The following is a 72,089-nucleotide window of genomic DNA, read 5'->3' on the forward strand; positions in this document are numbered from 1 at the left end:
TATATGCTTTCAAGTTTAATCTGGCAAAGAAAAAAGTAAGGTAAAATTTTGGCTCCATTAGTCATTTAAAAGCTGTTCCTTAGCATAAAATTTTAACTTTGTCAGAACAAAACAGAGAGGTCTTTTAGTGTAGTGGTTCAACTACATGGTTTGGCTTCAGACTGCCTTTGGTTCAAGTTATGTTTTTCCAGTTACCTTATTTTTCTAAGTCACTATAAAAATGAAGACAATAAGAACATATGTTATGAGGTGGTTGTGTGGCTTTATGTGAAAAAAAAAAAAGCTTATAAATCACTGAGTACATAAACATTAGTTTCTTTCCTTTAAGTGAGAAATTATGTGACAATGAATATGATTTGTGTTTAATGGCAATTCATATAGGAAGGGATCAGCGAAGACAGATACTTCATTCCATTAGTTAGTTCATCAAAGAATGCTTCTTGTAAGAAGCTGCATTTGAGCGTGGAGACTGGAGTGAAGGGAGAAGTGTAAGAAAGCCGGGTGGGTTAATTGTAAAATGGGATCAGAAATCACCAAGTGCCAGGAAACGGGCAGCATGTATTTGACAGGCAAGTGGGGACCCTGATGTATGGATTCTGTGTGCTTTCAGAATGGCTGGTGAGAAAGTGGGGAATATCTGATCTCAGAGAGATAATTAGTCCTCACTGGACAATAAATAAGAGCGCTAACTGATGTTCATATTAAATGCTGAATTTTTGCATCTATACTCTAAAGTTGAATCTTCCTTTACCCCAGTTCACTTGTGAGTCTCAGATCCCTGATCTTAGAATATAAATTATCAGCCAAAGAGCAGGGAAGTCTGAGAGAGAATTCTGTCACACAAGTTCATTTCCTCTCTCTCACTTTCCCTAACTCCATCTTTCTTTTCCCTATAACTGTTTCTATTCAATTCAATGTTCTTTAAATGACTTTCTTACTTCCACTGTAAATGACGTGGAAAGAAGCACCTAGACTTAAAAAGATGGTTATTCATCAACTACAAGCTTGGTGAGAGAGCTACCTCATAATTATTTAGATGTGGGTCAGCCATCGGTAATCCTTAATCAGAAGCTGAACTGAACCTGATTCAAAGACTACATCGGTGGCTCTGTGAAAATCAAGCTCTCCATCCTAATTCTCTCATATTCTCTTTCTCTCTCTCTCTCTCTCTCTCTCTCTCTCTCTCTCTCTCTCTCTCTCTCTCTCTCTGTCTCTCTCCCCCTCCCCCTCCCTTTTTCCCCCCTCCTTGTATCTGTTTCTTTAGATCTCTATCTCAAAGATTTAAAAAGAACAAGTTAAAGCCACGTTTGGCTCTGAGTTTTCCATATTCAGGAAGAAAAACATTGGAGTAAATGCTCTATTAATAACTGCTCAGTGTAAGAACCAGATGGAAAGATGCATGTCCCAGATGACACAAGAACAATTAATTGACAGTGTTGTTTATCGCGTAGGTGCATACAAGTCCATGGAAATGTGCAACCTGACAAGACTTCCTGAGTTCATCCTCTTGGGACTCTCCCCTCGTCCTGAGGACCAGAAGCCACTCTTTGTCCTCTTTCTTATCATGTACCTGGTCACCTTGACAGGAAATCTTCTCATCATCTTGGCTATCTGCTCTGATCCTCAACTCCAAAACCCCATGTATTTCTTCCTGAGCATCTTGTCTTTTGCTGACATTTGCTATACAACAGTCATAGTCCCCAAAATGTTAGTGAACTTCTTATCAGAGACAAAGACCATATCCTATGCTGAATGTCTGGCTCAGATGTATTTCTTCCTGGTCTTTGGAAACATAGACAGTTATCTCCTGGCAGCTATGGCCATTGACCGCTACGTAGCCATTTGTAACCCTTTCCATTATGTCACTATTATGAACCACAGGCGCTGTATGTTGCTACTGGCCTTCTCTATAGCTTTCCCTTGTCTCCACTCCCTCCTATATGTCCTCCTGGTGAATCGACTCACCTTTTGTGCATCAAATGTTATCCATCACTTTTTTTGTGATGTCAACCCTGTCCTGAAATTGGCCTGCTCTTCTATCTTTGTCAATGAAGTTGTGGCCATGACAGAAGGGCTGGCCTCTGTGATGGCCCCTTTTGCCTGCATCATCATCTCGTACCTAAGGATCCTCATTGCCGTCCTCAACATTCCCTCAGCTGCTGGAAAACGCAAAGCCTTCTCTACTTGCAGCTCCCATCTCACTGTGGTGACTCTGTTTTATGGGAGTATTAGCTATGTCTACTTCCAGCCCTTGTCCAGCTATACTGTCAAGGACCGAATAGCAACAATCATCTACACTGTATTGACATCAATGTTGAACCCAGTTATCTACAGTTTAAGAAACAAAGACATGAAACGGGGCTTAGAGAAATTGATCAGCGGGATTAAGTTTGAAATGGATAGGCTTTCTACTGCAAAAACCAACAAAATCTGTGGACCCTGATTGCAAAGTATGGGTGTGGGTGTGTTTGCATGCATGCACACTCATGTATGCACACACACAAACACACTCACCAGTGCCTGAGGCAAGTCTTTGGTGGAGAAATACTCTTTCGTCATTGTAGCTACATCCTGTAGTTTTCCACTTGTGGTCTCTATCATGCTGTGGTTGGACCCATGTCTTGGTACCTGTGCTATCATTGTAGACTCACCCCAGAATCTCTCTCCATTCTAGAAAAATCACATTCCCTTTATTTCTTCCACAATTATTTGGAACCTCCCATATTTCCCTTATTTCTGTTTATAAATTCAGCCCAGTTTGGTCACTGAATTTCCAGAAAAATTTTGTAAGCATCTATATAGAAATCTATATATGTACAGAGATGTTTATGTATACATAACCAATCTATTCTGTTAGATTTTTTTGCAGGTGTGTGTGTGTGTGTGTGTGTGTGTGTGAGAGAGAGAGAGAGAGAGAGAGAGAGAGAGAGAGAGAGAGAGAGACCTATTAGAATACAAGCTTCCCCCAAAAAAGAGCAGTTTAGTGTGATTCTCTCTCTCTCCTGGTATTTGTATTTTAATAGATGGAAACATCTAAGTCAAATAAATTAATCTCTCATGGTATTTTAGACAAAGCATAGATAGATGACCTTAAAGTTTCTAAATGATACAATAAGGAGTTTTTAAACTCCTTTGATTTTTCCTCAATCAGTCCTAACCTAGGGAGAGGCAGAGTCTGGGTGAGTATATGAGTATATTGCTCAATTTTATTCCATTATTACATGTGTGGGCCAATTAGTTTTCAGTTCCATGCCTACTCTGATCAATCGATAAGGACTTCCTTGCACTGCTATAATGGAAAAACTTGTCCCTACTTCTGGGCCAAATGAAGAAGGATGAATATTGATTGATTGCAATGTCTGCTATGGGCATGGGAGCAAGAAGTACTGGTACACATAACAAGGGACTTTTTCAGTCACCATAAACCTCAAGAATTGAATAATTACTCAAAAAAATTTGTCAAAAGGAAAAAAAGACTTGGATACGCAAAAATGCAACTTTATTTCTGTAACTTCATTTCTATAGTTTAATTTTATTTTGAGAACTCAGTCTACCTAATTGTAACTCAATTTTGACTTTTCTCAACCCAATCCAATAATTTCTCAGTGACTTTTAATTTGTAATTCAGCCCTATTCATTCATATCCCACCCCTCGTGGTTATCATAGCTTCTTCCAAGTCCTGTTTCTAACTCTAAGGGTTTATGCAACTTCTCTCTGGTGTGTGCAAAGACAGAGCAGTTCTTTTCTAGACAAGTCTATATTTTGGTCCTATACTAGAACCTGTTGTTTACATGTGACCTCCTTCCACTCATTTGTCACCATGGATGATGGCTAGGGCTTGCCTTTGAGATTGGAGACTGGCTTTTGCTACTTCTCTTACTCTGTACTGATGATACAATAGAGACATCATCCTCAGCCATCATGAGGATGCCATATCCCTTTGATGTTAGTCTCCTCTCTTCTTCCCACTAACCTGACTTTTATCTCTGGTCATCTAATTTGAGTGAGCCACCCTAGACCGATGGGAAACCTTTGAATTGCCTCCAGGAAAATACTGAGGGCAATATCCAGCCCTCTGAGGTCTACAAATCCAATGCCACTCTTTTCTATTGCTCTTTCTAATCCCAGTAGAGTAAGGAGCACCAGTACAGCCCTCATACTGGGCGCAGGGCACACATCCAATCTACTCTCAGATTCACTTACTTAAAAGCCCTTCCAAGAGCCTCTCTAGAATTACCTAAATTGGTTCCTTTGATTTCTCTTTCAAGTCTTCCCTGGGTTATCTGTGGATCCCAAGCAATGTCTCTTAAAATATGAGAATTTGTTGTCTAACACATTGGTGTAAGACTGAATTGTGGCCCCTTCTCCCCTCCCCCTGAAACATTTCATAATTGAAGTCCTAATCCCCAGTATCTCAGAATGTGACCTATTTGAATATAGGGTCTTTAAAGGGGTGATTAAGTTAAAATTATTTCATTAGTGTGGGCCCTAATCCAATATGACCAGTGTCCTTATAAAAGAAGAGATTAGGAAACAGATCCACAGAAAAAACACCACGTGAAGACACAAGAAGATGGTAAGCCAAAGAGAGAAGCCTCAGAAGAAACCAATCCTGCCAAAACTTTGGTCTCAGACTTCCAGTCTCCAGTACTGTGAGAAAATAAATTTCTGTTGTTTAAGCCACCATTGTGTAGTACTCTGTTTCGGCCACCCTAGCAAACAAACACAACATCTGGGATAATTTTGAAACTCAAAAGTAAATAGTGCTTAATGTCTCAGATTTTTAATCCACAACATATCTTCCATTCTGGCTATACAATCAGTTTTGAAAACCCAAAATCCTCTGATTCATAGATTATTTAAGGACATATAAAACTGGTAACTTTACCATAATCTCTAGCTTGCCTAGAAATAAGACCTAGAACTCACCTAGTGAGAGACTGGGGCGCAAAGGTCAACATTAGAACAGAAAGAAAAGAGAAACTTGGTTTAAACTGAAGCCTCAAGTAGGTAAAGAATTTCTGTGACCGCAGGACTTTTGAAGATGTCTGTGCCATCAGTCCCATGAGTTGTGTGAAAAATATGAAAGGGTCTTTCTTAGACCTTCCTGTCAAGCTCTGTAAGGGCAGAAGCTGTGACGGCTCCGTATCCTGCCTTCTTCTAACACAGGTGAGGTGAAGGCTGAGTACCAAGTCTCTCCTCGGTAACATTTTACTTGACCTGACTTGAATTTAACTAAGTTGCTTTTGCATTTCTTTCTAACATTTGTAATTAGTCCACCACCTAAGAGAGCCTATTTTTAAGATGTTACTCAAAGAAAAACAGAGATAGATAAGAACCTCAGATGTACTGCCAGGTCGGAAAAAAAAGAAGGGGAACCAAGCAATTACAACCAAGACTGAAAAAGCAATTTGGAAATAACAAATTATTCTGGATCCATTTGGCTACAACAGCTGGCTTGTTGGCCATTGGTGAACCTCTGTACTTGGGTCATACTTTGGGTCACACAAGGGGAATCCTGGGTGCTGTGCTTGAGTATCTGCATTGGGTTTCTCTCTCTGCCGGGAATTTCAGGCAAGGTCATTCTGTGAGTGTCTCAGGGGCCCAAATTCCACCCAGTGCATTCTTGATGAATTTTAAAGGAAAAAGGGAGTCATGGAATAACCTGAGACTGGGCACTATTAGGCTGAAGGTACCCATGGAAGGTTCTCCTGTGGTGTGTTGTACCTGTTAACAGGACTTCCAGTGGGCAGTGTCCTGTTGTGCCAGAATGGCAACTAAGCTCCAAAGCCAAGGATAAAGGTCGTACTCCCTACAGTCCAAAGGATGCTTTAGCACTTGGAATCTAGCACCCGCCCCTTGGGGCTCTTGGGAAGGTGCTGGCATAGCTCTGCTACCACCAACCACCATTCAACCCCCTGCTTCCCCAGTCAATGTGTGAAGAGGGACAAGAGGGGAGCAGGGCATCGGCCTTGCAGAGTGGGAGGGATTGTTTGCCCTCCCCTACTCTGATCAATCGATAAGGACTTCCTTGCACTGCTATAATGGAAAAACTTGTCCCTACTTCTGGGCCAAATGAAGAAGGATGAATATTGATTGATTGCAATGTCTGCTATGGGCATGGGAGCAAGAAGTACTGGTACACATAACAAGGGACTTTTTCAGTCACCATAAACCTCAAGAATTGAATAATTACTCAAAAAAATTTGTCAAAAGGAAAAAAAGACTTGGATACGCAAAAATGCAACTTTATTTCTGTAACTTCATTTCTATAGTTTAATTTTATTTTGAGAACTCAGTCTACCTAATTGTAACTCAATTTTGACTTTTCTCAACCCAATCCAATAATTTCTCAGTGACTTTTAATTTGTAATTCAGCCCTATTCATTCATATCCCACCCCTCGTGGTTATCATAGCTTCTTCCAAGTCCTGTTTCTAACTCTAAGGGTTTATGCAACTTCTCTCTGGTGTGTGCAAAGACAGAGCAGTTCTTTTCTAGACAAGTCTATATTTTGGTCCTATACTAGAACCTGTTGTTTACATGTGACCTCCTTCCACTCATTTGTCACCATGGATGATGGCTAGGGCTTGCCTTTGAGATTGGAGACTGGCTTTTGCTACTTCTCTTACTCTGTACTGATGATACAATAGAGACATCATCCTCAGCCATCATGAGGATGCCATATCCCTTGATGTTAGTCTCTCTCTTCTTCCCACTAACCTGACTTTTATCTCTGGTCATCTAATTTGAGTGAGCCACCCTAGACCGATGGGAAACCTTTGAATTGCCTCCAGGAAAATACTGAGGGCAATATCCAGCCCTCTGAGGTCTACAAATCCAATGCCACTCTTTTCTATTGCTCTTTCTAATCCCAGTAGAGTAAGGAGCACCAGTACAGCCCTCATACTGGGCGCAGGGCACACATCCAATCTACTCTCAGATTCACTTACTTAAAAGCCCTTCCAAGAGCCTCTCTAGAATTACCTAAATTGGTTCCTTTGATTTCTCTTTCAAGTCTTCCCTGGGTTATCTGTGGATCCCAAGCAATGTCTCTTAAAATATGAGAATTTGTTGTCTAACACATTGGTGTAAGACTGAATTGTGGCCCCTTCTCCCCTCCCCCTGAAACATTTCATAATTGAAGTCCTAATCCCCAGTATCTCAGAATGTGACCTATTTGAATATAGGGTCTTTGAAGGGGTGATTAAGTTAAAATTATTTCATTAGTGTGGGCCCTAATCCAATATGACCAGTGTCCTCATAAAAGAAGAGATTAGGAAACAGATCCACAGAAAAAACACCACGTGAAGACACAAGAAGATGGTAAGCCAAAGAGAGAAGCCTCAGAAGAAACCAATCCTGCCAAAACTTTGGTCTCAAACTTCCAGTCTCCAATACTGTGAGAAAATAAATTTCTGTTGTTTAAGCCACCATTGTGTAGTACTCTGTTTTGGCCGTCCTAGCAAGCAAACACAACATCTGGGATAATTTTGAAACTCAAAAGTAAATAGTGCTTAATGTCTCAGATTTTTAATCCACAACATATCTTCCATTCTGGCTATACAATCAGTTTTGAAAACCCAAAAGCCTCTGATTCATAGATTATTTAAGGACATATAAAACTGGTAACTTTACCGTAATCTCTAGCTTGCCTAGAAATAAGACCTGGAACTCACCTAGTGAGAGACTGGGGTGCAAAGGTCAACATTAGAACAGAAAGAAAAGAGAAACTTGGTTTAAACTGAAGCCTCAAGTAGGTAAAGAATTTCTGTGACCACAGGACCTTTGAAGATGTCTGTGCCATCAGTCCCATGAGTTATGTGAAAAATATGAAAGGGTCTTTCTTAGACCTTCCTGTCAAGCTCTGTAAGGGCAGAAGCTGTGACAGCTCCGTATCCTGCCTTCTTCTGACACAGGTGAGGTGAAAGCTGAGTACCAAGTCTCTCCTCGGTAACATTTTACTTGACCTGACTTGAATTTAACTAAATTGCTTTTGCATTTCTTTCTAACATTTGTAATTAGTCCACCACCTAAGAGAGCCTATTTTTAAGATGTTACTCAAAGAAAAACAGAGATAGATAAGAACCTCAGATGCACTGCCAGGTCGGACAAAAAGAAGGGGAACCAAGCAAGTACAACCAAGACTGAAAAAGCAAGTTGGAAATAACAAATTATTCTGTATCTGTTTGGCTACAACAGCTGGCTTGTTGGCCATTGGTGAACCTCTGTACTTGGGTCATACCTCAAGTCACACAAGGGGAAACCTGGGTGCTGTGCTTGAGTATCTGCATTGGGTTTCTCTCTCTGCTGGGAATTTCAGGCAAGGTCATTCTGTGAGTGTCTCAAGGGCCCAAATTCACACCCAGTGCATTCTTGATGAATTTTAAAGGAAAAAGGGAGTCATGGGATAACCTGAGACTGGGCACTATAAGGCTGAAGGTACCCATGGAAGATTCTCCTGTGGTATGTTGGCCAAAATGCACCTGTTAACAGGACTTCCAGTGGGCAGTGTCCTGTTGTGCCAGAATGGCAACTAAGCTCCAAAGCCAAGGATAAAGGTCGTACTCCCGACAGTCCAAAGGATGCTTTAGCACTTGGAATCTAGCACCCGCCCCTTGGGGCTCTTGGGAAGGTGCTGGCATAGCTCTGCTACTACCAACCACCATTCAATCCCCTGCTTCCCCAGTCAATGTATGAAAGGCATCGGCCTTTCAGAGAAGGGCATCGGCCTTGCAGAGTGGGAGGGATTGTTTGCCCTCCCCAACCAAGAATGAATGCTCCATAAATATCATTTGAGAGATTAGGGATGAATGCAAGATGGCATTTAACTCCTCAATTGAATGGCTTCCAGTTACTAAACTTACAGATTTGCCTGCTGGCAATTTCCACCCAATAATACAGTACTCCAAGGTTCTGTTCTACTCATTTGACTGTCTCTATTTGTGTCAAATCATAATTGCCATAGCTTTTTAAAAATACATACTAAACTAATAGTAATAATAACAATAAAGCAATTCTTTCTTTCAATTTTACTTTTCAAAACTATTATTGACAATTCTCACACATTTATTTTTTCATGTGAACTTTTAAAAAGTGAGAAACTATGTATTTTTTTCTTTTTATCAATCATTCTCGCATGTGGTACCACACATGAATTACAGGACTAAATGGACTGTGTATAAAGTGCTTAGACCAGAACATGGCTCAAAATACGCACTCGGTAAGTCCTGTTGTTGTTTTTGTTGTTACTGTCAATCTATTCCTTTCATAACGCATAATGTGATAAAATGGAAGACTTGGATTTGATCACAAGAAGATCAGAGCTGCCTCATCCAGAGCTTACTTTGTTTAAAGCTGTTTAAGCATAACCAGTTCAGAAACAGAAAGAATCTTCTGTTGGCTCTCCCAAGTTCTCTGCATTTGGATTTGGAGCCCAAAGTCCAGATGACACAGAAGTGTCGCTCTGCTTCCCCTTTGCCATTTTTCTGTGGCCAGCGTTTCCCTTAGTTACCTCATAGAAAGAGGCTGCTGCATCTTAGAGGGGGATCCAAATTTTCTTGAGTTCCCTGGACATAACGCACTCTCATAATTTCCATCATGTGGTAAGTTAGCACATACCATTGTCCCCGGTATCTGTGGGGATTGGTTCCGGGACCTCCGTGAGCACCAAAATCTACAGATCCTCAAGTCCCTATGTAAAATGGTGTAGTATTTGCATATAACCTATGCACATCTTCTCATATACTTTAAATCATCTCCAGATTACTGATAATACCTAATACAATGTAAATGCTATGTAAATATTGTTATACTGTATTGTTTAGGGAATAACAAGAAAAAGAGTGTGTATGTTTGGTACACACACAACCATCGTAGGCTTAACTATATAGTATACATCAGCAAAAAGGCAATTTTTAAAAATGTTTTCCATCCACAGTTGGTTGATTCTGCAGATATAGAACCCGCCAATACAGAGGGCCGACTGTACTTTTTACCATATATTTTTAATAAATTTAAAGATGCCAACACATGTATACTAGGTTATCATGGTAATGGAAAGGCAACTAGCACCAATCAATCACCTACAATTCTGACTGATGGGATTAATGACATAATATTAACAATGAGGAAACTAAAGTCCAAAGTTCAGCTATTCCATGCCCCACTCCTTGTTTTTATTCATTAGACTGTAGGTAAATGGATTCAATATGGAGGCCAAAATGGCATAGACCATTTTGGAGGTCTGGAGACTTATCCGGAGTCTCCAGCAGGTAAGTAGTAAACAGAATTCAAACTTAGAATTGACTAACTCTAAATCCCAAGTGCCTATCCAAACACAATGGGGGGAAATGGGAGATATCTCAGGCTGTATCTTAACTTGTGTGAGGATATCACCAAGGACAGTTGTAACCTTTCCCAGAGTGCCTTCTTGGCTCTTATTTCAGAATTCTGATCCAGATGAGCCAATGTTCTTCTGATCCGGATATCAACACTGTTGCTCTCAAAGTAAAAGTATGTTCCCTGACTAGGCAGTGGAATGGGTGTGCCTGAGTAGTCTGTCTCTGACCAGGGACTCTATTAGGATCGGTTGGGGCCATAGTTACATTGAGACTGACTTGATGAGTCAAGAGACTCAAGGCTTAATTCCCAATCAACCATTTACAAGGAGAAGCCAAACTTTTACCCCTGGACTCTAATTAGGCTGTGACAGCTGCCCAGAGTGGTTAATTATCACCCAAGTAAAGGAGCCTGGAGGTTCAGCAGCAAGATGTCCCCAGAGCCTCATTAAGAAAGCTGAGATAGGACCTCATCCCTTTGAGGGAGCTTCTGCGGTGACACTGGCTCAGAAACTTTTCTGACAGACTGTCATTAGTGAGGTCCCCTGGTTTCCCCCGTGGGCTGGTCGCAAGGGGCCACATTCTACTTTAATTCTAGAAATGGGGGAGAGGATGCCATAACTCAGAGGCTTTCCTTCCATCATCTGAGGCCAATCCTCCAAGGGCAACATTGGAGGGGGCTACTGAGTAACCAGTTTTAGAGGGAGGGGATTTTTAAACCAGTTCTAGCCAGAGACTTTTTCCCTCGTATTCTTCGAATAACATCCTTGAGACATACAAATCAATTCCCCCATTCCTTTCGGTCTCCTCATTCAAAACCTTTGTGATCCTGTCTACTTTATCTAAAGCAGTGGTTCTGGCCTCGTCCACACATTTAGCATATAAACAAACAAACCCAGCCCACCTCAACCAGGGTCCCATTCAATTTAACAAACATTTACTGAGCACCTACTGTGAGTTATATACATGGTGTTAGGCACTGAAGATGCACATATGAATTCACAGGAAACAGTCCCCACCCTCAGAAGGGCTCAACCTGGAGAGGCACCTCCACCCACAAGGTGGGACAAAGAGACAATCACAATACAGACAGACAGTAAGCAAAGTGTTGTGGGAGGTTAAAGGCAACATTTCCTTGCTTTTACCCAAGGAGTCCAGGAAAGCTTTACAAAAAAAGATGATAATTATACTAGGTCTTAAAAAATGAAGCAGAAATTTTCAAAATAGAAGAAAGTTTGAGAAGTATACATTTTATTTGGCATGTGTCGTCTGAGGTCCAGGCAACATTCTGGGGAGAGTGCAGATGGATGTGCTCACCTAGAGCTCGGGAAATAGCTCCTATGCTGGTAGGGTTACAGTGCCTGTCGCCATAGGAACACACAATAGTTCTCAAGATGCATCAGAGCCTAATCAACTAACTCTGTCGAGCTGAACAGGGTGCAGTAAGAAATGAGGGTGGGCAAGAAGGTGGACAGTGAATGGCACAAGGACATGCACACCACCATCATGATCATTAACATGTACTGAGTGATAACTATGTGCCAGGCAGGACTGGCTACCTAATTTTCAGGGTCCAGTGAAAAATGAAAATTCAAGGCCTCTTGCTCAAAAGTATGCTGATGTTAAGACAGCCACAGGAGAGCACTAAATCAAGCACAGAAACCTGAGCACAAGCAGCACACTCATGAAGTTAGCCTTGGTGCCAGACAATATAACTACTGTAAAATCAAAATCTTAACTGATACGATCATGAGGTCAGGATTACTATTATCCCTAATTTATAAATAAGGAAACTGAGGCACAGAGCTGCCTAGTAATTTGTCTAATGTCATACAACTGGTCAGCAGTAGGGCAGGGATTAAAACCATGCGACACCACTATGCACCGATTGGAAGAGTCAAAATCTAGAACACTGACAACACCAAATGCTGAAAAGGATGAGGAACAACAGGAACTCTCATCCATTGCTGGTGGCAGTTTCTTACAAAACTAAATTTACTTTTATCGTACAGTACAGCAATCACACTCCTTGGCATTTACCAATAGGAGTTGCAAATTTATGTTCACACAAAAAGCTGCACATTGAGGCTTAAAGAAACTTTATTCATAATTGCCAAAACTTGGAAGCACCCAAGATGTCCTTTAGTAGGGGAATGGATAAACAAACTGTAGTATATCCAGATGGTGGAATATTATACAGCACTAAAAAAAATAAACTGTGCTCACTTCAGCAGCACATATACTAAAATTGGAATGATACAGAGAAGATTAGCATGGCCGCTACGCAAATATAACACACAAATTCTTGAAGTGTTCCATATTTTTGCAGAAAGTGTTAAACGGGCTTCTTTAAGCAGAAGAAAGATGAAAACAATCTAACTAATGAAGACCAGAAATACAAATAACAAAATGGCAATAACTTTAAATGTAAATGGATTAAATGCTCCAATCAAAAGCTATATGGTGGCTGAGTAGATAAGAAAACAGAGCCTTGCATATGCAGTATACAAGAGACTCACCTCAGATTAAAAGACACACAAAGGCTGGAAGTAAAGGGATGCAGTAAGATATTTCATGCAAATGGAAATGAGGAAAAGCTGAAGTAGCAATACTTATATCTGACCAAATAGACTTTAAAATGAAGAATATAATAAAAAACAAAGAAAGGCACTATATAATAATAAAGGGATCAATCCAACAAGAGGACATAACCCTACGAAACATCTATGTACCCAATATAGAAGCACGTAGATATATAAAACAAATATTGACCAACATAAAGACAGAGATCAACAGTAACACTATCATAGTAGGGGACGTCAACACACTACTGGCAACAAGGGACAAATCCTCCAAACAGAAAATCAATATGGAAACAGTGGCCTTAAATGACACATTAGACCAGTTGGATTTAATCGATATTTTCAGAGCATTTCACCCCAAAGTTGCAGAATATACATTCTTCTCGAGCATACATGGAACATTTTCCAAGACAGACCACATATTAGGCCACAATACAAGTCTCAATAAGTTTAAGAAAACTGAAATCATACCAAGCGTCTTCTCTGACCACAGTGCTATGAAATTAGAAATCAATTACAAGAAAAAAACTGGAAAATACACAAATACATGGAGGCTGAATAACATGTTACTAAATAATGAATGGGTCAACAATGAGATCAAGGTAGAAATCAAAAGATGCCTCGAGACAAACGAAAATGAAAACACAATGACCCAAAATCCATGGGATGCAGCAAAAGCAGTCCTCAGAGGGAAATTCATAGCAATACAGGCCTACCTAAAGAAACAAGAAAAATCTCAAATCAATAGTTTATCCTTACATCTAAGGGAACTGGTAAAAGAACAGCAAAATAAGCCCAAAGGGAGTACAAGGAAGGAGATAATAAAGATCAGAGTGGAAATAAATGAAATAGAGACCAAGAAAACAATGCAAATGATCAACGAAGGAATAGAAAGCCCAGAAGTAAATCCATATCTATATGGTCATTTAATTTATGACAATAGAAGCAAGAATTTACATTGAGGTAAAGACAGTCTATTCAATAAATGGTGCTGGGAAATCTGGACAGACACATTCCAAAAAGTGAAGCTGGACCACCTCTTTACACCATATACAAGAATAAATTCAAAATGGATTAAGACTTAAATGTAATATCTTCACAGACAATAGTGGTTACCAGAGGGTAAGAGGGGAGGGGAGTGGTAGGTGAGGGTAAAGGGGATCAAATATATGGTGATGGAAGGAGAACTGACTCTGGGTGGTGAACCCACAATGGGATTTATAGATGTAATATAGAATTGTATATCTGAAATCTATGTAACTTTACTAACAATTGTCACCCCAATAAAGTTTAATTTAAAAAAAAAATAATAAAAAATAATTGTAAGATCTTAAACCATAAAACTCCTAGAAGAAAATATAGGAAGAAAGTTTGCAGACATTACTCTTCGTAATATTTTACTGATATATCCCCTTAGGCAAGGGAAGCAAGAGAAAAAATAAACATATGGGATTACATCAAACTAAAAAGCTTTTTCACAGCAAAGGAAACCATCAATAAAACAAAAAGGCATCCTACTGACTGGGAGAACATATTTGTCAATGATACATCCAATAAGGGGTTAATATCCAAAATTTATTAAACACTCATTCAACTCAACACCAAAAAAACAAACAACTCAATTAAAAAATGGGCAGAGGATATGAAGAGACATTTTTCTAAACAGGACATACAGATGGCCAACAGACCAACAGATCAACCTCACTAATCATTAGAGAAATGCAAATAAAAACCACAATGAGATACCACGTCACCCCAGTCAGAAAGGATATCATCAGTAAATCAACAAAGAAGCACTGGTGAGGCTGTGGAGAAAAGGGAACCCTCGTGCACTGTTGGTGGGATTGCAGATTGGTGCAGCCACTATGGAAATCAGTGTGGAGATATCTGAAAAACTGGAAATGGAACTACCTTACAACCCAGCAATTCCACTCTTAAGTATCTATCCAGAGAAATCCAAAACACTAATTCGAAAAAATATACACACCTCTATGTTTATTGCAGCATTATACACAATAGCCAAGACATGGAAACAACCGAAATGCTTATCGGTAGATGACTGGATTAAGAAATTGTGGTACCTTTATACAATGCAGTATTACTTGGTCATAAAGAAGAATGAAATCTTATAATTTGCAATGGTATAGTTAGACCTAGAGAACATTATGCTAAGTGAAATAAGTCAGATGGAGAAAGACAAATACCATATGATCTCACTTATACGTGGAATCTAAAGAATAGAATAAATGAACAAACTAATCAGAAACAGTCTCAGAGATATAGAGGAAAAACTTAGTGTTGCTAGATGGAGGGGGGTAGAGATGAGGGAGAAGATGAGGGTATTAGAAAGCACAAATTGGTAGCCACAGTATTGCTATGGGGATACAAAAGACAGTTGGGGAATATAAACAATAATGTTGTAAAGATTTGGTAGGGTATCTGATGGACACTTGTCTTATTAGGGAGACCACTTCATGGACAGTGTAGATGCCTGACCACTGCAGTGTACACCTGAAGCTGAATAATAATGACTGTCAACTATAATATAATATATATATATAGTCACGGGATATGGAGTACAGCACAAGGAATAGAGTCAGTGGAATTGTAACAGCTATACCCAACATCAGAGGGGTAGTAGATTAGGAGCGGGGGATGATCACATTGTGAGGGATGAAATCCCTCTGTTTTGTACACCTGAAACTAATAAAAAAAAAAAATTAAAGAAAGAAAGAAACTACCAAGCCATGAAAACACAGGGGGAAAACTTAAATGTATATTATTAAGTGAAAGAAGCCAATCTGAAAAGGCTACGTGCTATGTGATTCTCACTATAAGACATTCTAGAAAAGGCAAAACTATGGCTACAGTAAAAAGATCAGTGGTTGCCAGGGGTTAGAAGGAAGGAAGGAATGAATACTCAGAGTGTCTTTAGTTGCATTGTCATGGCTGCCTCGATGTCCTGAATCATTTTGACTTTGGGAAGTTGCATGGTGCCAGATCTGGTGAAAAAGGTGGATGAGGACACACCATAATGTTTTTATTTGACAGAAATTGCCATATACCAAAGCGATGTGTGACACAGAGCGTTGTCATGATGGAGGATGAAGTGAAGACATTCACGAAAGAGGGCTTCCAGAGCTGCTTCAGAAAGTAGCAAGAACGATGGATGAGTCTGTTCGAAGCGAGGAGGAGTATTTTGAGGGGGATTAATGGCAACGTGTCTTTTACTCTAACAATGTTTTTAAATGTACACATTCACCGTATCTTTTGATCACACCTGTATACACAGTTCACATACATGTGCATGAACCAGCTCCACACCTGCTGCTCAGTGGCCCTAAGTCCCTTCCTGGGTATGAGACACTCCACCTCTGGAGCCCAGGTTCCCCACAGGCTCCTGGACACAGAGCTCAGTGAGGGCCTCAGTACTGCTCTCCTCTCCTGGGAAGGCCGCAGGGCCAATCTCCCCAGGGCTCTGGCATGCTGGGAGGACAGGCCGCTGGGGCTCCCTTCTTAATCATCAATTCCCACGGTAGGCAGAGAGAAGCAGCAGCACATTTCTGAAGCTAGGTCAGCACCTCAAGTGGCCTCCTTCCTCAGAGATTCAGAGCCTGATCTTAACTGCCTGGAAGGCTCCAACTCAGGCAGGACCCTGAATCTCCTGTCAGCCCACAGGTAGGCAGGCTGAGGGGTCTGTGGGACCAGAGATGGTGGGGCCAACATGTTCATGAGATCTTCCTCCATTTTCCTAATCCTCTCTTCTTCTCTCCTCCATCTCAAAAGCCAGGAAACACTGCCTCTCCCTCCATTCCCCCCCACCACCCCTTTGATCATATGTCACATAATTTTGGGAGAACCTGCTCTGTGCAAGGCACTGGCCCCTTCCCTTCAAGGGCACAGCCCACATCCTGCAACCCCAGGGCCACAGAGTTATCATCTCCTGGAAACTGGGTCAGCCCGCGAATAAGTGAACAAGACAGTTAGGATAATGCAGGGGGTAAGGGCACACATTCTGGAGCTGGACTCCACGCCGTGTGGCCTTAGGCAAGTCCCTTCGACTCCCTGTACCTCACTTTCATTCTATAGACAACGCGGCGCTGTAAAGACTAAATGGCCTAATGTGTGTAAAGTCCTTAGAGCAGTGTCTGGCGGTGTCTGGCATGTGTAAGCCCATGTAATTGCTAGCTATGATGCTACCATGATTGAGGATCTACAGGCAAGGGGCTGCAATGAAGTGGGCGTCTCCAACAGGAGACGTCTGGGGAAGGCATTGCCTGCTCAGCAGAGGAACACAAGCGATTGGTTCCAGCAGAAGTCCCACAATAAGCACCTCTGGTTGATCAGATGGAGACCAAAGCTACGTTGACATAGAAGGAACTCAGTTTTTCACAAAAGAATTCGAATGGGCATATTTTAAATGTCCACTTGCCTTGGAATACAGAATTGAATAGCTGGAAAGGGTGAGGTAAATCCCTAATCTGCTATAGGAGTGAACACTAGGCAGAAAGGAGAGATTTCAGAGATCTGAAAAGAGAAGGACCTCGCCTGAAAAGGGCCCTGCAGAATCCCTACGCAGCCTGTACCTGTTCCAGGAAGCCATATGCCTGTTTGTCTTACGGTAGAAATGGGAAGAGGGTAGCCAAGGAGAAGCTAGGTTTCAAAACGTCTGGACCCAGGAGAGATTCTAAGGTCAGATACTGACGCTGCCAAAGCACAGAGTTGTTATTGTCTCGGACTCTGACAGAGCTGAGGACCAAAACCCCCTACCACCTTTTCTGCTGCAGGTGAGGAAGAAAGCAGAACATAAGGCTTTGTGGAATGGGAGGCAGAAATGCATGCAGGACAGAAGGAAATGGAAAGGATCCCAAAGTGTGGGAGCAAAGGATGAAATAGCAGGAGGACTTTCACTTGCAGAGGACATACCCACTTAGTTCTCTACCACATGTACATGGTTCAAGGAAGAGGTGAAACAGAGGGGATTAACACACACCATTTGCAATCAGACCTACCTGAGTTTGAGTCTTAGATATGCCACTTGCAGCTATGTGATGCTCTGATCTTCACTCTCTTTATCCATAAAGCGGTATAATAATGCTATAATATCATAGTGCTGCTTTGAGGAGTCAATGAGACAAGTGCTAAGCACAGAACCTGTCCACTACATGTTAGCTGAATTTTTTCCAGTTTAGTCACTTCTCAACTATCCTTGCTAATTCAGGCACCAAGTATATGGATGATGGATAGCTTGCCACCAGTGCATTTACCCACCAGGCATTTTTATGTCCTGCTTAAGAAGTGCACTCTGTGCTCCAAGTTTGCATTCCCAGGTGTCATGTGGGCTGGTGGCGAGGAGAAGGGCCCTGCGTAAGTGGGGAGGAAGCAAGGAAGGGAAAACCAATGCACAATGACAAATGTCTACAAAGTGGAATTTCAAATGGAGAGAGTTGAAAAGTATAGAAATAGTCTCTATTTCCTTTCTATCAAGGAAAGGAATAAATACCTTTTAAGGTGGGATGGTGTGATTTAAAAAGCTTGGAAAGGCTCCCAGTCACTGCTGGTTTTTTCCCAACCACAAACGGATGACAAGCCCCATCATTAAATGTCATTTCTCTACCTTATTGTATGAGCAAAATAATACTAAAAAAAAAATCTGTAGAAAGCAAACTCTTTCACTCAACAGTAATTTTTTTTTCCCAGTGACACAGAATGTTTTATTACTAACCATAATAATTTGCATTTACATAGTGCTATACCATGTAAAAGTATGTTTGCATACATTATGCTATTTAAATAATCGGAAGGTGGTGAAAACATAATGATAAGCTTTAGAAGGCACATAAGCCAATCAAGTTATAATTGTGCTTTTGAAAGCAATGAAAAGTGCTTCCATTCTCTCTTTTAAATTGACTGTGATTCAACATCCCATGCTTCTTAATCATCAGAAAGACTTGAGAAAGCCTCATCCTACCTCCACCTTCTACAGGTTGTGCAAAACCAAAACAACTAGCAATGGGAAAGAGTGGCTGACCATTTGGGGAGGGAGCACAGGTACTTCCTTTCTGAATCCCAGTGCTCTCACTTATTAAGATTGCATGGTTCACAGCAGAATCGCAGGATAAGCAGGATGTGGAATCGTCTGGCATCAGATAACACACTATGCCTCCTATTACTGGGCTCTGGGAGCAACAAGGTATTGCAAGTAAGTAAGTAGAATTGACTTTCGCCTATGAGACCCCTTGACCATTTGCATTCAAAATCATTTCATTCTTTTCAGGTCTACATTGAAAAGTATTCTGGGATAACTTTATGGCCAGGGTCCTCTTATCACTATCTATGTAGATTAAGTCTGCAAATATTCCAGGCTCTGCAATGGTGCTTCTTTTATTTAATATATATATTAAATAAAATGATGATATATATATGTACATATATATATATCATCATTGAGGTATGGTTGCTATACAAGAAAACTGCCCTTATTTCATGCGTACAGCTTGATGTGGTAGGGTATCACAGCTATATGCATATGTCAACTGTTATCTGAGTCTCCAAAGACAGGAGTAGGTGGGGCAGAAAGTAGAGCCCCCTCCACCTTATCCATGGGTAAACTAAGGTGAAATGACTTGCCCAAGGCAGGAGGGAATATACAATGTTATCTGATTCGGCTAATGGAAAGGGGGTAACTACTGCCCTTGAGAAATATGACGCAGATCTGGGGAATTCCAGGTTCAAACCCAAACAGGATCAGATAGCCCTTCACCACCAAGGAAAATAATGTCCCAGGAATGAGGCTGAAAGACACAGTGAAAGAAATGGGAAAAGAGGCCAGCGAGTCAAATGAATATATTGTCCAGAAGGGTGGTTGTTTCAGATTGGGATTATCTATTAAAATTTTCAATGTTCATTAACTCCAACTCAGCATTCCATATCTCAGAGAGTATTATACACCACAGAAACTCTCTCTCTTAAGTGCAAAAATATACATGCAAAAATATCCATTGTAACACTGCCTGTGGGGGACAAAAAGCATTTGGAATACAGGAGGCATATGCTTGTTATCTGATGCCAGATAACTGCATATCTTGCTTATGCTGCAATTTTGAGTGAAAAATGCAATGCTAATGACCTCATTGTGAATACAATGTGTATATATCTATGCAGAGAGAAAAAAACGTTAAAATATGCACACAACTCTAGTTCTCTGGGAAGTGGAATTATAGGGAAATTTCAGCTCTTTGATTATAAAATCAATTTAAATTGACTTTATATCCACTGATTTTATACCCATTATTTTCAAATACAAACAATAAAAACAACTTAAAGATGGAAGGAACTTTTCACTCCAAACCTTCAATTTTACATCACAAGGAAGCCATGCACACATAAATACACACACCACAATAAACAACATAGAAAAGAGCTATTTTTCTTTACAAATGTAGGATTTTCTATATGCATTGTTCTGCAATGTGCTGTCGTCACATAACAAAATATCAGACACTAGTGTAACAATGATAACATAGCTTAGCAATGAACAGCTTCCTCTCTGCCTTCAGGCTGCCTGAATTAAAATCCCAACTCCACCACTTCCACACTGTGGGATCTGGTAAGTTACTTTGTTAATTCTATTTTTTTACCTGTAATATAGGAATAATAATACTGTCTCTCTATTAGGGTTTGGATGAAATAAAATGATAAAAGACATGCAAAGCACTTAGCTCAGCACGGCCTATACTGAGTGTTAACAATTGATGGCTAATACCAGCCACCTTATTTCTTTAGAAACTGCGTGATATTGAGTACTGAGAAAGCACTGTAAATTGTTTAATAATTCACCTAGTTGTGGATATTTAGGTTGTTTCCTCTGTGGGATAATTTGTTCGTTTTGAATTGTTTTGTTTGGTATTACAAGCAATGTAACAATAAAAATGTGTGTATACCTCTCTGTGCTACACATATTCGACTATTTTTAAAGGACAGATTTCTATAAAAGGGTTTTTTGGATAAAGAGATACATACAGATTTTTCAATTCTGATAGAGACAGCTAAAAAGCCTATACTGATTATCTTCTCATTACCAGGTATGTGAGGGTCTTTTTCCCTTTAAATATTGTCCAAAGAATTTGTTGACATTCTTACGGGTGAAAATTATATTTCAGTCTAATTATGTTTTCTGATTACCAATGAGGTTGAACATCTTCTTATATATTTTGTTTGGTAAATGTGTTACATATTTTGTGTGTGTGTGTGTCAATAGTTTATACTTCAGCTTTACATATGGTCTCTTTTGGTATAATTTTCACATTTTTAGTACATAATTTTGTCACTTTTGCCTCTTCATTTTATTTTTTGCTTGGAGTGGTATCCCTATCCAGAGACCATTCAAATATGCTACTCCAGTTTTTTGCTAAAACTTAGTTTATAGCTTGGAATTTTTACTTTTTTTAAATTAAATTTATTGAGTAACATTGATTAATAAAATTATACAGATCTCAAGTATATAATTTTATAATACATCATTTATATATTTCATTGTGTTTAGCACCCAAAGTCAAATATATGGTGATGGAACAAATTTTTACTTTTAGATTGTTCATCCACATGGGTTTTAGTTTTATGTGAGGGTTAAATGTAAATCCAGACTTATTTTTTCCAAAGATTCAGCCAGTTGTCATAAATACCATTTATTTAAGAGTCCATTCTGACTACATTACTATGAAATAAATCTTTATTATATATTAAGTTCCATATAGTTTCAGATCTACATAAATGTATAAATATTGATATACAAAATTCATGTTGGTCTGTTGATTTGTTTTTTTTCTGTGTATACCATATCTTATTGTTTTTCATTATTACATACTTCGATTTTTAGGTTCGAAAAGTTGTCTGTCATTATTCTAAATTTTTCAAATTTATTTTGTCTTTCCTTAGCCATTTACTCCTGTGGATGAATTTTAGAATGACCTCAGGTCATATTAAAAATTCCTTTGGAGTGTTATTACAGGTGCACTGAATTTTGTAATTTGGGAAAATTTGACTTTTTCCCCAGCTTTATTGAGATTTAATTGACATATAACATTATAAAATGTAAGGTGTATAACATGATAATCTGCTACACTTATATACTGAAAATGATTACCACATCAGAGTTGTTATTACCCCCACCAACTTACATAAATACCATTTCTTTTAAGAGATAAGAACCTTTAAGATTTACTCTCTTAAATAGAATAGTGGTTACCAGTGCTGGGGGGTAGAGGAAATGAGGAGATGTTGTTTTGAGGTACAAACTTCTAACTAGCAGATAAATAAGTCCTGAAGATCTAATACACAGCATAATGATTATAGACAATACTATAAACTTCAAAGTTGCAAAGAGACTAGATCTTAATTGTTCCCACCACAAAAATGATAATTATGTTACATGATATATGTTAGTTAATACTACACTTGTAATCATATAATACATAAATGTATCAAATCAGCATGTTATATGCCTTAAACTTACAGTGTTATAAATCAATTATATCTCAATAAAAATAAATACATATCTATTCTCTTAGCAAACGTCAAGTATATAATACAGTATTGTTAACTTTACTCACCATGCACTACATTAAATCTCCAGAACTTTTTCTTCTTATAACTGGACTATTGTACCTTTTGACCAACATCTCCCCATTTCATCCACCTCCCAGTCCCTGGAAACTACTGTTCTACAATCTGTTTTCTTTAGATTCAGTCATGAGAAAGAAAGAAATCCTGCCATTTATAACAACATGGATGGACTATAAGGGCATTATGCTAAGTGAAATAAATCAAACAGAAAAAAGACAACTGCTATATGATATCACTTGTAGGTATAATCTCTAAATTGACATTTAAAAATATTGGCTCCTCCATTTTTAGGGGTAGAATATCTCCGTTTATTCAAATCATTATTTTTGTATTCTGTTATAGTTTCTTCAAATAGGTCTTTCACACTTCTTTTACTTTCCCTCTTAGCTTTATTCCTAAGCACTTTTTGGAATTTCTTGCCATGATCATTGAAGCTTTTACTCTATTACATTTTTCTAATTAAAGAAAAGTATTAACATTTGTATATTTATCTTATATCGGGCCACTTTGGTGAAATCTTCATATGTTTAAAATTTTCAGATGTGTATTTGCATTTTTCTGGATAGAAAAGTCACTTAAAAATGATGACAATTTTATTCTAATATTTGTGCCTCCTATTTCTCTAAATTTGCCTTTCATTGGCTTTGTCTACTGTCTGAGCAAAGTAGCTCAATAATGCTAACAGACGATCCTGCCTTGTCTTTTCCATGACATTACTGGCAGGGAGACTTTCATATTCTCGTATTTGAATGTTTAGAATGAGGACTTCATAGTTTTTTAATTAAAAAAACCTCTTGTGTTTAAATGGTAATCTCAGTAACATAGGCTGTTTCTGGTAGCATTACCATTTGAGTGGCATCCAGGCCCCAAACTTGTAATTTAAGTATCTAGATTATATGAGCCAAAAACAAATGTTTAAATACACAGTAAGCAGGTTTCGCTCTGAAGACTTAAATACTCTCATCTGACATCTGTGCAAGCCAAGGACCGCTGATTAACCTGATGCTCATTTTTATCCTATCCCCACTACCACGACCTCTGGAAGTAAGAGTAGGAAAGAATCCTAATGAGAGGACCTAATTTACCAAGACCCATTCTATGAAAGCATGCCAACTAAAGGTGGGACCCAGCAGCCTCTTTTCCTGGGGGAGAAAAAAAAAAAAGAGGCAAAGGAGTTGGTCAGGAAACAACCTAAAAAGAATCTTTCAAAAAAGAATTGGGAAGAACTCAGACAAATTAGGCTACTGTGAAGGTCCTACCTTGTTTCCCTGAAAATAAGACCTAGGCGGACAATCAGCTCTAATGCGTCTTTTGGAGCAAAAATTAACATAAAACCCAGTATTATATTATTATATTATATTACATTACATTATATTATATAAGACCCAGTCTTATATTTATAGTAAAATAAGACCAGATCTTATATTAATTTTTGCTCCAAAAGACATATTAGAACTGATTGTCTGGCTAGGTCTTATTTTCGGGGAAACACGGTATGAACACATGGGAAACCTTTAGTTTCTCATTTAGGAAGCAGCTGGGAATTTTTAACAGTTCCCTTGTTGGATTTTACTACCTGTTTCTCTGTAGTTTGTTGACACAAATGTTCTTGAAAATCCTAAGAAATAGAGGTGGACTTTTTTCTAAGGCTGGAGGTTACAGAAGCTGTCTTGATCAAATTGCCCTTAATATCGCTCCCACTGCTTCTCCAAATCCAGTCCAGGAAGGCAAGAGACATGGAGATAAAGAACTACAGCAGCAGCGACTCAGGCTTTCTCCTCCTGGGCCTCTCTTCCAACCCTCAGCTGCAGACACCCCTCTTTGCCAACTTCCTCGTCATGTACCTGATCACCGTGGTGGGAAATGTACTCATCGTCCTGGCCATCAGCTCTGACTCCCGGCTCCATACACCCATGTACTTTTTTCTCAGCAACCTATCCTTCACGGATATCTGCTTCACCACAGTCATTGTGCCAAACATGCTGGTGAATTTACGGTCAGAGGTAAAATCTATCTCCTACGTGGGCTGCCTGGTCCAGATGTACTTTTTCATGGCCTTTGGGAACACGGACAGCTACCTGCTAGCCTCTATGGCCATAGACCGGCTGGTCGCCATCTGCAACCCCTTCCATTATGAGGTGGTAATGAACCCACGGCGCTGCCTCCTCATGCTGCTGGCTTCGTGCACCATCTCCCACCTGCACTCCATGTTCCGTGTGCTTCTCATGTCCCGCCTGTCTTTCTGTGCCTCCCATGTCATCAAGCACTTTTTTTGTGATACCCAGCCTGTGCTAAAGCTGTCCTGCTCTGACACATCCTCCAGCCAGACAGTGATTATGACTGAGACCTTGGCTGTCATTGTGACCCCCTTCCTGTGCATTCTCTTCTCCTACCTGCGAATCATTGTCACTGTGCTCAAAATACCCTCTGTAGCTGGGAAGTGGAAGGCCTTCTCTACCTGTGGCTCCCACCTCACTGTAGTAATCTTATTCTATGGCAGCATCGCCTATGTCTATTTTAGACCCCTGTCCATGTACTCAGTGGTGAAGGACCGGGTAGCCACACTTATGTACACAGTAGTGACCCCCATGCTGAACCCTTTCATCTACAGCCTGAGGAACACAGATATGAAGAGGGGTTTGAGGAAGTTAAGGGACAGGATTCATTCATAGAAACAACAACATGGGATGTTATAACTGGGAGATGACCTAAGAGGTGATAGGTTATCCTCCTTCCTAACTACTTTTCACATGGCAGACAAAGAGGTCACGATGGGTGGTGTTGAATGGCAGTTAGAACGCCGCTCTGAAAGCTAAAACACTTGGTTTCTCTCAGTCACCTTGACCACATATATGTTCAATCCAGAGGCTGAGTCCCGCTAGGAATCCAGATTTCAGGAAAACAGTTTCTGCCACACATAGAGTGGAATAATGCAATCTCCAATAATTCTTCTATAAGTTTGACATCAGCTAGTTCTCAAGCAATTATAAAATTCCATTAGCTTTTAGAATAAAAAATTACATGAGTTTGGTAGGGAATTGGTCAACACTCCTCGAGGAATGGCCTAACACTGGCCATAACAATGGGTTGACTTTGGAAAAATGAAAGTTCATTAGACAAGGACATAGGCAGAATGTTTCAAATAGTAGAAACCAGCCAAGCAGGAAGAGGCAATAGGCAGAGGATTCTGTTTGAGGGACAGTGATAATACCTGTGAGGCTTGTTCAGTCTGACAGCACAAAGAATAACACGGGAAAAACAGAAAAATCTACAAGCAGAGGTACACCCCCCCACCCAACACCAAAGTTCATCACAGTGTGAATACTCAGTCTCCACTCCTTTCCCTTCCTCCTTTCTCCACATAGCCAGAATCCTCAGTGAAATGCCCTTTATATTCTGGGAAAATCAATGAGCATCAGTCAGGATAGGCGAGGCTACACCGTGGAAACAAACAATTTCAAATATCTTTGGCTATTAAAGCCAAAGGCTTATGTCTTATTTACACTGCATGTCCACCATAAAAAAATAAAAGGGTGATGCTGGTTTTGTACACTCATGAGGGCACCAAAGCTGACGGGGCAGGCGCCACTGTGAATACGAATCATCACGTTGCCAGGAGCTGAGAAAGGCTCTTGAAGATTTTGCTCTGACAATTAAATACTCAGGTCCAGAAGTGACTCACACCATTTTGACCACTACTTACTGTCCGCAACTAACCACATGACGCACCCAAACAAAATGGAGCCCAAGGCACAAGCCAACTATGCATCTGTACAATGGAGAGCCACAAGTATTTGGGAAGCAGCATTAATGACCATTACATGATTCTGACACACAAATACCTAAGTATTTGTTGCTTTAATCAATCCTTCCCTGATTATGTCATTGTCAATAACAATAGAAATGTAAGATACATACTCTCTCTGGAGTCCTTTTGCCTCAATTATTTCATCAAGTTTCTACCACCACCAGCTTTTCTGGGTCCTAAGTTTGTGGATGGCAGGACCTAAACTTGAATACAAGTCTTTTGGCTGTAACAATGTAACAGGAGGTTTATAGCAACCTAATGGAATCAGGGACACCTAGGGCCCAACATCAACGTGCCTGGCATCGCTATCACTATGTTCTCTTCTAGTTATCAGCAAGCAACTAGTTATCCAGGAAACAAACTCAATTTACAAAGGCCTACACATTAGTACAGGAACACCTGGCTTTCACCACTTTCTGTCACCAATCACTTGGTTTCGGGGATGCTGGCCTAGAAGATCTGTGCCCTTCCCACTTCCTCTATTTATGTGCCATAGTTTTCTCATGCTTAATCAAGTACAATACACCACTTCACAATGTGAAGAATGCCTGGCATATATTACATAAATATAAATTCATTAATTACAGCTTCTGGTAATATAGAATGTTAATTAAGTCCTTTGGTCCCAGGAAGCATATTTTTTAGGGTTGACCTCACTCTGCCATCAGCTGCAGGCTTCTGTTTCTTAGCAACAAATAGTCACTAGAAAATGAAGATCTTTTATGTATAAGCCTACAGATATTCCTAAAAGTTAAGACCAAAGAGAATTCTAGATTAAAAGACCATGTGATAAGATGTTATGTAAAAAAGTTACCAGTCTGGCCCTCAGATTAGTCTTAACCATCTTAGTCAGAGCTAGAATTTTGTTTCTCTCAGAATACGAGACAATTCCCCCATGAAATTCTATCACCCTTCAGAAGCAGTGAGCTGATGTAGGCGGAAATAACTGGGGATATTAATAAAAGTTTTGCTATCTAAACAAGGGTGCCCAGAGTTAACTTGGGAAAATGCTAATAAGACTTGGTAAGGATGAAATAAATCCCTTCGGAAAGTTGATATAATCAGAGGACAGGTCTAAGCAGACCTTCTGTAGACCTTGCCAGGTTGGCTTCTGCACAGCCCTTGGAAGTAAACCAGGAACCTCCTTGACAGCCTCTCTTCCCACCATGTAAATACCTGGGAGGCTGGTTGAAAACAATAGGAGAATCATTCTATAGGCGTGTCCTTTGATGAGAAAATTGTGAAGGGAAATGTATTGGGTTTTTCTATTGTGAGTTCATTATGTATATCTAAATGTTGGAGATTTTGCTCCATACTAAACTAATACAAATGTAGTTCAATTTAATAACACTGGAAAAACAGAAGAATGTACAAGCAGAGATACCCCCCACCAACACCAACGAGTCATGAGAGTGTAAATATACAGTACTCCACTCCTTTTCTCTCCCATCTTAAATCTTCCTTTCACCACATAGCCAGAATGTGGAGAAACATATTTGAACATATTTTGTCTGTCTGAGTGAGTGACAAACTAGGAAGGGTGTGAAACAAGAAAGCTGAGGCGGGCCTCGGGAAGAGTGCTTAGTATTTCTGACACTTAAGAGTTGGATGAAGAAGACACTAGCAAAGAGGACTGAAAAGGAGTAGTAATATAATCCAAGAATAGAAGTTTCCAGAGGCCATGGGTATTCACCAGCATCAAAATATGGTAAGTTTAAGCAAAACGAACTTGGAAGATTGTCATTGGCTATAGTGACGTGGAAGCCATTGTTGACATTGGTAATGAAGCTGCACAGGAGGAAGGGAAAATGAGCCAGACTGGAGTGAGATAAAAAATAGGTTGTGCTCAGGGATGATGTAGATGCCTGATCACTGCACTGTACATCTGAAGCTGAGGCTAAACATTAATGAATGCCAACTACAACTTTATACATATATATATGTATAATATATATCGCGTACAATACATCGCGTACAATAAGTGGAGTACAGCATTAGGAATAGAGACAGTGGAAATGTAATGGCTGTACATGATGTCAGAGGGGGGTTATCACTGTGTGAGGGATATAAATGATAAATGTCTATTACATTGTTTTGTACACCTAAAACTAATAAAAAAATAAAACAAAAGGAAATAGGGTGTGAATCTTACACTAACAATGAACAACCTGAAAAGGAAATTAAGAAAACAATCTTATCAGTAGCATCAAAAAGAACACGTCACTTAGGAATAAACCTAACCATGAGGGTATAAGATTTACACATAGAAACCAAAACCATTTGATGAAAAAAGTAAAGGAGACCCAAATAAATGGAAAGATATCACCTGTTCATGGATTGGAAGACTAAATATGTTAAAATGCCAATACTACATAAAGTGGTCTATAGATTCAATATAATCCCTATCAAAACCCAAAATCCAAGTGGCATTTTTAACAGAAGCAGATAAAGAAATCCTAAAATTCATATAACACTACAAAGGACCTCATATAGCAAAAACAATCTTTATACTAAAGAACAAAGGTGGAGGCCTCACATTTCATGCTTTCAAAATATATTACAAAGCTACCATAATCAAACCAGTCTTGTACAGGTATAGAGACCAATGGCACAGAACAGAGAGCCCAGAAATAAACCCATGTATACACGAATAGCTAAGGCTTCAAGCATATACGATGAGGAAAGGATGGTCTCTTCAACAGATGGTGTTGGGGAAACTGGAATATCCACATGCAAAATAATAAAATTGGACCCTTGTCTTACAGTACTCCCAAAAATCAACTCAAAATTGATTAAAGACTAAAATGTAAGACCTGAAACTATAAAACTCTTAGAAGAAAACATAAAGTAAAGGCTTATTGACATTAGTCTTGGCAAGGATTTCTTGGATATAACACCAAAAGCACAGAAAACAAAAGCAAATACAGACAAGTGAGAACACGAAGTCTGACAATTAAGTTTGCAAACTCACCCTAGAAAAAGTGCTACATACCTCATTGCTGAATATCACTATGGTCACCTTCAAAGTACTCCCCTTGGGAAGTTATGCACTGATACCAGTGCCTAGTCCATCTTTCAAAGCAACTCTTTTTCTGGAATGGCCATCAGAGCTGTCATCATATTACACTTGATGTCCTCAATTTCATCAAAATGTCTTCCTTTCACTATTTCCTTTATCTTTTGGTAAAGAAAAAAGTCATTGGGGGCCAGATCAGGTGAGTAGGGAGGGTGTTCCAATACAGTTATTTGTTTACTGGCTAAAAACTCCCTCACAGACAGTGCTATGTGAGCTGGTGCATTGTTGTGATGCAAAAGCCATGAATTGTTGGCGAAAAGTTCAGGACGTCTAACTTTTTCATGCAGCCTTTTCAGCACTTCCAAATAGTAAACTTGGTTTGTCCAGCTGGTACAAATTCATAATGAATAATCTCTCTGGTATCAAAAAAAGTTAGCAACATTGTCGCAACAAGTTCTTGAACTTAATTGCCAGACATCGTACATTATTTATATCATTAGTACTTATATACCACCTACTCATTTACAAAGCATTTTTCAGACATGTTTATTCAGTGACAGAGCCATAATGAAAATCCAGACCTGTGTGACACCCAAAACCATATTCCTGTCAATATACCATATACCAGCCACTCACGGCAGTTGTAACAACTGGATACTCTAAGCCAGGTCACACACCTAACATTCCTTCCTATTTCCTACTTGCAGAACACCAATGCCAAGGGGAAACCAGAGCCACATGACTGAATTCCTCCTTCTGGGACTGACCAGTGACCCCGAACAGCAGGCGTGGCTCTTTGCCAGCTTCCTTTTTTTTTTTTTTTTTTTTTTTAATTTAATTTATTGAGGTGACAATTGTTAGTAAAATTACATAGATTTCAGGTGTACAATTCTGTATTACATCATCTATAAATCCCGTTGTGTGTTCATCACCCAGAGTCAGTTCTCCTTCCATCACCATATATTCGATCCCCCTTACCCTCATCTCCCACCCCCACCCCCACCCCCTTACCCTCTGGCAACCACCAAACCATTGTCTGTGTCTATGAGTTTCTGTTTCTCATTTGTTTGTCTTGTTCTTTTGTTGTTTTGGTTTATATACCACATATCAGTGAAATCACATGGTTCTCTGCTTTTTCTGTCTGACTTATTTCGCTCAGCATTACACTCTCAAGATCCATCCATGTTGTCACAAATGTTCCTATATCATCTTTTCTTACTGCGAATAGTATTCCATTGTGTATATATACCACAACTTCTTCATCCATTCATCTATCGAAGGACATTTTGGTTGTTTCCATGTCTTGGCCACTGTAAACAAAGCTGCAATGAACATTGGAGCACACGTGTCTTTATCTCTAAATGTTTTCAGATTTTTTGGGTAGATACCCAGGAGAGGGATTGCTGGGTCATATGGCAATTCTATTCGTAATTTTTTGAGGAACCTCCACACTCCCTTCCATAACGGCTGCACCAGTCTGCATTCCCACCAACAGTGTATGAGGGTTCCTTTTTCTCCACAGCCTCTCCAACATTTGTTACTATTTGTCTTGTTGATGATGGCCATTCTGACTGGGGTGAGGTGATATCTCATTGTGGTTTTGATTTTTTGCCAGCTTCCTGACCATGTATCTGGTCAATGTGGCTGACAACTCAGTCATCATTACAGCCATCTGGGGGATGCCTGCCTCCACATCCCTATGTACTTCTTCCTCTCCAACCTGTCTTTGTGGACATCTGCTTTATAAATATCATCATGCCCAAAATGCTGGAAAACATGTTGAGCAAGAGCAAGAAGATCCCCTTTGCCCAGTGCCTCCCCCAGATGTATTTCTTCATGACCTGTGCTATCACTGACAGCTTCCTCCTGGCCGCCATGGCCATTGACAGCTATGTGGCCATGTGTAACCCACTGCATTACACCATGACCATGAACCCCAGGTGCGGTCTCCTGCTGCTGATAGCATCCTGGGTGGTGTCCCACCTCCACTTGCTCACCCACATGATTCTCATGGCCCGCCTCTCCATCTGTGGGCCCAACGTCATCCACCACTTCTTTTGTGTGGTCCAGCCCCTGCTAAAGCTCTCCTGCTCTGACACTTCCGTCAGTGAGCTTTGGGCCTTCACAGAAGGCTCCTTTGTGAGCATGAGTCCCTTTGTCCTTGTCATTGTCTCTTACACTGTATCACCCATGCTGTTCTGAGGGTCCCTTCTGGGAGAGTCAGGTGCAAAGTCTTGCCTACCTACGGATCTCACCTGACCACTGTGGCACTATTCTATAGGACCATAATGTCCACGTACATTCACCCCTCATCCACTTACTCAGTGACAACAGTGTGGTCACTGTTATCTATACAGTAATTACCTCCATGCTGAACCCTTTTATCTATAGCCTTAGGAATGATGACACGAAACAGGAGGACAGAATAGCATAACCCACTACGGTACTTCTCAGCACTGATTCATTCAACAGGAACCCATGAAACACCTACTCTGTGCCAGGAACTGTACTCAATTATGAAAATATTGCAAAGACATGTCAATCATAGCTCCTTCTTACAGGTCAGTAAGTGGGGATTAATTACAGGTCTGTAAGTGGGGATGAGACAATTGAAATAAAAGGTTATTTTGTACTTTTTGGTAAAAATAAGTAGAGTGAGAAATAGATACTGATATCTTACTGTATTATACACAGGTTTCAGAACTGCAGCAGAGTTTAAAGCCTCTCCCTGATTTCTCCTTCTCCCTCCTCAATAAATCTCTTACACACTGAATCCCACCTTGGCATCTGCTTCTCAGATGCCAAACTAATGCATGCATAACCAATGACCCTGCAAACAGGTCTACTCCTTGGTAGATAGCCTAGAGAAAACTGAACAGGTACGCTAGGAGACTGTACAAGAATGTTCATGGGTGCAGCAGTTCAAAATGGAACAAAATGGTTTGGGCTTCATTTATTGTGATTTGTACTCTCTCACCTATAAAAATAATCTAACTTGATATGAAACAAACAGAGAAAAAAATCCCAGTTCTCTAGCTGTTTCAGCTGAAATAATAAAGCTTGGGCTACCATTCAAATATCAATGATAGAACAACAAAATAATAAAAGATTGCTATTGTGAAGATGTTCTTGTCAGAGGATGGTGATCTAAAATGTTTCTCCAATTTGCACAGAAAAATTTTTTAAAGAAGAAACGAATAATGGAGAAGGCCAAGCCAGTGTATTCAAATGTCATTTTTTTAATGGGAAGATGAGGAGTTCCATTTACAATAATAAACAACTTTTGGGAAAAGTGTCAAAAACCTGGCAACAAGCTCAAATGCCCATCAACATGAGAATGGATAAATGTATTATAGTACAATCCCACAATAGAATGTAAGTCCACAATTCCTTAGCTATAATCCGAAAATCCAAAAATTAATAAAAGGTACTTTACAGAGTTTCAGCAAACTCATTTTGTAGCAGAATCTGACCTGGATTGACATGTGGCTGTTTAAAAATATGTGTCTGTCACACTTGGTATATTCACCCATTTTCTTCCAAAATATTAGTGTTTGATTACCATGTGTAGCATTAGAACTTCCTGGTGGTATCACATAATGATACATACACAGTATTCTTTTCTAAAGTAGGAAAATTCTCAATTTGCAAATGAAAATCCCTAAATATATAAGGTAGGACAGTGAGAACCTTTACTATACAGCAGTGAAAAAGAATCACCTATAACTGCAAGTAACAATATGAATGAACATCAAAAACATAACATTGGGTGAAAGAAGCTAAATGATTCCATTCATGCGAAAGACAAGAACAACCAAATATAAACAATTCATGATTTATACATATGTGCATGGCTGGTTAAACCCATAAGAAAATTGTTCTTTGTGTTTTGCACACTCTTTTTTATATTATGTTTCGCCATTTAAAAATTTTAAATTAATCTTGCATGCAGAAGACCCTACTACTTCAGTACATTTTTATAAATCTGCCAGATCTTTCCCCTCTCAGGTCACAGGACACACATTTGTTTACTTTTTCTAGATACAGACCTGTAAGAATTGGAAGACTGATTATGTGGCCCACCCTACACCAAATCTATTCATTTATAACTAATGATTTGCTGGGAAATTATAGGCTTTCTTTATGAAGACTGGAACCTGATTAGAGTGTGTGGACTCCATGGCAGGTTAGGATGGGTGGAGATGGAGCCCTCCGACTCCTGGGTCCAGGGGAGGGGTACTAGGAGCAACGCTCTCAGGATTTCCAGGCCTAGTCACTCTGAAACAAAAGTGTTCCTGACCCTGCTGGGACTCAGGAATCCAGGGGCCAGAGACAGCTGGGGGGGGGGGGGGGGGGCGGTGCACAATCGTCCCATCTTGCTTCTAACTAGGAGGTCTGGGACTGGGTCCCAGGAGACACTGCCTATGAAAAAAGCCCACAGCTTTCCTGGCTCCTGTTCCTGAGCACAGGTTGGTCCAGCCCCAAGTCTTTAGTCTGTGCTGCTGTTATAGGGAAGGAAGAAAACTGAGATTCTAGTAAGTCCCCTTGCAGAGAAGCAGGCAAAGAAAATCAAATATAGGAGGCAGAGCCAGCACCTGTTGATGGCAATGGGATCTGAGGATGGTCAGAATTTCCAGGTAAGACCTGAGGAGTAGACATGGCAGACACTGCGCTCGCTCTCTCTCTCGCTCTCTCTCTCTCTCTCTCTCTCTCTCTCTCACACACACACACACACACACACACACACACCATCTCCTCCCTATCGCTTCTTCATTTCCTGCCCCTTCCTCAATCTCAGCCAAATACACCTTGGCTCTCTCAGGCACCATGAGGAGTGCCTTGACTTAATATCCATGAATTTCCTGAGAGTCCAGCCTGAAGTCCATGCTGACCAAGCCCCTGGCAGTGGCCAATACATTAAAACTGTGCGACAGCAGTGCTCAGGACCCCTGTCCGATGCATGGACAATTCCCTCAGCTCACACAATCGTGAGTGGCTTTCGGAATAATTCTCCGCCACCACCTCAGGACGGTAACAACCTCCACAGCAATTGATAGTTCAGCAAGCCCCATTTCATGCTTTTAACTTGAGTCTCAGAATTATTTGAGGTAGATTTATTTAGGCTCATTTTACAGGAGGGTCTGAGCAGTTAAATGATTAGCCAAGATGGCCCAGCTGGGGCTCCAACCTGCGTCTGCACATATCAAAGTGTGTGCTTTGTCTTGGTCCTACTGGGTCAAAGCCTTTGCCATCCAAGGGTCATGAGGATGATATTGATGACAATGGCACTTACAACTCAATAGATGAAACTTGACAGTTTTCAAAGCCCAACTTCCCACAGACAGTGACCAAGGAAAAGTCATTTGCCCGGGACTGAGGGAGTTTCCTGGAAGTGGGAGCTCAGTTTGAAAAGCAGGGAAGTCTTAAGCAAACACAGAGGACTAGTTGCTCACTCCAGAAAGCATTTGATATAAGCCATTATTCTAGCTCTATATAATCCTTATCTAATTTAATCCTCACAACAACGTTATGAGTTAGGCATTGCTCTTATCCTCTTTAAGCAGATGCAGAAACAGGCCAGAAAGACTGCGAAGCTTGTTCGGTGTTACAGCACACAAGGGGGTGGTGGCCCAATGCAGGTGCATCAAGCCAAGAGAGAGTGTGTTTTATCCCCACGTAGAAGAGCATGATCTCAGTAGAGGCTGGCATTGCCTGTTTGTGCGTTCTTCCTTCCACAGCACCCAAATGCACAAGATAAAAGCTCTCATTTCAGGTTTTGTATCATAGGTCCTGAATGAAAACCTTTTACTGATTTAGGCATTTTGATGTTTTCAACAGTCCTATATGGTGTATGTCCACATCTTACACATGAAAACAACGAGGCACAGAGGAAGTAACTAACGTGCCCTAAATATGAAAAACAGCGAGGGTTTAGAACTGCGAGGCGTGTTTCCGGTGCGTCAGGAAGCCCAGCTTTCATTTTATCTACTATTAGCAATATAACTGTTACCACAATTTAGTGAAGGCCTACTCTATGCTAGCACTTTGAGTGTGTCATCTCATTAATTATCAACAATGAGCAAAGATTGCACCCAATTTACAGACCAGGAATTTGAAGCTCAGAGACGATCAGAGGATGTGTAAGTGTCATAGGCAAACAGCAGAAAGGTTCCCATATCATCTACAGGACAACAAAGCCAACACTCCAAGGACCGATGCTGTCGGTGATGATGATGGGAACCTTTATTTGTAAAATGTCTTTGATTTCATGAAGTAATTTTATCCACATTAGTTCATTTCATGGGTCTTTAAAAGAAAGAGGGCAGCTATGCCCATCATAGTAGGAAGACCTGAGTTCCAGCTATGACCTCTCTATATAATTAGTTACTCCTTTTCTACCGAGAGAGAGAGAGAGAGAGAGAGAGAGAGAGAGAGAGAGAGAGAGAGAGAGAGAACTGTACTTAATAATTTTCTGGTAAATGCATATCCCCAAGATGTCTTCTTCAAATTTCACAAGCCCATGAAATGGATAGCTTTCCTACCAAAGAAAGGTGGTGGGCAGACTAAGACTTGGGAAGTTTCCTCCCAGCTAATCTCAAGTTCAACCTCATCCAAGAGGTCTACAGGACAACTTCCTAGACAGCTAAATGCAAAGTTCACCCCAACAAGATCTCACATTATTATTGTCTATAGTTCTCGCCTCTATACGTGTTTACATGCCTGCCTTCAGAGACATTAGTGCATCTCTGTGACTCTGAAAAGAATGCAGAACACAAATGAAATGCTTTCAATGATAGAAGATTTTGGAGTCCATGTATATTTAAGCAAGATTTTCCTCCAAATGTTCTATTTTAAATGGGAATTAGAAACCAAACCAGCGTGTCTGACTTCATACTCCTGGGCTTCTCTGAACACCCAGAGCAGCAGCCTCTCCTGTTCGGGATCTTCCTGGCCACATACCTGCTCACCGTGCTGGGGAACCTGCTCATCATCCTGGCCATAGGTTCTGACCGGCACCTCCACACCCCCATGTACTTCTTCCTGGCCAACCTGTCCTTCATCGATACCTGCTGCTCCTGCACCATTGTCCCCAAGGTGCTGGTGAACATGCACACACAGCACCACACCATCTCCTACCCTGGGTGCCTCGTGCAGATGTATTTCTTCATGACACTGACCCTGATGGATAACTTCCTGCTGGCTGTGATGGCGTATGACCGCTACGTGGCCATCTGTCTTCCTCTGCACTATACCACAGTCATGTGTCCCCAACGCTGCCTGTTACTGGTCACTGCATCCTGGCTCTGCTCCCACCTCCTGGCCTTCTCACTCTCTTTTCTGATGTCTCAGTTCTCTTTCTGTGCCTCCCATTCCATCCCACACTTCTTCTGTGATCTACTCCCACTCCTCAAACTTACCTGTTCAGACACCCATATCTTTCAGATCATGATGTTTGCTGAAGCAGCCCTCTCGGGTGTGGTCCCTCTCACCTGTATCTTGGTGTCTTATGCACACATCATGTCCACTGTCCTCAGGGCCCCCTCTGCTGGGGGGAAGCACAAAGTCTTCTCCACCTGTGGCTCTCATCTGACAGTGGTCACTCTCTTCTATGGAACTATGTTTCTGGTGTATTTCCAGCCCTCCTCATCCTATTCAGCAGACACTGGAATGGTGGCATCTGTGGTATATACAATGGTGACCCCCATGCTGAACCCCTTTATCTACAGCCTGAGGAACAGGGACATGAAGGGGGCTTTGTGGAGACTCTTCAGCTGGGGAAGATTTTGCACCCCTTAAAAAGCCCTTCCCCAGACAGGAAGCTCAGGCTCTTTGAAATGCTTCCTCCCCAGGACTTCTCCATTGTAATTTTGAAAACCCAAATTCAGGGTAGGATGGATGCTTGGCATCACAGGCAGGTTAAACAAAATGAAAATGTCTCACTTGGCAGAACTGGAATAGGATCAACTGGCTCAGGACGGAGTTGCAGCTTGGAAGAGGGAGTAGCCAATCATTCCTACAGAGTGACTTGATTAGTGGGTATAGGTGTCAAGCCGATTCAAACCAGAGAGAGGGAGCTAACAAAAAATGACCTCCAACACAACTCAGGTTCTAAGAGGACGCCCAGTAGCAGCTCAGTCTGTGACTAACAGGTCCCACCCAACTAAAAGCAATGCAGACAAGACCTGGAAGGATCTAGTGCTCTGAGCTTCAGGAACCATTTCCAAGCCCAGTTTTGGATGCAACTCAGAGGGATTAACCTTCACACAGAGAAATCTGAACCAAAAAGACATACTATCGATGGGACGAAGAGAGCAAGATTAATTCTAGGAAAGGTAACTAGATACAGACAGATCAGAGGACTGGCCCAAAATTATACAATTGGAATTACAGCTAAGACTCTGACAGTGAGTGATTATGAGTTATTGGGACAAGTCCTTGATTCTTTGGCTCTTAAACTCTGGTTTATTTTTGTTCTTCGCTACTACAGAACAATACATGCTGATTATGGTAAATTTGTAAAAATATACAAATTTGTAAAAACATATAAATTTGTAAAAATATACAAATTTGAGGGAAAAAAATACTCACTATCCCTACATTTAAAGAAAACCACTGATAATAGTTTATACCATATACAGGCTGTCATTTCCTTTTTTTTTAATTTTATTAAATTTATTGGGGTGACATTGGTTAATAAAATTATATAGGTTTCAAGCACACAATTCTATAATACATAATTTATATATCATATTGTGTGCTCTCCACCCAGAGTCAGTTCTCCTTCCCTATATTTGACAACCTTTACCATATTCAACCACCCCGCTTTCATCTCTGGTAACCCTCTGGTAACCACTATACTGTTGTCTGTGTCTATGAGTTTTTGTTTGTTTGTCTTGTTCGCTTGCTGCTTTCAGTTTTATATTCCACATTACTCAGCCATAAGAAAAGGTGAAATACTGCCACTTGCAACAACATGGATAGATCTTGAGATTATCATGCTAAGCAAAATAAGTCAGACACAAAGTGGATTCTCCTTGCTTCAGTTTTCCTTGATTATTGGTGAGGGGACTATTTATCTGTCTATCACTTTCTGGAAATTTTTTATTGAATTGTATGGCCTTTATAAAAAAAGTATTTTATTGGGGAAGGGGGACAGGACTTTTATTTGGGAACAGGGTGTACTTCCAGGATTTTTTCCAAGTCAAGTTGTTGTCCTTTGAATCGTGGTTGTAGAGGGCTCAGCTCAGCTCCAGGTTGGTTGCTATAGTTGCAGGGGCACAGCCCACCATCCCTTGCAGGAGTCAAACCAGCAACCTTGTGGTTGAGAGAATGCCCTCCAACCAACTGAGACATCCAGGAGCTCAGCGGCAGCTCAGCTCAAGGTGCCATGTTCAATCTTAGTTGCAGGGGGCAGAGCCCAACATCCCTTACAGGATTCGAGGAGTCGAACTGGCAACCTTGTAGTTGGCCGATGTGGGAATTGAACCGGCAGCCTTTGCCATTAGGAGTACGGAGCTCCAACCATCTGAGCCACCGGGCTGGCCCCTAATATGGCCTTTTTATATTAAAGATATTATATCTTTGTCTCCTTTGTCTTGGTAATATTCCTAGTTAATTCTTTATGTCAACTGTGATTTTTTTTATGTAAGAAAGTTTTTATTTTGTTCATTATCAAATCAAGACATCTTCTTCTTTGTCACCTCCTTTGCTGGAGTTATGATTTTAAGATCCTTCCCTTTGCAGAATTCATGCAAATAGTCAACTGGTTTTTGATTTTCTTGTAGAATACAGTATTTTTTAATGTAACCATATTATTTCTTTAAAATGAAATCACATAGTTAAAGTTCTTCTCTCTCAACACATCCCTCTCACTTTCTGTGAGTCCTCATTTTGTGTCATATAATTATTAACAAATATAAATGCTGACTGCCTCTGAACAGGGACCTGAAGAAGGATTCTGGGGTGCCGGTCATGCTCTGTTTCATGATCTGGGGGCTAGTGATGTGTGTTGACTTAGAGAAAAATCACTATACTATATATGTGTGGTTTTGAGCATTTTCTGTATTCTTCAATAAATATTTCTTCAATAAGATATTTACTCAACAAATATAAAAACAGAAAGTTTGAAAATAAAGACTTAAAAATTATATGCTATAAAAATATTGACATAGCTCTATTATTATCAAACAAAAAGATTTTTAAGGCCAAAAAGCATGATTACTGATATAAAGGTTCATGTTATAAGAATGAAATCTTTCATTCACCAGGTAAATATTATAATTCTATTAATTTTTGGTAATTAAAAAGACACAGATACACAGAGAGAGAGAGAGAGAAAAAATTAATCAAACAAGGAGAACTGGAAAAATCCATTCTTGGTGGAAGATTTTAACACACTTCTCATGGTAATTGATAGAATAAATCATTCTGAAAATTCAGTCAAGATATCGAACATTTGAAAGGCACAGTTAACAATATTAACTTAATAGACATATGTAAAACATTACATTCAACAAGTGCAGAGAACATAGCTTTTGCAAGATTTCAAGGAAATTTTCCAAAACTTGCTCACTTACTAAGTCATAAAGCAAATCTCAACAAATGTCAAAGAGCTGAATTCATACAGACCACATGAAATTAGGCTAAAAATCATGACAAATTTATAACTAGAAATCTCCACATATTTTGAGACTAGGAAACTCAGCTGGGAATAATTCAAGAATAAAGAAAAAATAATGGCTATTAGAAAATATTTTATCTAAATGAAAACCAATATAAAACATTATTTACAGTAAATTATTTATAGGATTTATAATCTTAAATGAAAATGTTAGGGAAAAAAGGCTACAAAATATTAAGAATCCATCTAAAAAGCTAAAAAAGAATAGCAAAATCAATCCAAGAAAGAAAAATGAAACAGGAGCAAATCATGACAAAATTAAATAAACATATGCCAGTGAAGACCAACAAAGCTAAAAGATTTTTTTGAAAATATAATTTATGTATAGAAAACCCTAAAGACATCACCAAAAAGCTGTTAGAACAAATAAATGAATTCAGTAAAGTTTCAGGATACAAAATCAATATACAAAAATCTGTTGTATTTTTATACACTAATAGCAAACTATCAGAAAGAGAAATTAAGAAAACAATTCCATTTACAATTGCATCAAAAAAATACCTTGGAATAAATTTAACCAAGGAGGTAAAAGATCTGTACACTGAAAACTATAAGACATTAAGGAAACAAACTGAAGCAGATGCAAATAAATGGAAAGGTAACCCATGCTAATGGATTGGAAGAATTAATATTGTTAAAATATTAATTCTTTGCTTTGGGTCCATACCGCCCAAAGCAATCTTCAGATTCAATGCAATTTCTATCAAAATTCCAATGGCATTTTTCACAAAAATAGAACAAAAGAATCCTAAAATTTGTATGACATAACAAAAGACCCCGACTAGCCAAAACAATCTCAAGAAAAAATAACAAAGCTGAGGCATCACGCTCCCTGATTTCAAACTATATTATAAAGCTATAGCTATAGCAATCAAAACAGTATGGTATTGGCATAAAAACAGACACATAGATCAATGGACCAAAATAAAGAGCCCACAAATAAACCCACACCTGTGGGTTTTATGACAAAAGAGCCAAGAATGTACAATAAGAAAAGGACAATTCCTTCAATAAATGATGTTGAGAAAACTGGTCAGCCACATGCAAAAGAATGAAACTGGACCACTATCTTACACCATATACAAAAATTAACTCAAAAATGGATTAAAGACTTGACTATAAGACCTGAAACCATAAAATTCCTAGAAGAAAACAGGAGGTAAACTCTTGACATTGGTCTTGGCAATGATTTTTTGGATCTGACACTAAAAGCAAAGGCAACAACAGCAAAAACAAACAAGTGAGACTCCATCAAACTGACAAGTTTCTGCACAGCAAAGAAAATCATCAACAAAATGAAAAGGGAAGGGGGTCAAATATATGGTGATGGAAGGAGACTAGACTCTGGGTGGTAAGCACACAATGCAATATACAGATGATGTATTATAAAAATGTACACTTAAAACTTGTCACCCCAATAAAATTAATTTTTTTAAAAAGAAAAGGCAACCTACAAAATGGGAAAAAATATTTGCATATCTTATATCTGATAAGGGGTTAATATCAAAAATACAAAGAACACATACAACTCAATAGCAAAAAACAATTTGATTTAAAAATGGGCAGAGGATCAATAAATAAAGCATTAAAAATATTTCATAAAGTTTATGAGCATTATTATACAACCTAGTGATGCAATGCAAATATCTCTGTTCATTAAGGCTCAACTGTCTCATCAATTTTGCACACATAGCTCAATGGAGACTAACATACTGCAATGTGAAAAGTGTTTCTTAAGTATCAGTATGAGTCAGCTAGGTATATCCAATTATACCCATGTAATGTGATTTCTCAAAGTGATTTGATTTTTATTTATTACTTCACAAACTTAATTTTACTGGATTTGATAGAGTTTGGCATATATTCAAAGTGAATTACAAGCTATCAAAACACTTAACATCCAGAGTCCTTAAAGTTAAGAGTCTGATTCTGATGACATTGTGTGTATATGTGTAACATAGCCCTCTTTAAGATTATATAAAGAAATATTGCTGAACTTTTAAGGTAAAAAAAATTTTTTCTTGCATAAATAAATCAATAAATAATAAAAATGGACAGAGGATATGAATAGATATTTTCTAAAGAAGACCTACAGATGGCCAGCAGGTACATGAAAAGGTGCCTGTTATCACTAATTATCAAAGAAATGCACATCAAAACCACAATGAGATGTCACCTCACAGCTGTTAAAATAACTATTACCAAAAAGACAAGAAATGACACGTTGTGATGAGGATGTGAAGAAAAGGGAACCCTTGTACATTGTTGGTAGGAATGTAAATTGGAGCAGCCACTATGGAAAACATTATGGAGGTTTCTCAAAAAGATTAAAAACAGAACTATCATATGATCCAGAAATTCCATTTCTGGGTATTTATCTGAAGAAAATGAGAACACTAATTAGAAAGCATATATGCACCCCACATTCACTGCAGAATTATTTACAATAGGCAAGCTATGGAAACAACCTAAGTTTCCATCAACAGATGAATCAATAAAGAAAATGTGATACACACACACACACAGTGGAATATTATTGAGCTGTGAAAAAAATGAAATTTTGCCATTTGCAGCAACATGGATGGATTATGCTTTAATTAAGCTGTCAGACACAGAAAGACAAATACTATATGATATCACTTATATAATGAATCTAAAAAATAAAACAAAAACTGAGATCATAATAAAGAGAACAAATTCGTGGTTGCCAGAGAACAGGTTCAGGGTGGGAAGATGGGCGAAGGGGGTCAAAAGATACAATCTTCAATTAGAAAATAATTAAGACATGGGGGTGTAATGTACAGCATAGTTAGTAATACTGCATTGCGTATGTGAAAGTTGTTAGAAAGAATCTTAAAAGTCCTCATCACAAGAAAAAAATTGTAACTATGTATGGGTAATGGGTGTTAACTAGACTAATTGTGATCCTTTCAGAATACATACAAATACTGAATCATTACACTGTATACCTGAAACTCATATATTATATGTCAATTATACCTCAATTTTTGAAATTAATCAAATTAAGTCACCATATTTACAGAACCAAACTCATATGATGCAAAAATAGCATTTCAATAGATGCAAGAAAAAACATTTGATACAATTCAACATCCACTCATTAAAAAGTCCTCTTAGCAAAACAGGGATAGAAGAGACTTTTACTTATTTGTTTTTTAGTTAGAATCTACTTTTTATTCTTCTGGTAATTTTTAAAAATTTTTTATCAAATTTGTGGGGGTAACATTGGTTAATTACATTACTTAAATTTCAGGTGTACATTATAGTACAACATCTCTACACCACCCATAGTCTAAAAGAAACCTAATCAGAAAAAATGTTACTTTTTGTATCCCCAAAAAGGGGATACAAAAATCAATTTGGGGAATGTAATCGATAATGTTGTAAAGATTTTGTAGGGCAGCTGAAGAACACTTGTCTCATTAGGGAGACCACATCTTGGATGATATAGATGCCTGATCACTGCACTGTACACCTGAAGCTGACGCTCAACAATAATGAAGGTCAACCACAATTTCATACATATACATATATAATTTCATATATATTTATATATATATTTACAAAAAATAAGGTAGAGCATTAGGAATAGACACAGTGGAAATGTAATAGTTGTATGCGATGTCAGAGGGGTAGCAGATGGTGGGAGGGGGGTTATCACTGTGTGAGGGATATAAATGATAAATGTCTAACTATTACATTGTTTTGTACACTTGAAACTCATAAAAAAAAAAAGGACAGGGATTATTTTTCTTGAGGAGAGAAAAGTAATGATTGGAAGGATACACAAAAGGAGCTTCAGGCGTGCAGGCAGTGTTCTATTTCTAAAGCTGGGAGGTGATACATCAGTGATTGGTTCCTAATAATTTCTTGGGTGGCACATTTGTGTCTTGCGCAGTTTTCTGTATGTGTTATACTTCACTATTTCATTTTTTAAAATACATACAATGATTAGTACTACATATCCACCAGAATATCTATATTACTATCATGCAGAAAGCTCTGATAAGAGAAATATTATTTTAAGTGAACTCAATTAAGAGGAAAACATGATCTGGATTTACACGAGGCTATTAATAGTCTGTGTTAGTGGGACTTATGTGATTATCACTCATTCTGCTGTGGAAACACTGTGTGTTTGATTAGGGAGGGCTCCCCCAGAAACTGCTGAGGAGACAACATACGTATAATCCCAAGTCCAAAAGTTCTGAAACCTGGAATTCAACAAGGACAAGAGTTTATCAAGAGGAGCTGTGACCTCTCTGAGACAACAGTGAACATGAATACCCTTCAGGTACGTGCTTCCACGTGACCAAATCTAAAAGAATAATGTTGAGCAAAATAAGCAACTTACGGGAAGAATACCAAAACCGTAGAATTCTATTCAGAGAAAGGACGAAATCCAGAGAATCCTGTATATGGTTCAGACATATGGATGTCGGCTGGTAAACTGGCCCCGCAACCTGGAGGGAGTGCGAGACGGAAGAGAGTCTGGCCTCTCCAGATTGGTAGGTGGCAGGTTTAACAAGCAAGAGAACCTATGCAGCTTGTCTTAGGCGCCAAGAGAAAAGTGGGCCCTCTGCACCCGCCCGCCAGAATCTTCAGGTTTACATGGAGGCTTTAATGGGGTTCAGCCGTGTATAGAGTCCAGATGGTCTCAAGGCCATGTTGCTCTCTTAAGGCTGCCCCTTGAAAATGGCTCCCACTGTGGGGACCCGGGTCAGAAGTTCCGGTCCAAGGCCAGGGGAGAGGTGAGGATCCTCTGATTGTCTGGATCTAGCTCTCAGATCAATCTGCTTTCATTTCCTCCTGATGACCTCCCCCAACAATGCATATGTGGCAAAACTACAAAGAAAACTAAGAAAATCGTACACAATATTCATGGTGGTGTTTTCCTTTAAAATGGAAGAAAGGAACATGATTGAAGAGTGATGCACAAGGGCTTCTAAAGGATTAAACCACATACTATAATATTTAAGCTCAGCGGTGGGAAAATGGCCATTAATTTTACTATTATTCTTTTAAAAGCACATACGTGCTTTATACATTCTTTAGTACGTTTACAGCAAATTTAATAAATGTGGAGGTCATACCCCGGGCCTTATATAGATTCTACATATTATTCATTTCTCTGTTCTCTGGAGTCATAGAACATAAGGATATTGCCTCTTCTACATGATATTTGAAGGCACTGATTATGACCTCCGATCTATCCAATCTTTATCTTTAACTTATTTTCTGGGATCTACTGTATTTCATTCTTGAGAACTGGGCTCTAATTAGGCAGTGGAGACTCCATGAGAGAGCTGGGCCTAATTCAGGGTTAAGACTGGGAGGATGGAGCCAAGATGCATGTCACCCAAGGGAAAAACTAGGAGTGTTCCCATGGATCCCAGCCCTAGTCATTCGGAATGGAAGTTTCTAGAACTCAGGAGGCCACAGTCTAGAGGGGACAGCTGGGAGGTTTGACAATTGTCCCATCTTGTCTCTAACTAGCAGGTCTGGCAATGGGTCCTAGGAGACACTGCCTGTGAAAAATCACCAGCTCCTTCTGGCTCCTGTTGCCTGTGATATCTCTAAAGACCCACGTCTTCAGTCTCTGCTGTTCTTACAGGCAGGGAAAGCTCTCTGACTCCAGCCATGACTTCTTGGGGAGACAGTGGGATAGCAAACCCAATCTCCTTCTTGGAAGAGTCAGACACTGAGGCTGGCTGGCATCTCCAGGTAAGAACTGAGGCATAGGGATGGGGAGAGAGAGTCTACCTAAGGTCCACATGTGCACACACACGTAGCCCACAGAAAACACCCACATACTCGTACACACACAACCCATAGAGTGTCTCCCTTTTCTTTCCTACATCCCTATCTGCCAATCATGTTCTGTCTCTTCTCATCACCACAAGCGGTGTCTAGTTCTGGTGTTCATCACATCCCTGATGGTCCAGACTGAAAGCAATGTGCAGAGTGTGCTTCAGTCCACCCCTCCCGAAACCCCGCATAGCATTTGTTCAGTAGCAGAGCATAATTTACTCTCAATCCACTCAGCCAGGCATGGTCCCAGAATCACAGCCAAACTCCACACCAGGTCAATACCAGTAATTAACTCCTCTATACCCATTTAAAATTTACTAAACTCATTCACATCCTTTCTTTTTCTTAAAATTTCAGCCAGCAAATAACTATGAAAACAGACTAATTTATTCCTATTATGCAATTAATAATTTAGGGGGCTCTGATGAATAATATATTTGACCAAGTCTATGCTTGGTTTCCAGATGCCAAAACGAATGCTTTGCTTTTGACAGTTCTGAGTAGAGTCATAGTCCTTCAAAAGTGGTGCTGATGGTGCTGCTGCTGATGATGATGATGACGACGACTTTTAATACTGACGTCTCACAATTTGCAAACCCAGCATGCAGGCAGTGACCAGGACACAACGACAAAGCACCCTCGTGTATTAAAATGGCAATAACAATAACAGATCACATTTTGAGCCCTTATTATGTGCCAGCTTTGGTCTAAATATTATGTAATCATTTTTAAATCTAATTAATCCTCATAACCACTTTATACAGTAAACTCTATTATTACCCATTTAGGCAGATGTAGAAACTGAAGCCAAAAACGGTAAGTGACTTTCTCAAGGTCACATCCAAGGGTAAAAAGAGGTACAAACTTATAGTTATAACATAAATAAATCATGGGGATGTAATGTACAACATAGGGAATACAGTCAATATCGCAATAACTTTGTACGGTGACAGATGGTTACTAAACTTCTCGTGGTGATCACTTCATAAGGGATATAAATGTACACCTGAAACTAGTAAAATATTGTATATCAACTACACTTTGATTTAATAGGCTTTATATTCCAGAATACAAAGGGGGGAAAAAGACTAAGAGTGAGAAAAATTTTTGTCAGACTCCAGAGGGTGTATTATATGTTTAATCGTGACACTAAATAAACACGACATTAGCACATGCTGTTACAGATGGTTCATTGCAGTTATTCCTCCACACCATCAAACAGGAACATTGGAATTTCTTATCTTGATTGCACATCATGGTTTGTGAAAAAACTTCAACTGATTCCAGCATTTGGTCTCTTCAACAAACCGATCAGGTAGGTTTATTACCTCTCTCATAGATAAGCAAGGGTCAGAGGGAGTAAATATTTCCCAACTTTAAAAGACATGCAAGGAATAGATCTGTAAAGCAAGTCATCCAGTGCTTTTCCACTGCTTCATAGGTCCCAGGTTCATATGTCATCTACTACTGCTGACAATGACAATCACCTCATTCCCCTAATAGTAACGTGCCCTCCATGTGTACTATCTCAATAATAACTTCAGTGGCTTTATGAAGTAGTTGCAAAGTAGGAAACAAAGATTCAGAGTTAAGTAACTGACCACGGTCGGACTGAGAATAAGGAACAGAGAAAGGTTTCCGATCCCAACTCTAGAATGCCAAAGCCCCGATATCAAAAGATGTTGATGATACTGATGATTAAAATGAAAATGTGCCCTTATGATGAAGTTCTTGAATGTCTCTGCCTTAAAAGGAAATTAGAAACCGAACCAGCGTGTCTGACTTCCTGCTCCTGGGCTTCTCTGAACACCCAGAGCAGCAGCCTCTCCTGTTCGGGATCTTCCTGGCCACGTACCTGCTCACCGTGCTGGGGAACCTGCTCATCATCCTGGCCATAGGTTCTGACCGGCACCTCCACACCCCCATGTACTTCTTCCTGGCCAACCTGTCCTTCATCGATACCTGCTGCTCCTGCACCATTGTCCCCAAGGTGCTGGTGAACATGCACACACAGCACCACACCATCTCCCACCCTGGGTGCCTCGTGCAGATGTATTTCTTCATGACACTGTCCCTGATGGATAACTTCCTGCTGGCTGTGATGGCGTATGACCGCTACGTGGCCATCTGTCTTCCTCTGCACTATACCACAGTCATGTGTCCCCAACGCTGCCTGTTACTGGTCACTGCATCCTGGCTCTGCTCCCACCTCCTGGCCTTCTCACTCTCTTTTCTGATGTCTCAGTTCTCTTTCTGTGCCTCCCATTCCATCCCACACTTCTTCTGCGATCTACTCCCACTTCTCAAACTTACCTGTTCAGACACCCATATCTTTCAGATCATGATGTTTGCTGAAGCAGCCCTCTCGGGTGTGGTCCCTCTCACCTGTATCTTGGTGTCTTATGCACACATCATGTCCACCGTCCTCAGGGCCCCCTCTGCTGGGGGGAAGCACAAAGTCTTCTCCACCTGTGGCTCTCATCTGACAGTGGTCACTCTTTTCTACGGAACTATCTTTCTGGTGTATTTCCAGCCCTCCTCATCCTACTCAGCAGACACTGGAATGGTGGCATCTGTGGTATACACAATGGTGACCCCCATGCTGAACCCCTTTATTTACAGCCTGAGGAACAGGGACATGAAGGGGGCTTTGTGGAGACTCTTCAGCTGGGGAAGATGTTGCACCCCTTAAAAAGTCCTTCCCCAGACAGGAAGCTCAGGCTCTTTGAAATGCTTCCTCCCCAGGACTTCTCCATTGTAATTTTGAAAACCCAAATTCAGGGTAGGATGGATGCTTGGCATCACAGGCAGGTTAAACAAAATGAAAATGTCTCACTTGGCAGAACTGGAATAGGATCAATTGGCTCAGGATGGAGCTGCAGCTTGGAGGAGGGAGTAGCCAATCATTCCTACAGAGTGACTTGATTAGTGGGTATAGGTGTCAAGCAGATTCAAACCAGAGAGAGAGAGGGAGCTAACAAAAAATGACCTTCAACACAACTCAGGTTCTAAGAGGACGCCCAGTAGCAGCTCAGTCTGTGACTAACAGGTCCCACCCAACTAAAAGCAATGCAGACAAGACCTGGAAGGATCTAGTGCTCTGAGCTTCAGGAACCATTTCCAAGCCCAGTTTTGGAAGCAACTCAGAGGGATTAACTTTCACACAGAGAAAGCTGAAACAAAAAGACATACTATCGATGGGAAGAAGAGAGCAAGATTAATTCTAGGAAAGGTAACTAGATACAGACAGATCAGAGGACTGGCCCAAAATTATACAATTGGAATTAGATCTAAGACTTTGACAGTGAGTGATTATGAGTTATTGGGACAAGTCCTTGATTCTTTGGTTCTTAAACTCTGGTTTATTTTTGTTTTTCGCTACTATAGTTCAATACATGCTCATTATGGTAAATTTGTAAAACATACAAATTCGAAAAAAAACAACACTCATTATCCCTCCATTTAAAGAAAACCGCTGATAATATTTTATACCATATACAAGCTGTCATTTTCTTTTTTGTTTTATCTTTATTAAATTTATTGGGTGACATTTGTTAATGAAATTATATAGGTTTTAAGTATAAAATCTATAATACATAATCTATATATCACATTGTGTGCTCACCACCCAGAGTCAGGTCTCCTTCCATCAGCATATATTTGACCCCCTTTACCATATTCAACCACCTCTGTTTTCCCCTCTGGTAACCACTAAGCTGTTGTCTGTGTCTATGATTTTTCATTTGTTTATTAGTTTGCTTGTTCGCTTGCTGCTTTCAGTTTTATATTCCACACTACTCAGCGATAAGACAAGATGAAATACTGCCATTTGCAACAATATGGATGGATCTTGAGAACACCGTGCTAAGCAAAATAAGTCAGACACAAAGTGGATTTTCCTTGCTTCACTTTTCTTTGATTATTGGTGAGGGGACTATTTATCTGCCTATTACTTACTGAAAATGTTTTGTTGAATTGTATGGCCTTTTTATATTAAAGATATTATATCTTTGTCTCCTTTGTCTTGGTAATATTCCTAGTTAATTCTTTATGTCAACTGTGATTTTTTTTATGTAAGAAAGTTTTTATTTTGTTCATTATCAAATCAAGACATCTTCCTCTTTGTCACCTCCTTTGCTGGAGTTATGATTTTAAGATCCTTCCCTTTGCAGAATTCATGCAAATAGTCAACTGGTTTTTTTTTTTATTTTCTTGTAGAATACAGTATTTTTTAATGTAACCATATTATTTCTTTAAAATGAAATCACATAGTTAAAGTTCTCTCTCAACACATCCCTCTCACTTTCTGTGATTCCTCTCCATTTTGTGTCATATAATTATTAACAAATATAAATGCTGACTGCCTCTGAACAGGGACCTGAAGAAGGATCCTGGGGTGCCGGTCATGCTGTTTCGTGATCTGGGGGCTAGTGATGTGAGTGTGTTCACTTTGAGAAAAATCATTATACTATATATGTGTGGTTTTGCACATTTTCTGTATTCTTCAATAAATATTTCTTCAATAAAATATTTACTCAACAAATATAAAAATACAGAAAGTTTGAAAATAAACTTAAAAAATCATATGCCATAAAAATATTGACATAGCTCTATTAGTATCAAACAAATAGATTTTTAAGGCCAAAAAGCATCATTACTGATATAAAGGTCATGTTATAAGAATGAAATCTTCATTCACCAGGAAAATATAATAACTCTATTACTTTTCAATAATTAAAAAGACACAGATACACACACACGCACAAATTAATCAAACAAGGAGAACTGGAAAAATTCACTCTTGGTGGGAAATTTTAACACACTTCTCATGGTAATTGATAGAATAAATCATTCTGAAAATTCAGTCAAGATATAGAACATTTGAAAGACACAGTTAACAATATTAACTTAACAGACATATGTAAAACATTACACTCAACAAGTGCACAGAACATAGCTTTTGCAAGATTTCAAGGAAATTTTCCAAAACTTACTCATTTACTAAGCCATAAAGCAAATCTCAGCAAATGTCAAAGGGCTGAATTCATACAGACCACATGAAATTAGATTTAAAATAATTTAAAAATGTATAACTAGAAATCCCCACATATTTTGGGATTGGGAAACTCAGCTATGAATAATTCGAGAATAAAGAAAAAATAACGGCTGTTAGAAAATATTTTATCTGAATGAAAATCAATATAAAACATTATTTACAGGAAATTATTTATAGGATTTATAATCTTTTTTTACTTAAAGTATATTGGGGTGATAATTGTTAGTAAAGTTACATAGATTTCAAGTGTACAGTTCTGTATTACATCATCTATAAATCCCATTGTGTGTTCACCACCCAGAGTCAGTTCTCCTTCCATCACCATATATTTGATCCCATTTACCCTCATCTCCCACCCCCCACCCCCCTTACCCTCTGGTAACCAGGAAACTATTGTCTGTGTTTATGAGTTTTTGTTTCTCCTTTGTTTATCTTGTTCTTTTGTTGTTTTCGGTTTATATACCACATATCAGTGAAATCATACAGTTCTCTGCTTTTCCTGTCTGACTTATTTCACTTAGCATTATAATCTTGAGATCCATCCATGTTGTCGCAAATGGTCCTATTTCATCTTTTATAACCGCAAATAGTATTCCATTGTATATATATACCACAACTTCTTTATCCATTCATCTATCGAAGGACATTTTGGTTGTTTCCATATCTAGGCCACCATAAATAAAGCTGCAATGAACACTGGAGCACACGTGTATTTATGTATAAAGGTTTTCAGATTTTTTGGGTAGATACCCAGGAGAGGGATTGCTGGGTCATATGGCAATTTTATTCGTAATTTTTTGAGGAACCTCCACACTGCCTTCCATAACGGCTGCACCAGTCTGCATTCCCACCAACAGTGTATGAGGGTTCCTTTTTCTCCACAGCCTCTCCAACACTTGTTACTATTTGTCTTGTTGATGATCGCCATTCTGACTGGGGTGAGGTGATATCTCATTGTGGTTTTGGTTTGCATTTCTCTGATGATTAGTGATGTTGAGCATTTTTTCATATGTCTATTTGCCATTTGTATGTCCTCTTTGGAGAAATGTCTCTTCAAGTCCTCTGCCCATTTTTCAATTGGGCTGTTTTTTTGTTGTTGAGTTGTATGAGTTCCTTGTATATTCTGGATACTAGCCCCTTATTGGAGGCACTGTTTGCAAAAATCTTTTCCCATTCAGTTGGTTGCCTCTTTATTTTGTCAATGGTTTCTTTTGCTGTGCAGAAGCTTTTAGGTTTGATATAGTCCCATTCATTTATTTTAGCTTTTACTTCCCTTGCCTTTGGAGTCAAATTCATAAAATGCTCTTTGAACCCAAGGTCTGTAAGTTTAGTACCTATGTTTTCTTCTATGCAGTTTATTGTTTCAGGTCTTATGCTTAAGTCTTTGATACATTTTGAATTAATTTTGGTACATGGTGACAGATAGTAGTCCAGTTTCACTCTTTTGCACGTGGCTTTCCAATTCTGCCAGCACCATTTATTGAAGAGGCTGTCTTTCCTCCATGGTATGTTTTTAGCTTCTTTGTCAAAAATTATCTGTCCATATTTATGTGGATTTATTTCTGGGTTCTCAATTCTATTCCATTCGTCTACATTCTGTTTTTTTGCCAATACCATGCTGTTTTGATTATAGTTGTCCTGCAGTACAAGCTAAAGTCAGGGAGTGTGATACCTCCAGGATTGCTCTTTTTTCTTAAGATTGCTTTGGCTCTTCGGGTTCTTTTGTGGTTCCAAACAAACCTGATGATTTTTTGCTATATTTCTTTAAAAAATGCCATTGGGATTTTGATGGGGATCGCATTAAATCTGTATATTGCTTTGGTAATATGGCCATTTTAACTATGTTGATTCTTCCAATCCATGAGCACAGAATGTCTTTCCATTTCTTTGTGTCTTTTTCAATTTCTTTTTAAAATGTCTTATAGTTTTTAGCATATAGGTCTTTCACATCCTTGGTTAAGTTTATTACTAGGTATTTTATTATTTTTGCTGCAATTGCAAAAGGAATTGGTTTTTTTATTTCTTTTTCTGAGATTTCATTGTTAGTATATAGGAATGCAATGGACTTTTGTATGTTGATTTTGAAGCCAGCAACTTTACTGTATTTGTTGATTGTTTCTAATAGCTTTTTGGTGGAGTCTTCAAGTCTATATATAGCATCATGTCATCTGCAAAGATAACAATTTAACTTCTTCATTCCCAATTTGGATGCATTTTTTTCTTTCGCTTGCCTGATTGTTCTGGCAAGGACTTCCAACACTATGTTGAAAAGCAGAGGTAATAGAGGAAAGCCCTGTCGTGTTCCTGAACGTAGAGAAAAGGGCTTCAGTTTTTCACCGTTAATTATGAGATTAGCTGAGCGTTTGTCATATATGGCCTTTATTATGTTAAGGTATTTTCCTTCTATACCTATCTTATTAAGTTTTTTAATCATAAATGGATGTTGTAGGATTTACAATCTTAAATGAAAATGTTAAAACAAAAAGGCTACAATATATTAAGAATCCATCGAAAAAACTATAAAAGAAGAGCAAAATCAATCCAAGAAAGAAAATGAAACAGATAAGAGCAAATCATAACAAAATGGAATAAATACATGATAGAGAAGACCAACAAAGCTAAAAGATTTTTTTTAATATAATTTATATATAGAAAACCCTAAAGACATCACCAAAAAGGTGTTAGAACAAATAAATGAATTCAGTAAAATTGCAGGATACAAAATCAATATACAAAAATTTCTGCTGCATTTTTATACACTAATAGCAAACTATCAGAAAGAGAAATTAAGAAAACAATTCCATTTACAATTGCATCAAAAAAATACCTTGGAATAAATTTAACCAAGAAGGTAAAAGATCTGTACACTGAAAACTGTAAGGCATTAAGGAAACAAACTGAAGAAGATACAAATAAATGGAAAGATAACCCATACTAATGGATTGGAAGAATTAATTTTGTTACATCAATTAATTAATTAGTTAAATTGTTAAATGATTAATTGTCGATAATTAATTAATTAATCTGCAATCTGCAGATTCAATGCAATTCCTAAAAAAATTCTAATGGCATTTTTCACAAAAATAGAACAAAAAAATCTTAATCCTAAAACTGTATGAAAATTCTAATGGCATTTTTCAAAAATATAGAATAAAAAAATCCTAAAATTTGTATGACATCACAAAAGACCCCGACTAGCCAAAGCAGTTTTGAAAAAGAATAACAAAGCTGAGGCATCACGCTCCCTGATTTCAAACTATATTATAAAGCTACAGTAATCAAAACAGTATGGTATTGGCATAAACACAGACACATAGATCAATGGAACAAAACAGAGAGCCCACAAATAAACCCACATGTGTATGGTCAATTAATTTATGACAAAAGAGCCAAGAATATACAATAGGAAAAGGACAATTCCTTCAATAAATGATGTTGAGAAAACTGGACAGCCACATGCAAAAGAATGAAATTGGACCACTATCTTACACCATATACAAAAATAACTTAAAATGGATTAAAGACTTGACTATAAGACCTGAAACCATAAAATTCCTAGAAGAAAACAGAGGAGGTAAACTCCTTGACATTGGCTTTGACAATGATTTTTTGGACCTGACACTAAAAGCAAAGGCAACAAAAGCAAAAATAAACAACTGAAACGCCATCAAATTGACAAGTTTCTGCACAGCAAAGAAAATCAGCAACAAAATGAAAAGGCAAGGGGGTCAAATATATGGTGATGGAATGAGACTAGACTCTGGATGGTAAGCACATAATGCAATATACAGATGATGTATTATAGAAATGTACACATAAAACTTATATAATGTTATCAATGTCACCCGAATAAAATTAATTTTTTAAAAAGGCAACCTACAGGGCCGGCCCGGTGGCTCAGGCGATTGGAGCTCCATGCTCCTAACTCCGAAGGCTGCCAGTTCGATTCCCACATGGGCCAGTGGGCTCTCAACCACAAGGTTGCTGGTTCTACTCCCTCAGGGGATGGTGGGCTGTGCCTCCTGCAACTAGAGACGGCAACTGGACCTAGAGCTGAGCTGCGCCCTCCACAACTAAGATTGAAAGGACAAAAACTTGACTTCAAAAAAAAAAGTCCTGGAAGTACACACTGTTCCCCAATAAAGTCCTGTTCCCCTTCCCCCAATAAAATCTTTAAAAAAAAAAAGGCAACCTACAAAATGGGAGAAAATATTTGCATATTTTATATCTGATAAGGGGTTAATATCAAAAATATAAAGAATACATACAACTCAATAGCAAAAAACAATCTGATTTAAAAATTGGCAGAGGATATGAATAGGTATTTTCTAAAGAAGACATACAGATGGCCAGCAGGTACATGAAAAGGTGCCCGTTATCACTAATTATCAAGGAAATGCAAATCAGAACCACAATGAGATGTCACCTCACAGCTGTTAAAATAAACTATTACCAAAAAGACAAGAAATAACAAGTTGTGATGAGGATGTGGAGAAAAGGGAACCCTTGTACATTGTTGGTAGGAATGTAAATTGGAGCAGCCACCATGGAAAACATTATGGAGGTTTCTCAAAAAGATTAAAAACAGAACTATCATATGATCCAGAAATTCCATTTCTGGGTATTTATCTGAAGAAAATGAGAACACTAATCAGAAAGCATATATGCACCCCACATTCACTGCAGAATTATTTACAATAGGCAAGATATGGAAACAACCTAAGTTTCCATCAACAGATGAATCAATAAAGAAAATGTGATACACACACACACACACACAGTGGAATATTATTGAGCTGTGAAAAAAAACGAAATTTTGCCATTTGCAGCAACATGGATGGATTATGCTTTAATTAAGCTGTCAGACACAGAAAGACAAATACTATATGATATCACTTATATAATGAATCTAAAAAATAAAACAAAAACTGAGATCATAATAAAGAGAACAAATTCGTGGTTGCCAGAGGAACAGGTTCAGGGTGGGAAGATAGATGAAGGGGGTCAAAAGATACAATCTACAATTAGAAAATAATTAAGACATGGGGGTGTAATGTACAGCATAGTTAGTAATACTGCATTGTGTATGTGAAAGTTGTTAGAATGAATCTTAAAAGTCCTCATCACAAGAAAAGAATTGTAACTATGTATGGGTGATGGGTGTTAACTAGACTTATCGTGGTGATCCTTTCAGAATACATACAAATACTGAATCATTACACTGTATACCTGAAACTCATATATTATATGTCAATTATACCTCATTTTTGAAATTAATCAAATTAAGTCACCATATTTACAGAACCAAACTCATATGATGCAAAAATAGCATTTCAATAGATGCAAGAAAAAACATTTGATACAATTCAACATCCACTCATTAAAAAGTCCTCTTAGCAAAACAGGAATAGAAGAAACTTTTACTTATTTGTTTTTTAGTTAGAATCTACTTTTTATTCTTCTGGTAATTTTTAAAAATTTTTTATCAAATTTGTGGGGGTAACATTGGTTAATTACATTACATCAATTTCAAGTGTACATTATAGTACAACATCTCTACACCACCCATAGTCTAAAAGAAACCTAACCAGAAAAACTGTTACTTTTTTCAAAAGTACAGCATATATGATAAATAATAGTTATACACTTAAGTCTTGCCTGTACAAAGGAGGAACAAGACAAAATACCAGCTATCCCACATGTACTTGAGGTCATATGCAGTGTAGCAGGGTGAGAAAAATAAAAGATATAAATTCTCCAAAGGAAGAAACAAAGCTGCATTTCATTCACAGATAACGTTTTCATACAAATGTAATTCAATACAGTCTGTAGATAACCCCTCAAATCAATAATTATGTGTCTTGATGTAAACACAAATGAAAAATAGACACCCCTTTACTTCACAACATACACAGAAATCAATTCCAAGTAGACTGAAGGACTAATTATGAAAAGCACAATTATAAAGTTTCTAGAAGAAGAGAATGCCAAAAAATATCTACCTGAACTCAGGGAGAAAAAAGGCCTTCTTAAATCAGACACAAACAAAGCAACAAGAAAAAAGAAATACTGATGAATTTAATTAATTAAAATAAAACATTTAGGGATTTATAGATGATGTAATACAGAATTGTACACCTTAAATCTATGTAATTTTACTAACAATTGTCACCCCAATAAATTTTTTTAAAAAATTTATAATAATCTCTTGGGTGGTATATGTGTGTTTTGTTCAGTTTTCTGTATGTGTTATTTACTTAACAAACAGCACTGTATAACAGTGAAAAGTCAAATCACAAAGATAGAGCAAATATTTGTAATGCACATAATTAACCAAGGATTAGTATTAGAATATTTAAATAATTTTAGAAATAAGTGAGAATATAATAGATAACTAAAGGGGACAATGAACAAACATTTAAATCAGCAGTTTTAAAATTAGGAAATAAAAATGTTAAGTATTTGAAAGGTACTCAATCTCATTATTAATCACTGAACTATAAAACCAAACCATCAGGAGACGCCCACCCCAATACAGACACCAAAGCAACTACAATGAAAAAAGCTGACACCACCAAGTGTTATCAAGGTTGTGGCGCAACCAGATATTGCTGGTGGAAGTGCAATTTGGTACAATCTCTTAGGAGTCAGTTTGACATTTTGTACTAAAATGGAAGATATGGACCACCTAGAAGCCAGCAATTCCACTCCGAGGTATGTACACAACAGAAAGGAACACGTGTGTACCAAGAAACACATACAAGAAGGATCATTGCAACAACAGCCAACTGTTCCCTCGAAAACAGATTACATGAAAAATATATGGTATTGTCATACAATGGAGCAACTGGAAATGAACAAACTACCATTACACTCAGTTCTCTAGATGAATCTCACAAAAGGAAAATACTGAACAAAGGAAGCCAAAAAATACATAATGTATGAGTTCATTTACATAAAAGTTCAAATACAAGAAAAACTAAAATTAAATGTTGGAAGGACAGGGATTACCACAAGATTGCCATGGGATACGAAAGTCAATTTGGGGAATGTAATCAATAATGTTGTAAAAATTTTGTAGGTTATCTGATGGACACTTGTCTCATTAGGGAGACCACCTCAGGGATGATGTAGATGCCTGATCACTGCACTGTACACCTGAACCTGACGCTCAACAATAATGAAGGTCAACTGCAATTTCATACATGTATATATGTATATATATGTAGATATACATATATATGTACATATATATATATATATAGTAACAAGAAGTAAGGTAGAGCATCAGGAATAGACACAGTGGAAATGTAATAGTTGTATGCGATGTCAGAGGGGTAGTAGATGGGGGGAGGGGAGTTATCACTGTGTGAAGGATATAAATAAATGTCTATTACATTGTTTTGTACACCTGAAACTCATAAAAAAAGAAAAGGACAGGGATTATTTTTCTTGAGGAGAGAAAAGTAATGATTGGAAGGATACACAAAAGGAGCTTCAGGCGTGCGGGCACTGTTCTGTTTCTAAAGCTGGGAGGTGATACATCGGTGATTGGTTCCTAATAATTTCTTGGGTGGCACATTTGTGTCTTGTGCAGTTTTCTGTATGTGTTAAATTACTATTTCATTTTTTATAATACATACAATGATTACTACTACGTATCCACCAGAATATCTATATTACTATCATGCAGAAAGCTCTGATAAGAGAAATATTATTTTAAGTGAACTCATTTAAGAGGAAAACATGATCTGGATTTACACGAGGCTATTAATAGTCTGTGTTAGTGGGACTTAGTGTGAATATCACTCATTCTGCTGTGGAAATACTATGTGTTTGATTAGGGAGGGCTCCCTTAGAAACTGCTGAGGAGACAACATACGTATAATCCCAAGTCCAAAAATTCTGAAACCTGGAATTCAACAAGGACAAGAGTTTATCAAGAGGAGCTGTGACCTCTCTGAGACAACAGTGAATATGAATACCCTTCAGGTACGTGCATTCACGCGACCAAATCTAAAAGAACAATGTTGAGCAAAATAAGCAACTTACGGGGAGAATATCAAAACCGTAGAATTCTATTCAGAGAAAGGACCAAAAGGGCCAAATCCAGAGAATCCTGTATATGGTTCAGACATATGGATGTCGGCTGGTAAACTGGCCCCACAACCTGGAGGGAGTGCGAGATGGAAGAGAGTCTGGCCTCTCCAGATTGGTAGGTGGCAGGTTTAACAAGCAAGGGAACCTATGCAGCTTGTCTTAGGCGCCACGAGACAAGTGGGCTCTCTGCACCCGCCCGCCAGAATCTTCACGTTTACATGGAGGATTTAATGGGGTTCACTCGTGTGTAGGGTGCAGACGGTCTCAAGGCGATGTTGCTCTCTTGAAAAGTCATGCACATAGGCCTCTACAGATTGAACCATATATTATAATATTTAAGCTGAGCAGTGAAATAGTGGCCATTGATTTTATTATTATTCCTTTAAAAGCACATACATGCTTTAGACATTCTTTAGTAAGGTACATTTACAACAAAATTAATAAATGCGGATATCATACCCTGGGCCTTATATAGATTCTGCATATTATTAATTTCTGTGTTCTCTGGAGTCATAGAAAATAAGGATATTGCCTCTTCTACATGATATTTGAAGGCACTGATTACGAATTCCGATCTATTATATCTTTATTTGTTAATTATTTTCTGGGATCTACTGTATTTCATTCTTGAGAACTGGGCTCTAATTAGGCAGTGGAGACTCCATGAGAGAGCTGGGCCTAATTCAGGGTTAAGACTGGGAGGATGGAGCCAAAATGCATGTCACCCAAGGGACAAACTAGGAGTGTTCCCATGGATCCCAGCCCTAGTGATTCGGAATGGAAGTTCCTGGAACTCAAGGGGCCACAGTCTAGAGGGGACAGCTGGGAGGTTTGACAATTGTCCCATCTTGTCTCTAACTAGCAGGTCTGGCAATGGGTCCTAGGAGACACTGCCTGTGAAAAATCACCACCTCCTTCTGGCTCCCGTTGCCTGTGATATCTCTAAAGACCCACGTCTTCAGTCTCTGCTGTTCTTACAGGCAGGGAAAGCTCTCTGACTCCAGCCATGACTTCTTGGGGAGACAGTGGGATAGCAAACCCAATCTCCTTCTTGGAAGAGTCAGACACTGAGGCTGGCCGGCATCTCCAGGTAAGAACTGAGGCATAGGGATGGGGAGAGAGAGTCTACCTAGGGTCCACATGTGCACACACGCGGGCACACACACGTAGCCCACAGAAAACACCCACATACTCGTACACACACAACCCATAGAGTGTCTCCCTTTTTCCTTTCCCTTTTCTTTCCTACATCCCTATCTGCCAATCATGTTCTGGCTCTTCTACTCACCACAAGCGGTGTCTAGTTCTGGTGTTCATCACATCCCTGATGGTCCAGACTGAAAGCACTGTGCAGAGCGTGCTTCAGTCCAGCCCTCCCGAAACCCCGCATAGCATTTGTTCAGTAGCAGAGCATAATTTACTCTCAATCCACTCAGCCAGGCATGGTCCCAGAATCACTGCCAAACTCCACACCAGGTCAATACCAGTAATTAACTCCTCTATACCCATTTAAAATTTACTAAACTCATTCACATCCTTTCTTTTTCTTAAAATTTCAGCCAGCAAATAACTATGAAAATAGACTAATTTATTCCTATTATGCAATTAATAATTGGGGGGCTCTGATGAATAACATATTTGACCAAGTCTATGCTTGGTTTCCAGATGCCAAAACGAATGTTTTGCCTTTGACAGTTCTGAGTAGAGTCATAGTCCTTCAAAGGTGGTGCTGATGGTGCTGCTGCTGATGACGATGACGACGACGGCAACTTTTAATACTGACGTCGCACAATTTACAAAGCCAGCCTGCAGGCAGTGACCAGGACACAGCACCCTCGTGTATTAAACGACAAAGCACCCTCGTGTATTAAAAATGTCAATAACAATAACAGATCACATTTTGAGCCCTTATTATGTTCCAGCTTTGGTCTGAATATTATGTAATCATTTTTAAATCTAATTAATCCTCATAACCACTTTATACAGTAAACTCTATTATTACCCATTTAGGCAGATGTAGAACCTGAAGCCAAAAACGGTAAGTGACTTTCTCAAGGTCACATCCAAGGGTAAAAAGAGGTACAAACTTATAGTTATAACATAAATAAATCATGGGGATGTAATGTACAACATAGGGAATACAGTCAATATCGCAATAACTTTGTACGGTGACAGATGGTTACTAAACTTCTCGTGGTGATCACTTCACAAGGAATATAAATGTACACCTGAAACTAGTAAAATACTGTATATCAACTACACTTTGATTTAATAGGCTTTATATTCCAGAATAGAAAGGGAAAAAAAGACTAAGAGTGAGAAAATTTTGTCAGACTCCAGAGGGTGTATTATATGTTTAATCGTGACACTAAATAAACACGACATTAGCACATGCTGTTACGGATGGTTCATTGCAGTTATTCCTCCACACCATCAAACAGGAACATTGGAATTTCTTATCTTGATTGCACATCATGGTTTATGAAAAAACTTCAACTGATTCCAGCATTTGGTCTCTTCAACAAGCCTATCAGGTAGGTTTATTACTTCTCTCATAGATAAGAAAAGCAAGGGTCAGAGGGAGTAAATATTTCCCAACTTTAAAAGACATGTTTTGAAAAATAGTCGGTAACCACAAGATGGTCATGGGGGTTTGAAAATTAATTTGGGGAACGTACAGAGGGATAGTGGATGGGGGGAGGGGGGTTCACACAGTGTGAGGGATATAAATGATAAACGTCTAAGTTTTGCTTTGTCTTGTGCACCTGAAACTAATTAAAAAAAAAATTAAAAAAAAAAAAAGACATGCAAGAAATAGATCTGTAAAGCAAGTCATCCAGTGCTTTTCCACTGCTTCATACGTCCCAGGTTCATACGTCATCTACTACTGCTGACAATGACAATCACCGCATTCCCCTTAATAGTCACGTGTCCTCCATATGTACTATCTCAATAATAACTTCAATGGGTTTATGAAGTAGTTACTAAGTAGGAAAGAGAGATTCAGAGTTAAGTAACTGACCACGGTCAGACTGAGAATAAAGAACAGAGAAAGGGTTCCGATCCCAACTCTAGAATGCCAAAGCCCCGATATCAAAAGATGTTGATGGTGAGATTGTTGATTAAAAGTAATGTGCCCTTATGATAAAGTGGTTTTCCGTTTGCAACGTTCTCATAACCAGACTAACTCATGGGAAAGACCTAGAATGGCCAAGGGAGCCAGGCACTCCCAGCACACTTCCAGACCTAAGTGTAAGCTGGCTCCTCTCTGAAGAAACTAGTCCTGTTTTCATCTCCCTCAATACACACAAGTGCGCACATGCTCACTCACTCACACACACACACACACAGCACCTTCTGTGACCAGTAAATCCTAGTACGTGCATGACCCCGAAATGAGCTCCACAATAAAACAATGAAATTAAGACTAAACTTGTTCTAAAGGTGTTTTTTCTTAAGGGAATTATATTTGAACAAGTTCTTTTAGGTGAAACCCAGTTCAGTCCCATTCAGACAATTCATGGGGAAAACTTGCTACATCATAGGATTCTAGACCCCAAACCACATCTATCCCTGATGCCTCAATATCCACAGCCCTCATATGTGCACATATGTGCAAACCAGAAGTTACAGCTACTAGTAAGTCTCGGTGACCTCTTCAAGGAATAGAGAAAAACAGACCAAAGTCCTTGGACTCTGTAACATTGAAAGTCTATCTTTGTTTAAGCGAGATCCTTGTCTAATGTCTCTGCCTTAAAAGGAAATTAGAAACCGAACCAGCGTGTCTGACTTCCTGCTCCTGGGCTTCTCTGAACACCCAGAGCAGCAGCCTCTCCTGTTCGGGATCTTCCTGGCCACGTACCTGCTCACCGTGCTGGGGAACCTGCTCATCATCCTGGCCATAGGTTCTGACCGGCACCTCCACACCCCCATGTACTTCTTCCTGGCCAACCTGTCCTTCATCGATACCTGCTGCTCCTGCACCATTGTCCCCAAGGTGCTGGTGAACATGCACACACAGCACCACACCATCTCCCACACTGGGTGCCTCGTGCAGATGTATTTCTTCATGACACTGTCCCTGATGGATAACTTCCTGCTGGCTGTGATGGCGTATGACCGCTACGTGGCCATCTGTCTTCCTCTGCACTATACCACAGTCATGTGTCCCCAACGCTGCCTGTTACTGGTCACTGCATCCTGGCTCTGCTCCCACCTCCTGGCCTTCTCACTCTCTTTTCCGATGACTCAGTTCTCTTTCTGTGCCTCCCATTCCATCCCACACTTCTTCTGTGACGTACTCCCACTCCTCAAACTTACCTGTTCAGACACCCATATCTTTCAGATCATGATGTTTGCTGAAGTAGCCCTCTCAGGTGTGGTCCCTCTCACCTGTATCTTGGTGTCTTATGCACACATCATGTCCACCGTCCTCAGGGCCCCCTCTGCTGGGGGGAAGCACAAAGTCTTCTCCACCTGTGGCTCTCATCTGACAGTGGTCACTCTTTTCTACGGAACTATCTTTCTGGTGTATTTCCAGCCCTCCTCATCCTATTCAGCAGACACTGGAATGGTGGCATCTGTGGTATACACAATGGTGACCCCCATGCTGAACCCCTTTATCTACAGCCTGAGGAACAGGGACATGAAGGGGGCTTTGTGGAGACTCTTCAGCTGGGGAAGATGTTGCACCCCATAAAAAGTCCTTCCCCAGAGTAGAAAACCAGACTTGCCAACATGCCTTCTTCTTGGACGTGCACACTATAAATTTGAAAGAAACACATTCAAGATAGCATGGATGCTTAACCTTACAAGCAGATGCAAGAAAATGGAGGCTCTTCACTGCAAATGATAAGATTTCATTCACCTTATTACCAAGTAATACTCCATTGTATAAACGTACCACAGTTTCTTGATCCAGTCATCTACCGATGGGTATTTTGGTTGTTTCCATGTCTTGGCTATTGTGAATAGCGCTGCAATAAACATAGGGGTGCATAAATATTTTCAAATTAGTGTTTTGGATTTCTCTGGATAGACACCTAGAAGTGGAATTGCTGGGTCATGAGGTAGTTCCATTTCCAGTTTTTTGAGATACCTCCACACTGATTTCCATAGTGGCTACACCAATCTGTGCACAAGGGTTCCCATTTCTCCACATCCTCGCCAGCACTTGTTGGTTGTTGATTTATTAATGAGAGCCATTTTGACTGGGGTGAGGTGGTATCTCATGGTGGTTTTTATTTGCATTTCTCTAATGATTACTGAGGTTGAGTATTTTTTCATATGTCTGTTTGCCATCTGTATGTCCTCTTTAGAAAAATGTCTCTTCATGTCCTCTGCCCATTTTTTAAATTGGGTTGTTAGTTTTTTTGGTGTTGAGCTGAATGAGTTTTTTATAAATTTTGGATATTAACCCCTTATCAGATGTATCATTGACAAATATGTTCTCCCATTCAGTAGGATGCATTTATGTTTTATTGATGGTTTCCTTTGCTGTGAAAAAACTTTAGTTTGATGTAATCCCATGTTTATTTTTTCTCTTACTTCCCTTGCCAGAGAGGATATATCAGTAAAAATATTACTAGGGGTAATGTCTGCAAATTTTGTTCCTATATTTTCTTCTAGGAGTTTTATGGTTTAAGATCTTACATTAAAGTCGTTAATCCATTTTGAATTTATTCTTATATATGGTGTAAGGAGGTGGTCCAGTTTCATTTTTTTGCATATGTCTGTCCAGGTTTCCCTGCACCATTTATTGAATAGACTGTTTTTACCCAAACGTAAATTCTTGCTTCCATTGTCGTAGATTAAATCACCATATAGGCATGGATTTATTTCTGGGCTCTCTATTCTGTTCCATTTGCAAAGCTATGGATGGACCTAGAGAACATCATGCTAAGTGAAATAAGTCAAAGACAAATACCGTATGATCTCACTTATATGTGGAATCTGAAGAACAGAATAAATGAACAAACTAATCAGAAACAGTCTCAGAGACATAGAGGAAAAACTGAGGGTTGCTAGATGGGAGGGGGTGGGGATGAGGGAGAAGGTGAGGGGATTAGAAAGCACAAATGGTAACCACGAGATTGCCACGAGGATACGAAAGACAGTTTAGGGAATATAAGCAATAATGTTGTAAAAATTTTGTAGGGTATCCGACAGACACTAGTCTTATTAGGGAGACCGTTTCATGGATGGTGTAGGTGCCTGATCACTGCAGTGTACACCTGAAGCTGAAGCTGAATAATAAGGAATGTCAACTCTAGTTTTATATATATATATATATATTCACAGAAACTGGAGTACAGCATAAGGAACAGAGCCAGTGGAAATGTAACGGCTGTGTGTGATGTCAGAGCGGTAGTAGATTGGGGGAGAGGGGTTATCACTTTGTGAGAGGTAAAAATGTCTATTACATTGTTTTGTACACCTGAAACTAATTTTTTTAAAAAAGAATGAAAAGAAGAAGAAAAAGCTGGCAAAAAAAAGAAAGAATGAAAGAGAGAGAGAGAAAGAGACAAAGAAACAAAGAAACAAACAAAGAAAGAGAAACAAAATGGAGGCTCTGACTTTGCAGGATTGGAATAGGACCAGCAGGCCGAGCACAGAGCTGCAGCCCAGAGAGTGCGCGTGACCAGCAGTCCCTCCAGGGTGACTCAATGAGTGGTTAAATTAATCCAAGCAGGTTCAATCCAGAGTTGGGAACACCAAAAATGCCAGCAAATCCCTCCTTCTAGGAGGAAGCCCAATATAAGCACATTGTAGGACTACAAATTCTTCCCCAGCAACAAGAAATGATGGCAAGACGAGGCAGGTCAGGACGTCAGTCAAGGCACTGGGCTTCCGGGACCAATTCTGATCCTGCCTTGGAAGAAACACAACTCTTTGGTCTCAAAATGGAGAATATGACACCAAGTAGGCAGCATCTGTGTGTGTGGCCTGAAAGGGCAAGAATATTCTAGAAAAGGAACTTAGGTATAGAAAGCTTAAGATATTTGTCCACTGTCACCTATCTGGGATTGGATCTTTGTCTCTGGCAGGTGAATTTGTTTCTTATTTGTCAGTTATGACCAGTCTGTATTCCTTACTTTTTAAACTTTGTTTTATTTTTTTCTCCAACTGAGAAATCATTTGTGTCATTACAATAAATGTCTAAAATATAAAGAAAAAAATTTAAATCCCTTCTTAAAAGAAACCACCGTGAATACTTTACACAAATTTTTATGGCCCTTTTTTCTATATATTGATCTTATATTGTTAAGATGTTGATTTTTCACATGATCTTATAATATGAATGTTTTTCACACTATTAATAAATCTTCATAAACATTTTCATAATATAGCAGAAGCAGGTGCCATGTTTATATATAATCTTCCATTTTAGATTAGATTTTTCTAATTATTGTTACTATAAATAATAACACAAGGAAAATCATTGTGAATAAACCATTTATATAAATCTCCCCATGTCCTTACAATAAATTTTAAGGACTGGAGTTGCTGGGTGGAACATTTTTCTGGTTCATGATACATATTGTTAAAAGAGTTCACAAAACTGTTAATGATTTACATTCCAGCTGACATTCTGGGAGAGACCTGCTTTCTCTGCATCCTACCAATATTTTCTGTTCTAATTTTTGACTTAATTGCTGCAAATATAATAAGCAAAAAAAGGTACCTCTTTATGTAATTGTTTTGCTTACTAATTGATTGCTGTCTTGTCTGTAAATAAATTTTATTTATTCTTCTGTTAATTATTTCTTCACATCATTTAACTATTTTAAAGACTAGTATAAGGCCTTTCTATATTAAAATTTTAAACTTTACACTTTTCTTACTTATGGTGCAAACTGCCCAATCATCCTTCATCCTTCAGTTTTCTTTCTGATTTTTTGACATATATAAGTTTTCAATTTACATATCTGAAACCAATAAAAAATATATCTTTGTGACTCTTCTGCCAGTGTTATCATTAGAAAACCCTTCTCTATGCAGAATTCCTATGAATAGGTTTTCCCTTTCAGTATGATGTATTACTTTTAATAAGTTTTATTGAGATAGAATTCACATACCATAAAATTCAGCCTTTTAAAGTATATAATTCAGTGGTTTTTAGTATACAAAGTGTTGGTTTTTTACTGAAACATATGACTTTTAGAATAATATCAAATATTAAAGTGATTCTCTCCCTCATGTCACCCATTTTCTGTAAGAGTTTCCTGTCCATTTCTTGTCTCCTAATTATTAACAAATAGGATGCTGACTACATTTGAACTATCATTGACTCATATATGCCACACACATTTCTCCTCGGGGCCTTTTATTTGAATGTCATTTTCCCCTCTGTGGCACTTCCTCTACTCCAGGCCCACCCAGTTTAAGTGCTACACCATCTGCATAAAGTACCGAGTCACTCCAGTCCACTCTAATCACATGGACATGATAGTTCCACTGTCCTTTCGTCTATCCTCTCTATTCCTGCCCTTCTAAGATCAAGCATAGCATAAAGATGTCCACTCTTAAATTCAAAATTGTACTAGAGGTTCCAGCCAGAGCAATTAAGAAAAGGAAGTCGAAGACATCCAGATTGTAAAGAAAGAAGTGAAATTATCTCTATTTGCAGATAACAGATGTTATGTATTTAAAGATTCCTAAGAAATCCACCAAAAAAAGAACTATTAGAACTAATAAGTCAGATTCAATGCAATCTCCATCAAAATCTCAGCTATCTTTTTTTGCAGAAAATGACAAGATGATGCTAACATTCACATAGAAATGCAAGGCACCAAGAATAGCCAATACATTCTTGAAAAAGAAGAGCAAAGTTGGAAGACTCACACTTCCTGATTTCAAAACTTACTATAAAACTGTAGTAACTAAGACAATACAGTACTGGCACAGGGCTAGATACATAGATGAAAGGGATAGGATTGAGAGTCCACGAATAAACCTTTACATTTATGGTCAATTTATTTTCAACAAGGTTGCCAGGACAATTCAATGGAAAAAAAGTAGTATTTTCAATAAGTGGTATTGGGACAATGAAGTTGGATCTTTACTTCATACCACACACAGAAATTAACTCAAAATTGATCATAGACCTCAATGTAAGAACTAAAACTCTTAGAAGAAAGCATGGGAGTGAATCTTTGTGACCTGGATAAAGCAATGGCTTCTTAGATATGACACCAAAGGTACAAGCAGGAACAGAAAAAAAATGGATAAATGAGCTTTCATCAAAATCAAAAAGTTCTGTGCTTCAAAAGGTACCATCAAGAGAGTGAATAAACAACCCACTGACAGGGAGGAAATATATGCAAATCATATAGCTGATAAGATATTTGTATTAAGAATACATAAAGAACTCTTACAATTCAATAGAAAGACAAATAATTTAATTTAAAAATGGACAAAGGATTTGAATAGATACTTCTCCAAACAAAAAACACAAATGGCCAATTAGCACATGAAAAATGTTCAACATCATTAGTCATTAGGGAAGCACAAACCAAAACCACAATGAGATACTATTTCACTTTTATAATAAAAAAATGGACAATATCAAAATGTTGGCAAGAAATGAGAGAAAGGTGAACCCTCCTACATTAGTGGTGTGTTTGTAAAATAATGCAGCCACTTTGGAAAACAGTTTGGCAGTTTCTCAAAAAGTTCAACATAGAATGTACCATATGACCCAGCAATTCCATTCCTAGGTATATAACTAAGAAGACATAGGTCCATACAAAAGCCTGTACATGAATGTTCATAGAAGCTTTATTCATAATAACCAAAGACCACCAAATAACTGAATAACCATAGAAACAACCTGAAAAGCACACAATTGTTGAAACTTTTCAATTAACTATAGTATCAGTTCAGTTCCTACAGTAAGCAAAAGCCAAAACATAATTAGATATGGAAAAGGTATGTTAGAGAAAATGCTTGCGAAAGATAGAAGGGAATAGGAAGGTCACCCACACACAAGACCCGCCACTTATTTAAAGCATAGTTTAGCTGCCACAGAGGAGAGGGACAGGACCCACCTTTTTGTTCACAAATTGGGCCCAGAACATGGAGGGCAGGGAGAGACCGAAGACGCCGACTGCTCCAGATCGATAGGTGGCAGGTGTAACAAGCAAGGGAACTTACCTACCAGTCTGTCAGCTGTGGTTGCAAGCCAAGTAGGTCTCCACACCTGCCAGCTACAATCTTCAAGTTTATATGGAGGCTTTAATGGGGTTCGGTCACATATATCACCCGGGTGGTCTCAACATGTAGCTCTCTCAAGGCTGCATCCTTGCAATGGCTCCCATTGCGGGAACGGCAGGGAGAACTTCCAGTCCAAGGCCAGGGGAGCAGTGAGAAGCCTCCGATTGCCCGGATGCAGCTCTCAGGTCAACTGGCGGTCGTGTCCTCCTCACGACCTCCCTGACTTCATCCCTGTCGTCCGGGAGACCCTGCTCACAGCGCCATTTGTCGTGCGGGGCGGCCTGCGGGGTCTCTGCTCCCATTCCCCACCTAAGAACGCAGGATACGGTGAAGCCAAAAAGGAACACCCATGGAGCCATAGATGGGGGAGTCATATCACTACATTCTCGCTGGCGGCTGGGTTGGAGACACTGGAAGCAGGAGCCGCACAATTCTCAGTCCTCATTCCGCCGCTTGCAGGCTCAGCCACCATCTTCTTGCTAGTCCCCATTTTTTTCTGCTAGCGTAGCCACTGACGGCCAACTAGCCACAGCTGATGGCCATCCAATCACAGTTGATGGCCATTTACTACCTGAGCCAGCACCTTTCTATGTGAGGCTGAGAGCCTGGAAACTGCTTTCTGGGGCTCTGTTCCCACACTCCACCCCTACAGGCTCTCGCCTCACAATCTTCTGCGAGGGGCCCTGTGTGAGGAGCCTGGAGGTGAATGCAATATCCTGGACACAGCCAGGCTCTCTGGGCACAGCCGGACTTCCTGGGCTCAGCCAGGGCTCTCAGGGCACTGCCACTCTCTCTGGGCACAGCCAGACTTCCTGGGCTCAGCCAGGGCTCTCAGGGCACTGCCACTCTCTCTCTCTCTGGGCCCCTCAGGGTACCCTGCTGGAATAACAGCAGCTCACAGTCAAGGTGCTTACATAGTCTCGATGCCGGCCGGTCAAGACACAAAAGCAAACATCCGCCAGTTCCACTACATGGTGGTAAGTTCCCAAACAGTCAAGCTGTCCATTAAATTAGGGATGGAAGGCAATTCCCCATAGTCCATAGTCATTCACCAGGGCTGTCCTGGGGGTGAGGGATGACCTTGACCTCACCCTAATCTCCCAAGGAGGACTCAGCCAGCCTTTCCTCCTGGGACTACAAGTCCTGCATCCGGGCTGCCTCAGCAAGCACTTCCCAGCCCAGAGGGCCACAACGACCTTTGCTTTCTCCAGTCTTTGCTGGTTGGGGAACCGTCCATGTCTTCCCACTCCTCCACGGGGGTCCAGCTCTCCGGCAGCTGCTCCTCCTGGTCTTTGTGAGACTGAGTGTTCGTACACACAAACTGCTCCACCGCCCTTCGGGGAGCTTTGGCCGGCACCATACCCTGCTCGCTGCGCCATGTGTCGTGCGGGAGATCCTGCTCATAGCGCCATTTGTCGTGTGGGGCGGCCTGCGGGGTCTCTGCTCCCGCTCCCCACCTAAGAATGCAGGATACGGTGAGGCCAAAAAGGAACACCCATGGAGCCATAGATGGGGGAGTCATATTACTATATTCTCGCTGGCGGCTGGGTTGGAGACACTGGAAGCAGGAGCCGCACAATTCTCAACCCTCATTCTGCCGCTTGCAGGATCAGCTACCATCTTCTTGCTAGCCCCCATTTTTTCCGCTAGCGTAGCCACAGCAGTTATATTAGTGGCCAATGGCTCACTGGTTACAGCTGGCAGCCAACTAGCCACAGCTGATGGCCATCCAATCACAGTTGATGGCCATTTACTCCCTGAGCCAGCACCTTTCTATGTGAGGCCAAGGGCCTGGAAACTGCCCACAATCCCTCTTGACAGACTCTCACAATCTTACATGCCCGCCTCTTCCACAACGGGTCCTGAGCGGTCAGCAAGGGGTTTCACAAGCATGAAAGTGGTTCATTTGGCGGCTGCCTGGCTGTATTGGAGGCAGATAGAACAGCAACAGTAGGCACATGCAAGAGAAGACACAGTTTTAGATGATTCCCAAATTAATTCAGTTTTTTCCACCAAGAACTCCATGGTCTGAACCACAGATTAAGTCCTCTATGCTGGCAGTCGGATCACTCAGTGCATTCACTTGTGTCCCCATGTGATTTACTCAAGATAATGCATTAGCCGACTCATTAGGCCTGAACACACAACACTCTGTTTGGATCCTGGCACAGGTGCCTCCTATTTGTGGGGAGGGCTTTTCTCATTAGCGATACTTCACTGTTCAGGCTTTGCTGGCTGTCATTTAAGGCTTGGCAGGTGACTTTAATAAGGGTTTCTATGGGTGGTATGATGTCCTCCAGGCCAACAAAGGCAGCAAAGATGGCAGCCAAACAATCGTACGTGGAAAACAGAATGTGTCCATCTGGCCTTGAGGAAGAGAAAGGTTGGCGATTTTTCTTACCTTAGGGTGGATTCTCCCCTGTGCCCAGGGAAAACCCAGGGTGCAGTGGCCCACACAGGTGGAAGCCATGGCCAGAGATTTATGCCATGCAACGATCGAATCCCCTTTGCAGCTACGCAATATATACCTGGGCAACACGACCAGTCAATGCCAAACCAGTCACTGTCCTCTAATGTGACAGAATGACACCATTCTGGTGCTATCCATACCACATCCCTGGTGCAATTGGGTTGGTCCTGTTTAGGGTGATTTTTCTCTGTTCCCAGCATAGAGGTGCCCAGGTGCTCAAATGTCCATAACCCAGGGTAAGCCACAGGAACCCATCCCAAACCTGAACGAAGCCACACAGGGCTCTGACGGTGGTATTGTTAGAACCCTCTGGTCAGCAGTTTGATGTGACAGAAAAAGAATACCCATGCCCAATGTTATTGATA

At 39.5% G+C, this 72,089-nt stretch overlaps 5 protein-coding genes, 1 non-coding gene and 1 pseudogene across 6 annotated transcripts; all 7 read left to right on the plus strand.

The window, feature by feature from the left end:
- The first annotated feature begins 1,465 nt into the window (after positions 1-1,465).
- Positions 1,466-2,443, plus strand: LOC109439295 (olfactory receptor 1L3). The gene has a single exon (XM_019719559.2). It carries the CDS (start codon positions 1,466-1,468, stop codon positions 2,441-2,443), a length of 978 nt encoding a protein of 325 aa, XP_019575118.2.
- A 10,115-nt stretch (positions 2,444-12,558) lies between these two features.
- LOC141571478 (U6 spliceosomal RNA) lies at positions 12,559-12,665 on the plus strand. The gene has a single exon (XR_012496206.1). It is a non-coding gene; the product is annotated as a U6 spliceosomal RNA (small nuclear RNA).
- Positions 12,666-24,183: 11,518 nt separating this feature from the next.
- On the plus strand, positions 24,184-25,218 carry LOC109439296 (olfactory receptor 1L4). The gene has a single exon (XM_019719560.2). It carries the CDS (start codon positions 24,283-24,285, stop codon positions 25,216-25,218), a length of 936 nt encoding a protein of 311 aa, XP_019575119.2. The 5' UTR covers positions 24,184-24,282.
- Positions 25,219-30,084: 4,866 nt separating this feature from the next.
- LOC109439294 (olfactory receptor 1L1) lies at positions 30,085-31,804 on the plus strand (annotated as a pseudogene).
- Positions 31,805-36,225: 4,421 nt separating this feature from the next.
- On the plus strand, positions 36,226-37,167 carry LOC141571274 (olfactory receptor 1N1-like). The gene has a single exon (XM_074331543.1). The coding sequence runs from the start codon at positions 36,226-36,228 to the stop codon at positions 37,165-37,167; it is 942 nt and encodes a 313-aa protein (XP_074187644.1).
- Positions 37,168-47,138: 9,971 nt separating this feature from the next.
- On the plus strand, positions 47,139-48,575 carry LOC141571275 (olfactory receptor 1f45-like). The gene is made up of 2 exons (XM_074331544.1): positions 47,139-47,198; positions 47,637-48,575. The coding sequence occupies exons 1-2, from the start codon at positions 47,139-47,141 to the stop codon at positions 48,573-48,575; spliced, it is 999 nt and encodes a 332-aa protein (XP_074187645.1).
- A 12,938-nt stretch (positions 48,576-61,513) lies between these two features.
- On the plus strand, positions 61,514-63,738 carry LOC141571276 (olfactory receptor 1N1-like). The gene is made up of 2 exons (XM_074331545.1): positions 61,514-61,573; positions 62,800-63,738. Exons 1-2 carry the CDS (start codon positions 61,514-61,516, stop codon positions 63,736-63,738), a joined length of 999 nt encoding a protein of 332 aa, XP_074187646.1.
- The last annotated feature ends 8,351 nt before the right edge of the window (positions 63,739-72,089 follow it).

This window comes from Rhinolophus sinicus, linkage group LG04, assembly GCF_036562045.2.
Source record: "Rhinolophus sinicus isolate RSC01 linkage group LG04, ASM3656204v1, whole genome shotgun sequence".
In the NCBI taxonomy this organism is placed as follows: Eukaryota; Metazoa; Chordata; class Mammalia; order Chiroptera; family Rhinolophidae; genus Rhinolophus; species Rhinolophus sinicus.

Bases quoted from the DNA above. Each gene is read 5' to 3' on its own strand.
- LOC141571276 (XM_074331545.1), top strand. From the start codon at position 61,514: ATGGTTTATGAAAAAACTTCAACTGATTCCAGCATTTGGTCTCTTCAA. The intron at 61,574-62,799 runs GTAGGTTTATTA...CTGCCTTAAAAG, and splicing joins CTCTTCAACAAGCCTATCAG to GAAATTAGAAACCGAACCAG.
- LOC141571274 (XM_074331543.1), top strand. From the start codon at position 36,226: ATGGGAATTAGAAACCAAACCAGCGTGTCTGACTTCATACTCCTGGGC.
- LOC109439295 (XM_019719559.2), top strand. From the start codon at position 1,466: ATGGAAATGTGCAACCTGACAAGACTTCCTGAGTTCATCCTCTTGGGA.
- LOC141571275 (XM_074331544.1), top strand. From the start codon at position 47,139: ATGGTTTGTGAAAAAACTTCAACTGATTCCAGCATTTGGTCTCTTCAA. The intron at 47,199-47,636 runs GTAGGTTTATTA...CTGCCTTAAAAG, and splicing joins CTCTTCAACAAACCGATCAG to GAAATTAGAAACCGAACCAG.
- LOC109439296 (XM_019719560.2), top strand. From the start codon at position 24,283: ATGGAGATAAAGAACTACAGCAGCAGCGACTCAGGCTTTCTCCTCCTG.